This window comes from Panthera onca, chromosome E3 (genome assembly GCF_046562875.1).
Source record: "Panthera onca isolate mPanOnc1 chromosome E3, mPanOnc1 haplotype 2, whole genome shotgun sequence".
Classification (NCBI taxonomy): Eukaryota; Metazoa; Chordata; class Mammalia; order Carnivora; family Felidae; genus Panthera; species Panthera onca.
This window is the reverse complement of record NC_138354.1, coordinates 16,278,294-16,346,706: the sequence shown is the minus strand read 5'-3', so window position 1 is coordinate 16,346,706 and position 68,413 is coordinate 16,278,294. Positions and strand designations below refer to the sequence as shown.

The following is a 68,413-nucleotide window of genomic DNA, read 5'->3' as shown; positions in this document are numbered from 1 at the left end:
TACACCATGCACAAAGATAAATTCTAAATTCTAAATTTGAGGCAGGAAACCATCAAAATCCTAGAGGAGAACACAGGCAGTAACCTCTTTGACTGCAGCCAGAGCAACTTCTTAATACACATGTCGCCAAAGGCAAGGGAAATGAAGATAAATGTGAACTATTGGGACTTCATCAAGATAAAAGTCTTCTGCACAGTGAAGGAAACAATCACACACACACACACACACACACACACACACACACACACACAAAAGGCAGCCTACAGGATTGGAGAAGATATTTGCAAATGACATATCTGAAAAAAGGGTTAGTATCCAAAATCTATAAAGAACTTCTCAAACTCAACACTCAAGAAACAAATACTCCTGTTAAGAAATGGGCAGAAGACATGAATAGACACTTTTCCAAGAAAGACATCCAGATGATGAACAAACACATGAAAAGATGCTCAACATCATTCATCATCAGGGAAATACAAATCAAAACCACAATGAGATACTACCTCACAGCTGTAAGAATGGCTAAAAGTAACAACTCAGGAAAAAACAGATGTTGATGAGGATGTGGAGAAAGGGGAACCCTCTTGTACTGCTGGTGAGAATGCATACTGGTGCAGCCACTCTGGAGAACAGTATGGAGGTTCCTTAAAAAACTAAAAATAGAACTACCCCATGATCAAGCCTCCCCTCTCCCACTTGTAAGCACGCACATGCATGTGTATTCTCTCTTTCTCAAAGTAAGTAAATAAACATTAAAAACAAAGACAGGGACACCTGGGTGGCTCAACCAGCTAAGTGTCTGCCTCTTGATTTTGGCTCAGGTCATGATCTCACAGTTTGTGAGTTTGAGACCCACATCAGACCCTGTGCTGACAGCACAGGGCCTGCTTGGGACTCTCTCTCTCTCCCTCTCTCACTGCCTCTCACTCTCTCAAAAAAATAAATGTTTAAATAAAATAGAATAAAATAAAGACAAAGACATGGGGTGACAGAGTGGATTTTTTAAAAAGACACATTTATATGCTGCCTAAAACAAACTTGCTTCAGACCTAAAGACACATGCATATTGAAAGTGAGGAGATGGAGAAACATTATCATGCAATGGATATGAAAAGAAAGCTGTTCTAGCAATACTTACATCAGATAAAGTGGACTTTAAACAAAGACTGCAACAAGAGACAAAAAAGGACACTATATAATCATAACACAGACAAAACAACAAGATAAAACAATTGAAAATATTTATGTACATAAATATGGGAACAGCCAAATACATAAAATAGTTAATAACAAACATAAAGGAATTAATCAATACAATAATAGTAAGGAATTTTAATACCCCACGTACATCAATGGACAGATCATCCAAACAGAAAATCTAAAATGAAATAGCGGTTGTGAATGACAGATTCAACCATATTGATTTAACAGATATATTCAGAACATTTCACCTAAAACAGCAGAATACACATTCTTTTCAAGTACACGTGGAACATTCTCCAGAATAGATCACATATTAGGCCACAGAGCAAGTCTTAACAAATTCAAACAGATCACAGTCACCATGTATCTTTTCTCATCACAACACTATGAAACAAGAAGTCAACCACAGGACAAAATCTGAGAAGACCACAAATACATGGAGATTAAAAACATGCTATTAGGAGGCACCTGGGTACCCAAGTAAGTTAAGTGTATGATTATTGATTTAGCCTCAGCTCATGATTTCACGGTTAGTGAGATCAAGTCCCATTTTGGGCTCTGCGCTGACATCATGGAGCCTGCTTGGGATTCTCTCTCTCCCTCCCTCTTTGTCTTTCCCCACTCTCAAAATAAATAAATAACTTGAAAAAGAAAAACATGCTACTAAGCAATGAATGGGTAAACCAAGAAATCAAAATGAAAGTAAAAAAAAAATACATAGAGACAGATTAAAATGAAAATACAATGGTGCAAAATCTTTGAGTGGCAGCAAAATTTTCTCGAAGGAAAATTTATAGTAATACAGGCCTACCTCAGGAAGCATGAAAAATTTCAAATGAACAGCCTAACTTTACACCTGAGGGAGCTAGAAAAAGAACAAGGAAAACCTAAAAACAGTAGAAAGAAGGATAGAGTAGAAATAGATGATATAAATTTATTTTCAAAGAAAAACAGATTGATGAAACCAGGAGCTGGTTCTTTAAAAATAACCGAACTTATAAACCTTTTAGCTACACTGTGGTCCCAGCAGTGGGCTGGGGGCAGATATTGGGACTGAATGTGGCCCCGCCCACCAACATAAATCACTCCAGACAGCACAGGGGAAGTGCCCTGCAGTTCGGCATCACCCCAGGGACTACCCAAAATGATGAAATGGAAGCACTCTCCTCAAACGACATACCAGGAAGTAGCGACAGCTAATGAATTGATCAAAAACGATTTAAGCAATATAATGGAACAAGAATTTAGAATAATAGTCATAAAATTAATCGCTGGGCTTGAAAAAGTATAGAGGACAGCAGAGAATCTATTGCTATAGAGATCAAGGGACTAAGAAATAGTCAGGAGGAGCTAAAAATGCTATAAATGAGGTGCAAAATAAAATGGAGGCGGCCATAGCACGTATTGAAGAGGCAGAGGAGAGAATAGGTGAATTAGAAGATAAAATTATGAAAAAAGAGGAAGCTGAGAAAAAGAGAGATAAAAAATCCAGAGAATTAGAGAACTAAGTGATGCAATCAAATGGAAAAATATCCGTATAATAGGAATTCCAGAAGAGGAAGAGTGGTAGAAAGGGGCCGAAAGTGTACCTGAACAAATCATAGTTGAGAACTTCCCTGATCTGGGGAAGGAAAAAGGCATTGAAATCCAAGAGGCACAGAGAACTCCCTTCAGATGTAACTTGAATAGATCTTCTGCATGACATACCATAGTGAAACTGGCAAAATACAAGGATAAAGAGAAAATTCTGAAAGCAGCTAGGGATAAACACGCTCTAACTTACAAGGGCAAACCCATAACACTAGTGGCAGACCTATCTACTGAAACTTGCAGGCCAGAAAGGAATGGCAGGAAATCTTCAGTGTGATGAAGAAAAAATATGCAGCCAAAAATCCTTTATAGGGGAAGCCTGTCATTCAGAATACAAGGAGAGATAAACATTTTCCCAAACAAACACTGAAGGAATTCATCACCACTAAACCAGCCCTACAAGAGGTCCTAAGGGGGACTCTGTGAGTGCAATGTTGCAAGGACCACAAAGTACCAGAGACACCACTACAAGCATGAAACCTACAGACATCACAATGACTCTAAACCCATATCTTTCTATAATAACACAGAATGTAAATGGACTAAATACTCCAATCAAAATACATAGGGTATCAGAATGGATAAAAAAAAAAAAAACACAAGACCCATCTATTTGCTGTCCACAAGAGACTCATTTTAGACCTGAGGACACCTTCAGATTGAAAGTGAGGGGATGGAGAACTATCCATCATGCTACTGGAAGTCAAAAGAAATCTGGAGTGGCCATACTTATATCAGACAAACTAGACTTTAAATTAAAGGCTGCAACAAGAGATGAAGGAGGGAAATATATAATAATTACAGGGTCTGTCCATAAGGAAGAACTAACAATTATAAATGTCTATATGCCAAATACGGGAGCCCACAAATATATAAAACAATTCCTCACAAACATAAGCAACCTTATTGATAAGAATGTGGTAATTGCAGTGACTTTAATACTCCACTTACAACAATGGATAGATCATTTAGACACAGGATTAGTAAGGAAACAAGGATCCTGAATGATACATTGGATCAGATGGACTTGACAGATATATTTAGAACTCTGCATCCCAAAGCAACACAATATACTTTCTTCTCGAGTGCACATGGAACATTCTCCAAGATAGATCACATACTGGGTCACAAAACAGCCCTTCATAAGTATAAGAATTGAGATCATACCATGCACACTTTCAGACCACAATGCTATGAAACTTGATATCAACCACAGGAAAAAGTCTGGAAAACCTCCAAAAGCATGGAGGTTAAAGAACACCCTACTAAAGAATGAGTGGGTCAACCAGGCAATTAGAGAAGAAATTTAAAATATATGGAAACAAATGAAAATGAAAATACAACAATCCAAAAGCTTTGGGATGCAGCAGAGGCAGTCCTGAGAGGAAAATACATTGCAATCCAGGCCTATCTCAAGAAACAAGAAAAATCCCCAATACAAAAATCTAACAGCACACCTAAAGGAACTAGAAGCAGAACAGCAAAGACACCCAAACCCAGCAGAAGAGACATAATAAAGATCAGAGCAGAAATAAACAATATAGAATCTAAAAAAACCAGTAGAACAGATCAATGAAACCACGAGTTGGTTTTTTGAAAAAATAAACAAAACTGATAAACCCCTAGCCAGGCTTCTCAAAAAGAAAAGAGAGAGGACCCAAGTAGATAAAATCACGAATGAAAATGTAATTATTACAACCAATCCCTCAGAATTACAAGCAATTATCAGGGAATACTATGAAAAATTGTATGCCAACAAAAAGACAACCTGGAAGAAATGGACGAATTCTAAACTCCCACACACTACCAAAACTCAAACGGGAAGAAATAGAAAATTTGAACAGACCCATAACTAGTAAAGAAATTGAATCAGTTATCAAAAATCTCCCAACAAATATGAGCCCTGGACCATACGGCTTTTCTGGGGAATTCTACCAGACATTTAAAGCACAGATAATACCTATCCTTCTCAAGCTGTTCCAAAAAATAGAAAGGGAAGGAAAACTTCCAGACTTATTCTATGAAGCCAGCATTACTTTCCTTCCCAAACCAGAGACCCAGAAAAAAAAGAGAACTACAGGCCAATATCCCTGATGAATATGGATGCAAAAATTCTCAACAAGATACCAGCAAATAGAACTCAACAGCATATGAAAAGAATTATTCACCATGATCAAGTGGGATTCACTCCTGGGCTGCAGGGCTGGTTCAATATTCGCAAATCAATCAATGTGACACATCACATTATTAAAAGAAAAGATAAGAACTATATGATCCTGTCTATCAATGCAGAAAAAGCATTTGACAAAATATAGCATCCTTTGTTAATAAAAACCCTCGAGAAAGTTGGGATAGAAGGAACATACTTAAACATCATAAAAAGCCATTTATGAAAGCCCACAGCTAATATCATCCTCAATGGAGAAAAACTGAGAGCATTCCCCCTGAGATCAGAAACACGACAGGGATGTCCACTCTGACCACTCTTGTTTAACATAATATTGGAAGTCCTAGCATCAGCAATCAGACAACAAAAGGAAATCAAAGACATCAAAATTGGCAAAGATGTTGCCAAACTTTCACTATTCACAGATGACATGATACTCTACATGGAAAACCCAAAGACTCCACCAAAAGTCTGCTAGAACTGATACATGAATTCACCAAAATTGCAGGGCACAAAATCAATGTACAGAAATCGGTTGCATTTTTATACACCAATAATGAAGCAACAGAAATAGAAATAAAGAAACTGATCCCATTCACAATTGCACCAAGAGTCATAAAATACCTAGGAATAAATCTAACCAAAGATGTAAAAGATCTGTATGCTGAAAACTATAGAAAGTTTATAAAGGAAATTGAAGAAGATACAAAAAAAAATGGAAAAACATTCTGTGCTCTTGGATTGGAAGAATAAATATTGTTAAAATGTCAATACTACCCAAAGCTATCTACACATTCAATGCAATCCCAATCAAAATTGCATCAGCATTCTTCTCGAAACTAGAATAAGCAATCGTAAAATTTGTATGGAACCACAAAAGACCCCGAATAGCCAAAGTAATATTGGAGAAGAAGACCAAAGTGGAGACATCACAATCCCAGACTTTAGCTTTTACTACAAAGCTGTAATCATCAAGACAGTATGGTATTGGCACAAAAACAGACACATAGACTAATGGAATAGAATAGAGACTCCAGAAGTGGACCCACAAATGTATGGTCAATTAATCTTTGACAAGGCAGGAAAGGGTATCTAGTGGGAAAAAATCAGTCTCTTTAGCAAATGGTGCTGGGAGAACTGGACAGCAATGTGCAGAAGAATGAAACTAGACCACTTTCTCACACCATTCACAAAAATAAACTCAAAATGGATGAAGGACCTGAATGTGAGACAGGAAACCATCAGAACCCTAGAGGAGAAAGCAGGAAAAAACCTCTTTGACCTCAGCCACAGCAATTTCTTACTTGACACATCTCCAAAGGCAAGGGAATTAAAAGCAAAAATGAACTATTGGGACCTCATCAAGATAAAAAGCTTCTGCACTGCAAAGGAAACAATCAACAAAACTAAACGGCAACCAATGGAACGGGGAAAGATATTTGCAAATGACATATCGGACAAAGGGCTAGCATCCAAAATCTATAAAGAACTCACCAAATTCCACACCCAAAAAACAAATAATCCAGTGAAGAAATGGGCAGAAAACATGAATAGACACTTTTCTAAAGAAGACATTCAGATGGCCAACACACACGTGAAAAGATGCTCAATGTCACTCCTCATCAGGGAAATACAAATCAAAACCACACTCAGATACCACCTCACACCAGTCAGGGTGACTAAAATGAACAAATCAGGAGACTATAGATGCTGGCAAGGATGTGGAAAAATGGGGACCCTCTCACACTGTTGGTGGGAATGCAAACTGGTGCAGCCACTCTGGAAAACAGAGTGGAGGTTCCTCAAAAAATTAAAAATAGATCTACCCTATGACCCAGCAATAGCACTGCTAGGAATTTACCCAAGGGATACAGGAGTACTGATGCATAGGGTCACCTGTACCCCAATGTTTATAGCAGCACTTTCAACAATAGCCAAATTATGGAAAGAGCCTAAATGTCCATCACCTGATGAACAGATAAAGAAGATGTGGTTTATATATTCAATGGAATACTACATGGCAATGAGAAAGAATGAAATCTGGCCACTTGTGGCAACGTGAATGGAAGTGGAGAGTGTTATGCTAAGTGAATTAAGTCATACAGAGAAAGACAGATACCATACGTTTTCACTCTTATGTGGATCCTGAGAAACTCAACAGAAGACCAGGGGGGAGGGGAAGGGGGGAAAAAAGTTACAAAGAGGGAAGGAGGCAAACCATAAGAGACTCTTAAATACGGAGAACAAACTGAGGGTTGATGATGGGTGGAGGGGAGGGGAAAGTGGGTGATGGGCATTGAGGAGGGCACCTGTTGGGATGAGCACTGGGTGTTGTATGGAAACCGATCTTACAATTAATTATATTTAATATAAAATAAATAAATGAATAAAAATAAAAATAAAGAGAAAAAAATAGAACTACCCTATGATTTAGCAATTGCAGTATTGACCCAAATAATACAAAAACACTAATTCAAATGGAGACCTGCACCCCTATGTTTACAGCAGCATTATCTACAGTAACCAAGTTATGGAAACAGCCAAAGTATATATATACTTGTATATATGTACAATGGACTATTACTGAGATATAACAACGAAATCTTGTCATTTACAACAACATGGATGGAGCTAGTGAGAAAAATATGTCAATTCGAAGAAAGACAAATGCCATATGGTTTCACTCATACGTGATATTTAAGAAACAAAACAAACAGCACAGGGAGAAAAAAAATGACTAACCAAGAAACAGACTCTTAATTATACAGAACTGATAGTTACCAGAAAGGAGGTGGGTGTGGGATGAGTAAAATAGGTGAAGGGGACAAAAATGCAGTTATCTTGATGAGCACTGAGTAATATATAGAACTATTGAATCACTATATTGTACACCTGAAACTAATATAGCATGGTATATTAACTAGACTGGAATTAAAATTTAATTTTAAAAATCCTCCATGCAAGTGTAAAGGACGTTTCTGTATTTTACAATCCATTTAACTGTGCAGTCGAGAAGGCCTGCCACCTAACCTTCATTCAGAAGTGGTTAATCTGCCTTTTTTAGCATGCTAAAAAGCAAATATAAAAAGAGGAAAATTATGGGATTCCATAAATACCTTCCAAGCAATGAACATGCTCCGTTTAAATCATAACCTTGTGAATGTTAGTATTTGACAGTACCTATCTACTTGAAAAGTTTTCAAAGATGAAATATGTTAAATATAGAATGGCATTAAGAGATCAACCATGGCAATCAATTTTGATGATGGAGAACATTTTGAATCCCAATTAAGTTATCCCTGTTAAAAGAATTTCATTCTTCTCATCAGTAGACCTGTATTACAAAACAGAAAATTGAATTCAATCATTAATTATATTTTGAGTCTCTCAGTACAAAAGGAGGGTGGGAGGGGTATGCCGGGACTGAGGAGTAGGAGGGCTTCCCTCGTCGTCTTGGGACGCAGCAGCTACAGCGCGGGGGAACCGGGCAGTACGATGTTTCCCATTGGCAGGGACTATGGGAGGGTCCTCGGCCTTCCCTTTTCTTCCCCCCACCTTCACTCCCACCCCTACCCCAACTTCCACCCCCGGTAAGCGAAATTTTGCGAGGCCTGGGGCGGAGGTCCGAGCCTCCTGGGTGAGCGCTGCCCGGGAGAAAGCCGACCGGGGCAGCGGGTGGGAGTTCCGAGTCCAGCATGTGGGAAGCGCTCTGCCTGGGGCGCCGCTGGCGCATGCGTATCGGGGAGCTTCAGCCAGCGCGACGCGGTCGCCATCGCGGGAAGGTTTCCGTTAAAGCGGGCCTGGAGCCGGCGGCTGGTCCAGCTCCAGGGACCCAGCCGCTGGGCGTCATTGGCTCAGGCCGTAAGGCCCTCATCACCCTGTCCCGCCTAGGTCGGGCCCGGCGGCGGTGGCGTCAGGGGGCGGAGCCGCCCCGAACGCCCTTTGTCTGTGGAGGCTGGTGAGTGCGGCGTGCCGCGGGCCCGCAGGCGGGCGAGGGGGAAGGGCGGGCGGCGGCCCAAGGGTGCCCGGGGAGCGGTCGCAGTCCGCGTTCAACTCGGAGTACTTCTGCAGCGCCGTCCTCCTCCTCGGAGACCCGCGCCCCTTCTTTGATAGAAAGGCCGCCCCATCCCCAGGGTACAAACATATTTTCCTCTGGTATCTTCTGCAGTTGTTATTTGGTGTGGGCATGGGTGGGTGTCATTTTTTGGAAAGTTTTTCCCCATCTCAAGATTATTAAAACCTTAACCTTTACTTTTTTCTAATGTTTTTAAAGGATTTTAAAAATGTATTGTTTACATTTGTACTTATATTATGTTGGATATTAATTTGTTGTCAGGTGTTGGATAGAAATGAGCCTTTTTCCCAGTTGTCCTGCCATTATCTATTGAATCATTTTCCCACTGAATTGAAATGACACTTCTATTACATTCTGCAGGCGTGTATATACTCGGAAATGTTTCCAGACAGTTTCTTGCACTGCTCTGACAGTTTTTGCACTGTGTTTTAATGTTAAGTATGTTTTAATATGTGGCAGAGCAAACGCCCCCTAATTATGTCCTCTGACAGTAATGATCTATTTCTTTTGACGTATTTGCAATTGTGAAAAATGTAAAGGTTCAAAAATTATAATTCTCTAAGAGAAAGAATTGATCGTGGCACTTAGTGGTGCTCAACAGATAGTTATTAAACTAGGGAATGTTTGTTGAAAGTCACTGTGTTGTTGAAAATGTTTACGTTTACTTGTTGCCATCAGGATAATCTAGTTTCTTAGAAGTGCCTTCAAAGCCCTTTATGATCTTAATATTGCATAATATTTTGCCATCCACTCTTGCACATCGTGCTATAGCCATACCAAACTGTTGATACATGACCCAAAACCCTCTGGGAAAAATTCATTCATTTGATTATGTCAAAAATTTAAATTTCTGTATTCAGAAAGAACAAAGGGCTAAAAACAAGAGACATGAAAAAATGTGCAACATGTGTAAGAGACAAAGGATTAATGTCCATAATATGTAAAGAATCTCTGTAAATAGCAAAAAGAAAGAAAGAAAGAAAGAAAGAAAGAAAGAAAGAAAGAAGCAACAGAAGGAAAAAGGGAAAATGGTCAAAGGGTATGCACAGGCAATTTATAGAATACAGGTAACCAAAAAACAAAACAAAACAAAAATTTCTAATGCTTAACCTCATAAGTAACCCGAGAATGCAAATGAAGACAAGGATATTTTTCACAAAATAGAATGGAAAAATATAAAAATATTGATGATAAAAGGTGTGAGGGAAATGCCCAGGAGAAGGACCCAGTTGTAAAATTGAGGAAGACACTTTGAATGGCAGTGTGACAGTACCTACCAAAATGTTAAATGAGCTCACCCTGGCTCAGAAATTTCATTCTGGAATCAGTCCTGCAGAAATAGTTGCACAGGTACAAAATGTGTAAAAAAGTGTGTAAAAAGATGTTTATTTCAATATTATTTGTAATTGTGAGAAATAAGTACGCTTAAATGTTCACTAGGGATATGCTTAAATATATTATGATAGATCCATACAATGGAATACTGTGCTGCCATAAAATAGAATAAGGTAGTTTATTTTGAAGTTAACAAACAAGGAACAATTTAGTGAATAAAGACATTTAGTGAATAAAGGATGCTAGAGAACAATGGCACGTAATATAGTGTGCATCATATTAAGTATGGATGTGGTTATATATGTTCATAAATGCACAGAAAAGGATGTACACCAAATGACTGGCAATGATTTATTTTCAGAGAGGGAAATCGAATAGAGAAGAGGGATTGAAAGTCACTCACATCTTACTCAGTATATTCCCATGTTTTGAATACTTATGGTTTCATGTAGAATGTGTAAAAAAAAATTGGAACATATATTACATGTGTAAGGAAAAAACACTTGATCTTAGCCAAAAGACCGAGAAGCTATTTCTTGTGTAAGGAAAAAACAAAACAAAAGCCTCTCATGAACTTAAGATCTACACAGGGGGGAAAGTGTTTTATGATGCAGAAAATTTTTAAATTAACTTTTTTTTAAAGCAGCAAAGAATAAAAGACAAATGATAACAAGAAGACTACATTTGTTATTTATGTTATACCAAGGGAGTTGCTGTTTACTGTTTGTGTTCAGGGATCCCCAAGACTACCCTTAGGTTCAATGATTTGCTAAAATGACTCACAGAACTCAACAAAACTGTTATACGTACAGTAGCATAAGTATTACAGTGAAAAGATACACATTAAAATCAGCAACAAAAAATGCGAGTCCAGAAGAGACCAGGTACAAGCTTCCAGTTGTCTTCTGTCAATAACAGTCACGCAGCTAGCATTTACATCCTCCCAGAAGTGACATGTAATAACATGTATGCAGTATTGCCAACCAGGAAATCTCCTCCAAACCTTGGCATCCAGAGTATTTATCGGAAGTTGTTCATGTAGGCATAGCTGACCACCTGTGCTGCTGACCTTCAGTCTCCAGTCTCTCCAGAAGGCAAGCTGATACCACATGGCCCAAGGATCCCACTATAAATCCTCTTTTGGCATAAACTTTCTGACCTGTCCCAAGGCCTCAGGTAAACAGAGACACTCTTAAAAGGCAGGGTGTTGCAAGGCTATAGATTATCTTTCAGGAACCAGGCCACGATCAAACCTTGCCCTAAAATGTACAGTTTGGACCACCCAGACCTGCTTAGTTCATCCTTTCCTGCACTCTGCACTTTGTAATAAAGAATTCTTACAAATTAGTGGAAAAGGCGAAATGGTAGAAAAGTGGACAAATTACACAAAAGTGTAATTTATGAAAGAAGAAACATGAAAACTAAAAATGTAAAGTCTGCCTCCCATGTTATCTAAGAATTACATTCTAAAGCAGTAATTATATACTATGTATTATATTTAAAAAGAATAATGCTGATCATTCTTGGCTAATGGTCACTCTCATATATTGTTGATTAATATGTAAAATGGTACAACCTTCCTTATATAGTATTTTGTCTTCCTTTTGATCCAGCAGTTCCACTTCTAGGAATCTATCCTAAAGAAATAATCACACAAAATTATGCCAAGACTGTATAATGTTTGCTGTAGTCTATAACAGGAAAAGAGAAATAAAGCTCCCTAAATGCCTATTAATAATTAACTTATTAAACAAGTTTTGGGTATTGCAAGCAATTGAATATACCATGACACTATTTTTTTAAAATTTTTTTCCTTTTTTATTTTATTTCTTTTGTCTTTTATTTTATTATTTATTTAATTCCAGTAAACTTAACATACAGTGTTATATTAGCTTCAGGTGTACAATAAGTGATTTGACAATTCTATATACTATTCAGTGCTCATCATAATAAACCTACTCTTTAATCTCCATCACCCATTTCACCATCCCTCCCCACTCACCTCATCTCTGGTAACCATCAGTTTAGTTTGTTCTTTATAGTTAAGAATCTGTTTCTTGGTTTGTCTGTCTTTTTTTTTTTTTTTTTCTTTTGCTTGTTTGTTTTGTTTCTTAAATACCACCTGTGAGTGAAGTCATATGGAATATATCTTTTTCTGACTTGACTTATTTTGCTTAGCATAATACTGTCTAGCTCCATCCATGCTGTCACAAATGGCAAAATTTCATTCTTTTTTGATGGCTGATTAATATTCCATTGCATACATATGCCACATCTTTATCGATCTATCTGCAGACACAGGCTGCTGTAAACAGTGTGGCAGTAAACACAGGGGTGCACGTATCCCCTTGAATTAGTGTTTTTTTTGTGTTTGGGGGTAAATACCCAGTAGTGCCATTGGATCATAGGGCAGTTCTAATTTTAACTTTTTCAGAAACCTCCATAATGTCTTCCACAGTGGCTGCACCAGTTTGCATTCCCAACAGTGCAAGAAGTTTCCCCTTTATCTGCATCCTAGCCAACACTTATTGTTTCATGTGCTTTTTATTTTAGCCATTCTGTCAGGTGTGAAGTGACACCTCATTCTAGTTTTGATTTGCATTTCCTTGATGAGTGATGTTGAATATCTTTTCATGCATCTGTTGGCCATCTGGATGTCTTCTTGGGAGAAATTTCTGTTCATTTCTTCTGCCCATCCTTAATTGGATTATTTGGGAGGTTTTTTTTTTGTTTGTTTGTTTTGTTTTTTTTTTTTTTTTTGGTATTGAGTTGTTTGTATAAGTTCTTTATATATTTTGGATACTAACGCTTCATCAGATAGATCATTTGTAAACATTTTCTCCCATTCAGTAGGTTACCTTTTAGTTTTGTTGATGTTTCCTTCGATGTGCAGAAGCTTTTTATTTTGATGTAGTCCCAATAGCTTATTTTTGCTTTTATTTCCCTTACCTTGGAAGACTTATCTAGAAAACTTTTGCTACAGCTGATGTCCGAGTGCCTGTGCCCTCTTCTGGAATTTTTATAGTTTCATGTTTTACATTTAGGTTTTTAATCCATTTTGAATTTATATTTGCATATGGTATAAGAAGGTGGTCCAGTTTCATTCTTTTGCACATAGCTGTCCAATTTTCCCAGCACCGTTTGTTGAAGAGACTGTATGACCCTAGTTTTTTGAATATTTAGATTTTTGTTTTCTGTCCTGAAGTGATATACACAGTACTGTCAATTAAAACCCAGATTTCAGAAAAGAAAATCAGACATATGATAATGACATATGCCATATTATAATATGTGTGAGAATTAGTATAGAAAAAGCTGGGAAGTATGTATCCGCAAAAAACTGGTTATCTCTGGGTAATGATATTATAAGTGATTTTCTTTCTGCTTTTCTATGTTTACAAAAATTTTTGTTTTAATATTTGTCAGAAAATAAAATTAAGGTGTTTCCAAGATAGAGAGAAGGTGTGGAGAGAGAAATCACTCTGGCTCCAGCATGAAGAAAATACTGGACTAAAGTTAAGGACCAGTTTGATGGATGCAGAAGTAGTCAAAGTGAGAGATGATAGTGGCCTGAATCAAGGTAGTGGAAGAGAAGATGAGACATTCACTACATATTTAAGGGGATAAATTTACCAGGATTTGACTTTAATTGAAGAGAGAGACTAAGGGAAAGAAAGAAAGAGAGGTCAGGAATGGCATTCAGGTTTCAGGCTTGGTGGTGCTATTCATTGAGATAGGGAATTTAACAGGAGAATAAGAACAGTATGTAACAAACTGATGAATGGATAAAGAAGTTGTGGTTTATATACACAATGGAATACTACTTGGCAATGAGAAAGAATGAAATATGGCCTTTTGTAGCAACATGGATGGAACTGGAGAGTGTTATGTTAAGTGAAATAAATCATACAGAGAAAGATAACATGTGTTCACTCTTATGTGGATCCTGAGAAATTTAACAGAAGACCGTGGGGGAGGGGAAGGAAAAAAAAAAGTTAGAGAGGGAGAGAACCAAACCATAAGAGACTCTTAAAATCTGAGAATAAACTGAGGGTTGATAGGGGGTGGGAGGGAGAGGAGGTTGGGTGATGGGCATTGAGGAGGGCACCTGTTGGGATGAGCACTGGGTGTTGTATGGAAACCAATTTGACAATACATTTCATTTTTAAATAAATAAATAAATAAATAAATACTAAAAACAAAACAAAACAAAAAAAGAACAGTATGTAACATATAAATATGTCTACTATGTGGCATTTTGTTTTAAATATTTTCAAAATATTCACTTACTTAATCCGCAACAAACCCATGAAGTAGGTACTATTATAACTAGTTTTACAAATGAGGAAATTGAAACATTGAAAGGTTGAGTAACTTATACAACCAAACTCACACAGCTCGTAAGTTGTGGAGCTAGGAATCAAACCCAATCAGTTTGACAATAGGGTTGGTGTTCATGCATACTTCATTGCAAATATATGGCAAGAGGCTTAAGAGAGAATGAGTTTGGGACATGTTAGGTTTGAGAGATCTGGGGGACACATGCCTGGGGATGTCCAGTAAGGTGGTTGGGTAGATATGTGGTTATGTAGCTCAAAAAAGATGATCAGTGAAATCATGGCAGTGGGTAAAGCTGAAGGAAGCCACCTGAGAACAAATAGAAGAGAATAAACACAAGTACTAACAAATGGACCTAACTGTATTACAAGTGAATGACATAACCACACTGAAGGAAGTGGCAAAGAAAAAAGTTAAATTACTTTAGAAAACACTATCTTGACTAGATACTGTATAACTAAAGACAAAGAGAACTCTACACAGATGCTGTAATTTCCAGTTAATAACTGTGTTTGTCACAGGGGTATGAGTCAATTCTGAAACTACTTTATGTATATACCAAAACTGAACAAATAAGTAAATCTATTGTGAATACTAAGAGCCAACAATCTTCCTCCTTTCCTCACTGGTAACTTCTTTGTTGAAGAAAGAAGTGAGGAAAAGAGGAAGATTAAAAATGAGCCCTGAGGTATTGGATTGGAATCAGAGGTGTCATAATGAACTTGTGGCATTTAATACATAGATGAATACAGTGTGTGTGTGTGTGTGTGTGTGTGTGTCTGTGTGTCTGTGTGTCCGTGCGTCCTATCTCTCCTAGAGGGCCTAGAAGCAATGATACCCCAGTAGCAGTGAGCACAGCTGATCTTTGTGCAGATCCAGCACCCAGATCTTTGTTTCTAAGCACTTCTCCAATAAAAGGAACTAGGGCTCCTTGGAGAAGTTGATTTCTAGGGCTGGGCAGGGATAATACAAGAACTTGAAACATCTTACAGTGCCAAGAAGTGCTCAAAATAGGATAGAGGCTGGTCAGAATAACATAGGAGCCTCCTACTGGCCAAAGCCAAAACTATTTGTGCAATAAAATAATGATAATATTGGTGCTTACAAAATATTCATGAGTTCATAGTGACATAAATAAATTAGTAAATAAATGATAAGAGATATGGAGCAGCTTTTCCTTGCAGAAAAATTCCAGTTAATAAATTAGTGGGAGGTATACCTGGGTGGCTCGGTTGCTTAAGCGTCAGACTTTGGCTCAGGTCATGATCTGACAGTTCATGGGTTTAAGCCCTGCGTCAGGCGCTGGCTGACAGTGCAGAGCCTGCTTCAGATCCTGTCTCCCTGCCCCTCCCCAGCTCCCTCTCCCTCTCTCAGAAATAAACATTAAAAATATATACATAAATAAGTTAATGGGAAAGAGAGAAATAGGGAAATCACCATTAGACCAACACTATATTACTAACTGTTGCAGACAAGATAAACTGATGGATGCTAAAGTTAGTGGGTTTGAGAAGAATCAGGATATTTATATAATCTTCAAGTATCTCCCCAAGATATTTATCAGCTACAGAGGGAAAGAGGGTTGCTCTACAGTAGAGAAGCCAGGTGAACACCACCTTAACCAAGTGATAAAGGTTAACATTATCATTAATGAAGTGTACCAACATCATAAACCCATTAATGCGATGTACTAAGAAAGATAAAAGATCACTTCTGTGTTATTCTTGCCAAAAATACTTAGCTTCATTCCAACCATGAGAAAACATCAGACAAACCCGAATTGAGGGACACTGCAAAATAACTCATCAGTACTCTTCAAAAGTATTAAGCTCAAGAAAGACAGAAAGGCTGAGGAACTTACAGATTGGGGAAGACAAAGGGAAAAAACAACTAAATTCCATGTGGGATCCTGGATCAAAGAAAAAATACTACTAGAGAAACTAGTAAATTTTGAGTAGTTTGAATTAATAGTATTGTACCAATTTAAATTCCTTGTTTTGATCATTGTACCATAGGCATATAAAATATTAACATTTGGACAAGTAGGGTGAATTGTATGTGGGAATTGTGTATTATTCTTGTAACTTTACCGTAAGTCTAAAATTGGTTCAAAATAAGTTAAAAATAAAAAATAGAAGAGGAAACAGAAGAACCCTTTCATTTACTCATTTAGCAGATACTGAGTACCTACTATGAGCCACATACTGAAAGTATTAAAAGTGGAATAGTAAATAAGACAGAAAAGATTCCTGTCTTCACGGAGGTTAACATCACACAATGGTGAGGTATAAATAAAAATGATGACTACAAATAATTACAATGATAAAAAGTGCTACCAAAAAAAAAAAGGAAGGTGTAAATGAGGGACCTCACATGTCTGTGATATTAAAAATCTTCCTTGATTTAAACTGAGACCTGAAGGAAGAGTAAGTATCATCTGGAGTGGAGGAGGGGAGATACCACACAGGACACATTTAAGGACTTAAAAGCAGAGCTGTGTAGATGAAATCTCAGAAGCAAGCAGGGGAGTGGCTTGAAAGATCAGGAAGCAGGTCACAGGGTTTTTTATGGCTTTGTATTCCAGCCTAAGAGCTGTAGGGAGCCACTGCAGAATTTCAAATAAGGGACTGATATGATCAGATTTGTATACCTTTAAAGATTCCTTTACTTCACCTGTGGAGGGAACAAAGATAGATATTGAAAACTCCTAAGGAACAACATAATGTAAATGGTAGGCAGAGGAAAAGGGACTAGAGCATAGCCTGCTGAGAAAGACTGTGGACATAAAGCAAAACACAGCTGTTAGTAATGTCAGATACCCATCAGAGCTCAGGAAGTAATAAACCCCATTGCATGAACAAAAGTGTTGTTGACATTCCTAACCAGAGCAATTTTAGCGGTGTGCTGATGGCAAAACAGAAGAAAGATCATAGATAATTGAAAAATAAATGGGTAGTGAAGAAGCAGAGACAAGTACTAACAATCCTTTGAAGAGTTGTAGCCTTGAAAAAAGAATGGATATTAGTTACAAAAGGGCATATAGCCAGTGAAAGTTTTTAATGCTGGGAGAGATATTAAATGGTTTTAAATTATGACAGGAGGAGTCAATAAAATGAAAGATGAAGTTGCAGATCAAGGACTGAGAAGATATATGCTAGATTCAGGCCTGTAGGGAGGCTGGAGAGAATGGTTTGATCCTAGAGAAGAAATATTTTTTAAGGCAAATCCCTGGGTCAAGAATACTCCCCCAGAGATGCCATTTCATTAGGTCTGGGATTGAACCAGTGAATCTGCTTTTCAGCAAATGCTGTGTGATTCAAGTGATCTGCAGACCACACTTTGATAAACATTGCTCTTTTTTTCTATTTTTCCCCTATACTAAGCCATTCCTGTCTTTTTTTTTTTAATGTTTACTTCTTGAGAGAGAGACAGAGCATGAGCGGGGGAGGGGCACAGAGAGAGAGAGAGGGAGACACAGAATCTGAAGCAGGCTCCAGGCTCTGAGCTGTCAGCACCCAGCCTGACGTGGGGCTTGAACTCACAAGCGAGATTATGACCTGAGCCCATGTTGGACACCCAACCGACTGAGCCACCCAGGCACCCCAAGCCACCCCTGTCTTCACTTTCTTCCCCATCCAGTCTATAACATAAGGTTTCCCGATTCATAGTCTAGCATTTTGTAAGGGAAGAAACTTCAGAACTACTATGGCACCGGAAGTGGGTAACAGAAGTAGAATGATGGTGAAAATCACTGGCATTAAAGAAGTTAACAAAATTAGAGGCTCTGATAATGGTTCTGAATTCCTGCTTGCTTCAAAATCACTTGTGAGGCACTTAAAAAATGTATAGATGCCGGACTTCATCTCAACAGTTTTTGGGTGGAACCTGGACATGTATATATACGTTAATATATACATGGTCGAGGAAGTTCACTCAAATTTTTGGAAGAGCTTGGAGGAAAAAGGGTATTAAGCCAGAAGTCATTCTTCATCTGAATTGATTATAATTTTAGTATTCCTTAGGCAGTCATGGGAATTCCTTACTTTCCAAGCCATCATGGTTACATATTTGAAAAAGCCTGTGGTGATACCACAGGCTTCTCTGAAAAGGACTACATGTGTATTGTATAAAAAATTACACACAGTTTGGGGATGGAGAGTGGTTGGTTTGTGGGGTTTTATGTGTGTGTGTTTCCAATACAGGAATTAAAAGGGAAATTTTGAGAAGGGGATCAGATTAAAAAATGAAAAAGGAGAGAACAGGTACTAAGAAGAACTTCAGAGTATACTAGAAGGAACCTAGGGCTGTGAACCAGGAGACCTAGGTTCTAGAACCAGCTTTTTCACTTAGTTCTATGATCTTCAGCTTCAGAATCCTCCTTTAAACCAAAAAGCTGAGAACTAAATCAGTGCTTCCAACGTGTGTTCTCTGGAAACTTAGTCTCATCAGATGCCATAAGAAAATTCTCAAATAACTAAGTTTGCAAGCAATATATATTTGACATGCTCTTTATCCCCTTGGGTTCACACGTATGAAGGACAAACCCTGTTCTGCCTAACTTGGTAAATGCTGTTTTTTATTATTGTGATTATTTATTATTTTGTAAGTGGTTTTGAGGTGATTGGGTTGAAACCATCAAAGCATTCTCATAGATTCTGTCTGGCTCTTCAGAGAATAGGACACTTTTAGAGCTTTTGCTTGGTGAAATAGAACCTGTTGTTGGTTTTTTTAATGTTTATTTATTTTTGAGAGAGAGAGAGAGAACAGGGGAGGGGGAGAGAGAGGGGGAAACAGAATCTGAAGCAGGCTCCTGGTTCTGAGCTGTCAGCACAGAGCCTGATGCTGGGCTTGAACCCACAAACCATGACATCATGACCTGAACTGAATTTGGACACTTAACCGACTGAGCCACCCAAGCGCCCTAGGACCTGATTCTTAAAATGCTTTTAAATTACTCCCGAAAGGTGTACCTCTTAGTCAACTGGTTGTAAAATGTTGAATTCATGCCCTATCTTGGGCAGTGATTGGCTTCCTCATCTAACAAGGCCATTCCACTGGAACTGTGATTTTCTCTTCTTAAAAAAACTTACTTCTCAGGAATGACTTCATTCTTTAATACCATCACTAGCTTTTGAGAGAAATTTTTCAGGCCAAACGTTGTGAACAGAAAAAAGAATGTTTTCTTTCATGCTTATCAGCAGATCAAGACATTTTGCTCTGTTGTTGATGTTGGTGAAAGTCTTCTGAAAATCTTTCACTAGGCACGGACCACATGTTTTCTATTCTAAGAGGATGGGTAAGAACTAAAGCTAAAGTTTGTTTTTGGTTGATGGATCTGTATATATCTGCTTTTTGTAATGTGTGAATCTGAGAAATTCTAGAAATGCTTTTTGATTGTCTTTAAAAATTCCACACCATACTGTGAAGTATGAACAGATAGTTTAGTATGTTTCTTTACAGACTCTCTAGGTCACTGGGTGACTGAGACTGCTGGACTTCTTCTGTAGACTGGTGCATCTCATTACATGTGCTACACCTGATAGAGTATCTTACAAGATTCCTGTCAGAAGGGAGATTTGAGTATCATAGTGAAGTCTGTTCATGAAGGACTGATGCCTTTAGGGGGAAAAGGTAATAGCCACCTTGAGGAACCCCCACATGTCAACCTTGCATGAACAAGGCAAGATTCTGAGAGTGGCTGCCCTGAGAAGTCATTCTTGTGGATAGCCATTGGCTCCTGAGGTTCTCATCAGAGATGAGGCACCTTTAATACCTGGGAATGAGTGATTGTTTTCCATAAGGCATTGGAAAATCAGCTTTCAGGGACTGACAAGGACACTGAAGCTGTTAGTACTGGTGTATCTCCTGACTGTCCTTCTAGAAGAAAGCAAAGCTTTGATGGCATTATAACTTAAGAACTGCAAAGAGGTGTAGTAATCCTGGTGGAGGACTGAATCCATGTACTCAAACAGGAAGGTGAACATTTTGAAAAATGAGAAGAGTGAAATCTCCTTTGTGTGTTAGAAAAAATCATCTTTAAAGATTTTCTTTTTAAGTAATCTCTTCACCCAACATGGGGCTCTAACTCACAACCCCAAGATCAAGAAAGCCCAGAAAGATCAGCTTAAAGAGAGTAAACTAGAGAAGATCCCTGGAGTTTGAGTTTGGGGATGAATGTATCCCCTTAAAAATAAGATCAGGCTCTCAACATATGTTTTCTCTATCAGCTCATATCAGTGGTTTGCATCTCCTTACTTAGAAGTCACTTGGAGACTTTAGAATTTAAAATGCTGTTGCCTAGGGTCATCGTAGACCAATTTGTATAATACTGGATTTATCCAAATCTTAGCATTGCATTTTTAGAACATCCCCCAAGTGTGTAGCCAGGGCTGAAAATCACTGAACTTCCTTGAGCTTCCCATATGCCACAATAAGAGAAAGTCCTACACTGAATTCCTCAGTATGTTGGAAGAGCAAGAATGTCACGGTTAAGTTATCCAGCCTTTGAGCTTATGTCTTAGAGGGCTTCTCTCTAAACTGTCTGCCATCCTAACACAAAGCAAAAACTCTAAGAGTTAGTGTCAGTGTTAATGTCATGTATTGACCAGATGCTTCTTTGCTCTTTTTCTTAGTTATGCCCTCTCAGAATGTTATACTTTCCCAAAGAGGGAACATGGAAGAGAAGGAAATGAATGATGAATCACAGATAGTCAGGTCTCAGGTAAGTTCACTTTTATTCTCCTCGGAAATGCTGTTATAGTTCTAAGAATGTGGGCACTTTTATTTTTCAGTTCTCAGTTTTGAATCCAGAGCCCTTTAGACTTTTATGGCAAATGATAATCTCTGTAAGATGTTTCCCGTTTGCCTTATATACCCTTTATAACTCTTCTCTCCTTCCAGCATTTTTACCAGATCACGGGCTGATGTCTGTTCTAGATATTTTAAAGGAAACAAAAGAAGCCATTGACTATCTTTTAATCACCCTTTACTTAAACAGCTCACCAGACTTTAAACAACACTTGTCATTCTCTCTGTAAACAATGAATGATGCCCAAGTATGACTTCTTGGAGCTAATGACATTATTAAATATACCTGAGGACAGCTGCTACAAGACAGTGTTTATCAAGAATCTCTTGTATCTCTTACAAAATCTGTTTAAGCCTGTTGTTACTATTCCATAATTTAAGTATTATGTAAACTGATAAGGTGTAACTATGACAAGAAGTTGTTTCTATGAAAACTAGTTGAATGCTTTGGAAAGACCTTATAAATGCCACTTTTTTTAAATTGCTATCAAATTATGTGTGAGAAAACTGTAAAACACTGAAGTAAAATTATAAAAATCTCAGAGGATTCTACGCTTGTGTAATTTCCCAAGTGTCACTTGCTTGTTCCACTTTAATGAAACAAAAACTGATGTATTATGGGTATGGGCATTCAATCATTAAAATCACTCTCATAGAAGAGGCTTAGATTTGCATCGAAAGATGAGCAAATGAATATACATTTATAATTTCAAATGAAAATGTTTAAGATATCTTTTATGGATCTCAACTTTAACAGCTTTTTAGCTTAACACACCAGCTACCAGTATCAATTAATTCAGATAGGAGTGATGAAATTTGAAGTGGGGTTCATGAACAAATGGCTAAGAAAGAATTCTCAAGACTTTTTTTTTTTTTTTTTTTGGTGCAAAAAGGTGATTTTATTTAAGCACGAGGACAGGACCCATGGGCAGAAAGAGCTGCACTGGGATTGGGAGGAGCAACTGATTATATACTTTTAAGTTTGTGGAGGGAGCGGGGTTAGATGAAGAAAACATTAGTTTCTAAGGAATTTCTGTATGGTGAAAGCAGGGTCTTACTGAACCCTGAAGACTTAGCTATTGTCAAGATAAGGTTGCTTTTACATTGTAATGAAATGTAAACATTAATGCATTAAGGCAGCCACAAACTCCTTGAAGAATGTTATACACTACAGGTCTCTGGTATCTATCAGTGGTCTGCAAGCTGTGAGGGGATTTAATTTAAACTACATTTTTCTTGTCTTTGTTTCCCTCATCAGGAGGACTTCTCTTGTCCCAAATTATATGAAATAATCATTATCTGTAGGTAGCCAATAAATTCATTGGAGGAGATTTTTACAGGTCTACACCATACAGCACTTACAAAAGTGTAATGTTGGATGCTCCTATGAGTGTAGAATGCAACAAAATACACTAGGTACTCAGAGAAGGGTGAAATCTGTTTGAGACCAGAATGATGAGGGTAGACTTCATGAAGAAGATAGAGTTTGAATTTGTGCTGATATTGGGTAGAATTTGGGGACTGAAGTAGACAGGAGCACTGCAGACAGGAAATAAAACTTGTGCAAGAGCAGGGACAATAAGAAGACTGGCAGCTGGAGCTGAGCGTTTATTTGGTACATTAGTGCTTTGGGAATCTTTGGGTTGCAGGGAATAGATTTATTAGGTTTATTCTTAATTATAAGGCTCCCCACAGACAGGAATAGAAAGACATCAAGAACTAAGGTGACATATCTGCCTCTTGGCATTCTAGCCAAAGAAGTTTGTTTTCATTTTCCAGAACCACTTATTATGTTAAGAAAGAAGATGATTCAGAAGCACCTGGGTGGCTCAGTCACTTAAGTGACAGACTCCTGATTTCAACTCAGGTCATGATCTCATGATTCATGAGATTGAGCCCTGTGTTGGGCTCTGCGCTGTCAGGACAGAGCCTGCTTGGGATTCTGTCTCTGCCCCTCCCCTGCTAGCGCTCGCTTTCTGTCTCTCTGTCTCTGTCTCTGTCTCTCTCTCTCTCTCTCTCTCTCTCTCTCAAAATAAACTTAAAAAAGAAAAAAGAAAGATGGTTAATTCATCAAGTATTTTTTGAGCAGCTACTATGTACCAGAAATTGTGCTTGGCATCAGATATACATCAGTAAGCAAAATAGACGTTCCTAAATCCAAGTTGCTTAGAGTCTAACAGAAACGTCCACTCACTTGCAAATTGAGGTGTTTATTATACAAAATAAGAATAAGAGGCTGTGAATGTGCATTAGGGAATCAAGAAAAAACTCTCTGGGGAAGTGAAATTTAAGGTGAAATGTAAAGGTTATACAAATGTTAAAAGAAGTAAGTGAAAAAGAGCATTTAACATCATGTGTAAAAGCTATGGGTATATTTGAGAAGTTAAAAGAAGGCCACCATTGTTGGAGTGGAGGGAGGGAGAGAATGACTTGAGATAAGCTTGGAGAAGTATACATGGCCTAAGTATGCAGGACTTTCTTATGCAAGAAAAGTTTGGGTTTTATTCTAAATGAGGTAGAAAGCCTTGGGGGAATTTAAGCAGGACAGTAACATAATAATTAGCTGAATTCCACTTTAAAGATCACCCAGATGTGTGCTATATAACAAATGAATTTTTGACAGGCAAGAAAGGAAGGGGGAGAGAACCACTTAGGAAGTTACTACCACATTGTAGATGATAGAAAATAATAACTTAAAACTAGGTGGAGAAGGGGCCCTTGAGTGGCTCAGTCAGTTTGTTACAGAATCAGGCTGGAACGCTGGCAGAAAAACCAAGCGACACTCGGAGACCTTGGTGGATTGGAGATTTATTTAACACCGGCGGGCTCAGAGGAGACCGTTTCTCGGAAGATCTGAGCCCTGAATGCGAGCAGGAAAGGTAATTTATAGTTATCAGCCTCCATATTTGTGTGTGTGTTGGGGGAGGGGGGGTTGGTTTTCATGCCGCAGCAAACAAAGGAAGAACCCAGAGGAGGGGTCTCTAAGCTAGAGACCAGAGTTTGTTTTAGTCCAATCAGCCATCTTTGGTGTACTTTATCCACTTCTCCAACATTCCCCCTTTTGATGCCTTTTAAAAAAACTTTTAGTAGGCATCACCTTTCAGTTTTACAGGTTGGTACTCTCAGAAGGCTAAGATATGGGCAGTAGTTTGGCAAGCAACAGTGTTTTCAATAAAATGTATCATGGCATTCAGTATACAGGGGCCAATGGATACAAGTAAAATTATGGAGAGGAGAGGCCCCATCAGGGCAGAAAGCCAGGATGCCCAATCCGTGAGATCCCATCCTTTCCATTGATTGATATTTTCCTGTTGTCTATGTTGAATTCTTTCCTTGAGCTCCTTAACCTTAGTTGTAACTATTCCTGACTGATTTATGAAATAGCAACATTCCTCCCCCAGAAAGATGCAAGTCCCTCCTTTTTCTGAAGTGAGGAGGTTGAGGGCTTGCCCATTTTGGAGGGTCACTGCTGCCAGAGAGTTTATTTGGCTTTGTAAGGTTACCAGAGAATCTGCCACCTGTTCCATGTCTTCATTCAGCTCTTGAGATAGTCTATGGTACAGTCCTACGGATGAACCTGTGCCCCCTATTCCAGTCCCTATTCCTGTCTCAATTCCTGCTCCTATCAGAATGAGTAGCAGGATTACCTGTTTAGTCCAGGACTTGGGGCTAAAGGCTGTTAGGAACTGATCTTCAGTGTATATGGATATCTCTGGGGTTAGGAAGACGGAATAACATATCTGAGTCCAGTTGGCCTCTAAGCAATTGGTAGGCCGAATTACAACAGAGATAGAACAACCCAGGGGTTGAACATAGGGTTGTATTCCTCTTTAAGGTTATATTTCTTCTGTATAGAGAGTTACCATTCATACCTTCAGGGACTGTACAGATTAGATTGTCAGCATTTGTGAGACGGATCCCAGGGGCCAGGGGTCCAATTAAGACAGAAGTGTTGGTTTTGAGATTTTCAGAAGCTTCACAAGTCAAATGGATAGGAGTGGCTAAGTAAGCCCTTCTGCTGAGGGGCAAACACATCCAGCAGGTTTGGGTGTGATTATCTATTTTATGGAGGACTTGTAGAGTAGTGTTAGTCCAACACTGGAGTGGGGAATTGGTAAACATCTGATTGAAGGCTGAAAGGTTCAAACCCTGGTAGGCTGCTGGGGGAATGGTCACCTTTATGGCTTATATTACCCTATCCTGGGTATCCTTTATAAGTTTTGAAGGGCCGTGTCTTGCATCCCTCCCCCGTCCGAGATCCCTCATTGAGGAAGGTAAGGTAAGGTAGCAAGCTTCCCTCTCTGGAGGCCCTTATTGTGACATGGGTTCCTGACATTTTGGGTTATCTCTGCGTCCAATACTTAGTCCTTGGGGCACCGGGTGACTGACAGAGAGTGAGTGTTTCTCCCTTGTAGCAATCTTTGTGGAGGGAGGTGAAGGCGCTGAACACCCTTGACCCCCTTATTGTCACATAACAATCCTGGGAGCAAAGTGGGTAAGCAACAGTTGAGAGGGTGAGAGAGGTTATCATAATATGCAGGCAATACTTAATAATCCTCCCATCCAGAGGAGGTATGTGACACCCAGCATGCATCCTTTGTCTCATGTCCAGCTTGTTGGTGCAGTCTCTATCAGCCCAACAGTAAGAAGTAAGATTAGGTGGCACCTGGGTGGCTCAGTCGGTTGACCGTCCAACTTCGGCTCAGGCCACAATCTCGAAGTTCATGAGTTTGAGCCCCGCATCGGGCTCTGTGCTGACAGCTCAGAGCCTGGAGCCAGCTTCGGATTCTGTGTCTCCTTCTCTCTCTGCCTCTCCCCCACTTGTGCTCTGTCTCAAAAATAAATAAGTGTAAAAAAAATAATTTTTAAAAGATGTGAGATTAGTGCTATGACACCAGTAAGGGGCAAGGGCTGGCAGAGTTGCATCCAAACCCCTGGTCTAGGTTCACGTGTTGATTCCTCAAGCTTCTGCTATGCGCAGGACAGCCAGGGTGTGGCTGGAGCAGGGCTGGAGGTCTCAGGGGCCAGTGTCCCTTTTGAGGGCCAGTTTAAGCGGGTTGACTGGACCTGGATCACTTCGCCAAGTTGTGGGTTCTTCTGAGCTGGCCTTCTTAACTCTGTATTGATGGACCCATGGGGTAATACCTGAAACTTTAAGGGCTGTAGGAGTTGTTAGAATAACAGTATGAGGCCCAGTCCACCGTGGTTTAAGACGTTCCCTCTTCCAATCTTTGACCCACACAGAGTCTCCTGGCAGAAAGGGGTGAACGAGAGTCCCTAAGGAAATTGGGGCCCTCTCTATGGTGTATCTCTGTAACTTGTTTAGGACTACCCCCAAGGTCTGGAGCTGTTCTCTTATTCCCTTGTCTCCAATCTGGTGTAGGTCTCCTGAGAGTTTTCCTAAACATGGGGAGTCACCAATATAATAACTCAAAAGGGGAGAATCCTAGTGCCCCAGGCATGCATCGGGCATGCAAGAGGGCCAGCGGTAGTAAATCTGGCCATGGGCAATTAGTCTCTTGGTGGAACTTAGCCAGGGTTTCCTTGAGGGTTCAATTCATCTGCTCTACTTTCCCTGAGCTCTGGGGTCGGTAAGCAGTGTGCAGTTTCCAGGTAATGTTAAGGGATTTTGTCAGGGTTTGTGTAATGTCTGCCACAAACGCAGGTCCATTATCACTGTGTATGGTTAAGGGTAGACCAAACCGAGGCACAATCTCCCGTAGAAGAGCTTTGGCCACCTCGCGACTTCATTCTATTCTGATCAGGAATGCTTCGACCCATCCCGAATATGTGCAGATGATTACAAGAAGGTACCTGAATCCTTTATTTGGTTGTATGTCAGTAAAGTCCACCTCTAAATCTTCGAAAGGGGTGGCCTCCCTCCTTTGTGTGCCAGGCGGGGGCCGTGGGACAGACCAAGCATTGTTTTTGGCACACGTTACACATCGTTCACTGACAGCTCGGCATAATGCCAGCAGCTGGCTGATATAGTAGTTCTTTTTGAGGATGGCCTCTGGTGCAGTTTTCCCTAGGTGCATGAGTTGGTGATATTCCTTCACTAGGTGTTTTCCCATAGACAACGGGACAAAGATGTGCCCATTTGGCATGACCCACCATCCCTCTTTGCTTAATGTGCCCCCTTCTGTCGAGGCCCAACTTCTTTCCTCATTTGCGTACAGGGGTGGGGAGGCTTCCCTCTGGGGTGCAAGAGTCATAGTGTAGGGAGGAGCTTCACCTGGATCACCACAGGCGGCCGCTCTGGCTGTTTTGTCGGCCAGGGAATTTCCTTGAGATATGGGGTCATCTCCTTTCTGGTGTCCCTTACAGTGTAGGATAGCTACCTTGTCTGGGAGCCAAACAGCCTCAAGAAGCTTTAGTATTTCTTCCTTGTTTTTGATAGTTTTCCCTGCAGCTTTCCCTGCAGTAAGGAGGTCTTTTTTCTTTATAGATGGCCCCATGTACATGCACAGTAGCGAAGGCATACTGGGAATCAGTGTAGATGTTAACTCATTTACCTTTGCTAAGGATGAGGGCTGGGGTTTAAGGCTTACAGTTCAGCTCATTGTGCCGACCATCTTTCCGGCAAAGCCTCGGCATCCAGAACTTCGGTGGTTGTGGTTACTTCATATCCTGCTCTTTGGCTGTCCTCTTGTAAATAGCTGCTCCCATTGCTGAACAGGGTGATCTCTGGGTTTGTTATAGCCTGGTCTTGGAGGTCCAGGCGGCTGGCGTAGACTTCATCCACTACTTCGGAACAGTCATGGTCGTGTTCTCCCTCTTCCATCGGAAAGAAGGTGACCATATTTAGTGTTCTTACTGTTTTGAGAGTGACCCTTGCGTTTTCATAGAGAAGTCCTTGGTATTGTGTCAGCTGAGAATTGAAGAGGAAATGATATCCTTGGGTACTCATGAGGGACATGACCGCGTGTGGGACCTTAACATTAAGTGTTTGTCCCAGTGTGAGTTTGTCTGCCTCCTTGATGAGCAGGACTGTGGCTGCCAGCGCTCTGAGACACAGTGGCCATCCTGCAGCCACAGGATCAAGTTTTTTTTGACAGGCCACTGGCCATTGCCAAGGCCCCATGCTCTGAGTGAGCACTCCAAGGGCTGTTTTGTCCTTTTCATGTACGAAGAGGTTAAAGGGCTTTTCTGTGTCGGGCAAACCCAGGGCTGGGGCTCGTCCCAGAGCCAACTTTATTTCTGTGACAGCGGCCCTTGCCTCATCAGTTCATGCGAGGGGCTCCCAGTCTGGCCCTCCCAACAGGTCATAGAGGGGCCTCGCTATGGTTGAGAATCCAGGGATCCAAATGCGACAGAACCCTGCAGCCCCTAAAAATTCACACAAGCCTCATTTCATTTGGGGCTGTGGCAGTGTGGTGATAACCTTCTTCCTTTCCGGTCCTAGTTTTCTTTTTCCTTTTGTGAGGAGGAAACCTAAGTATTGGACCTGCTGCTGGCAAATCTGTGCCTTTTTCCAAGAGGCCCGGTACCCCAAGTAGGATAGGAGCTGCAGGAGGGCCTTGGTACCTTTCATACAGCCTTCTTGGGTGTCGGTGGCAAGGAGGAGGTCACCTACATATTGGAGGAGGACACACCCTGTGGTTTCCCTTGGAAAGTTGGTGAGGTCTGTAGCTAATGCTTCCCCCAAAAAAGTGGGTGAGTTCTTGAAGCCTTGGGGAAGTCATATCCAGGTCAGCTGCATCTGGCACCCTGTAACGGGCTCAGTCCATTCAAAGACAAACCGTGGTTGACTTTGAGGAGCCAGGCAGAGGCAGAAGAAAGCATCCTTTAGGTTGAGGCATGTAAACCATCTGGCTGACCCTGGAATTTGGCTGAGGAGAGTACACGGGTTCAGAACCACTGGGTGTAAGGAAACAGTCACTTTATTAATGGCCCTCAAATCCTGTACTGGTCTGTATCCTCCTCCTGGCTTCTTGACTGGCAAGCTGATTGGCACTCAATTGGAATACCTTCCTCTCTGAGCTTGGTCAGGTGCTCTTGTGTACCCATTCTAGACTCGAGTGGAAGGGGTTCTGCCTTTGTCTCTGAGGTTGGGCTCCAGGGATCAGGTCAACAATGATGGGGGCCCGACTCCAAGCTAGTCCAAGTGCATTATCTTCAGCCCATACAGAAGGGAATGTAAGCCTGAATTCTGAGGGGTTACAGGGTAGGGCTTGGGCACAGAATAGTCTCCATTCTTCTTCCCTTGGCAGGGTAATCACCAAGACCAGGGTTTCCTTCTGCCTTGGGTTTAATTGGAGGCTAGTGTGTCCAGTGGGTTCAAAAGTTATCTGGCCCCAAGTTTGGAGAGCAGATCTCAGCCCAGGAGAGGAATCAGGCAGTCAGGTAAGTAGAGGAACTCATGCCAGACCTTGTGACCCCCAAGTTCACATTGTTGAGCTTGACAGAAGGGCTCTTGTATCGCCCATGTCCCAGTAGCTCCAAGTATGGTTGCTGTCTTTTGGCTGAAAGGAGCTACCGGGGAAGTAACAACCAAGTGTTTAGTCCCAGTGTCAACCATGGAAGTTATTGTTCAGCTGCCTACTTTCATTTCAACCGTGGGCTCATGGGGGCCAAGAGAGAAAGAGCCCGGTCCCCCTCAGTCTGATTCTATCCTGGCCAGACCAATGAGGTCCTCGCCTCGAGGTTCCTCCCAATATCAGCTGGGTTTTGAGGGCCCCTTCCAATTCGGACATTCATTCTACCAGTGTCCCTTCTCTTTGCAGTATGCACGTTGGTCCTTTGCTAAGGGGGCTCTGGGCTTCCCCCTTTTTGGTGGTTGGGGTCTTCCCATCTTTGCAGTGTCTATTTCTTTCAGTGCTGCTGCAAGAAAGGTGGCCTTCTTTTTAGTCTTCTCTCCACTTCTCTTTCGGCTGCAACTTATCTGTTCCTGAAAACTTTATTGGTGACCTCTATCAGCTGAGTGATATTCACCCCAGCAAAGCCCTCCAACTTCTGGAGTATTCTTCTGATATCTGGGGAAGCCTGTGCCACAAAAGAGGTATTTACCATTTGATGACTTTCTGGTGCCTGGGAGTCAAACGGAGTGTATACACGGTATGCCTCACATAGTCTTTCATAGTAGTGTCTGGGAGACTCCCCAGGCTGTGTGACTGACAATATTTTAGTCATGTTCATGGGATTTTTGGCTCTAGTTCAGATTCCCCGAAGGAGGGCTTCCTGGTATTGTCAGATGTGGGCTTGTCCTCCTTCTGTGGTGAAATCCCATGTTGGGCATTGAATCAGGGGCAGCAGCTTGAGCCCAGACAGCAGGGTCATTGATCCCCAGAGGTGCGTGATCTTCTAGGTACTGTCATGTTTCTCTCATTCTTCTTCTTTCTTCTGTATTAAACAGAGTACAGAGTAACTGTTGACAATCTTCCCAAGTTGGCTGGTGGGTCTGGAAGAGGGACTCCATCAAGTCGACCATTGCTTGTGGCTTTTCAGAGTATGATGGAGTGTTATGTTTCCAATTGAGGAGGTTGGTTGTAGAGAAAGGTTGATAATAATACATCATGGAACAGCTGGGCTGGACTATTCTGTCCTCATTCTGTCTTTCAGGCTCTTTCGTCTCCCTTACAGGCATTTGGAGAGTGTTAGGTCTGGGTCTGGGGCGCAGTCTGGCTGCTGGCCCTTGTAGGGAGGGTTCTCTGGGTCTGGGAGGGGAGGAGGGATGGGTGGCAGCAGCAGTGGAGGAGGAGAGACAGACGGGGGGCGGGGAGTTTCAAGCTCAGGGGAAGGAGGGAGGGAGCCCAGTGAGTCATAAGGTGGTGGAAAGATGGGATCTTCCTCTGGGTCTCCTGCAAACACTAGGGGAGTGGTGGATTGCTTCTTTGGCTACCTGGGTGAGTCTTTGGATAAAACAGCTCAAACCTTTGCCTGGCTCTGCTTGCTATGGATGAATTGCACCTAAGGCGGAGGATTTCAGGCAATTTCAAGCCAGGAGTTGATGTATGGAAACTGATCAGGGTGACCTGGGTTCCCAGTGACTATCAGCCAAACCTGCTGCACTATTTGAGCATCTAATATCCCTTCCAGGGGCCATCCTACATTGAATATGGGCCATTCTAGTTCACAAAAGTTCCTTAACTTCCCAGGTGTCATTTTGACTCCATAATCACCTGAAAATCCCTTTTTAAAATTTTTGAGCATGACCTCTAAAATCATAGGCTTACTCTATTTTGACCTCATTATTAATTCCTTTCTCGTGTTCAGTGTTGCAGAGACAGACAAAGGGAGGGTATCCCCTCAGATGAGAGGACCAATCAGATACTCCACTGGTCGCGTTCCCAAGGGAAACTTTAGGTGAGGCTTGGCTGTAGTGGACTCAGCTTTGTGACTTGCAATTGGAGTCTATCCTGATGCCGCCCTGGACTGTATGCTTTCACCACGATACAGGAAAGCCCACTCAGACTCCGTAGACTTTTGGGGACCTTAAGGGTGCCTGTCCATGGAGCTACAAACTCAAACTCGACTGGCAAGCCTGGCTGAGCCGCACATTCACACATACACACACCAGAGGCTATTACATTCCCTCCTGCAAAATTTTCTACCCGTGAGAGCGCTAACGTCTCTGGGGAGTGATCAGGTCCCCCATCCACCCTTTTGGATGGGCCTGACTACTTTGGGGCCCCGGCCTTACCGGTTCTGACGTCGGGTCCAGGTCCTCACCTATCAGTCTCTTTGAGTCCGGTGGGAACGATGGAGCGGGGCCAGCCTGAGGCGACCAAATAGGAGACTGCCAAAATTCAGGCAGGGCGCGCCTTCTCCTTTGCGATTCCTCGCTCCGTCACTGCCTCACCGTTCTTCCAAACCGGTGGCAACAATGGGCCAGCATGGTTGGGTTTCCTGGTCAGGCAACCAAATATGTTACAGAACCAAGCTGGAACACTGGCAGAAAAAACAAGTGGCACTTGGAGATCTTGGTGGTTCAGAGATTTATTTAACACCGGCGGGCTCAGAGGAGACTTTTTCCAAAGATCTGAGCCTGAATGCAAGTGGGAAGGGTAATTTATAGTTGTCAGCTTCCATATCTGTGGGGGTTTTCATGCTCACAGCAAACAGGGCAAGAAGAACCCGGAAAGAGGGGTCTCTAAGCTAGAGACCAGAGCTTGTTTTAGTCCCGTCGGCCATCTTTAGTGCAGCACTTTATTCATTTCTCCAACAATAAGACTTCTGATTTTAATAAAAACAAAGCAAGGACCCTTACTCAGGGCTCTTGTCTCCTCAGAACATTAGCCTCTCTCGCGTTTTAATTCTGCGACCTGCATTCTTACTGAACAAGAGAGAACTCTAGACCCAGGATCTATGACACTCAAGCACCATGATTGTCACATAAGGAAGCACTGAATATTTTTTGAAAAATAGAAATTTGTGGGGCTCCTGGGTGGCTTAGTCAGTTAAGTGTCCAACTCTTGGTTTCAGCTCAGGTCATGATCTCACAGTTCATGAGTTAGAACCCTGTGTCAGACTCTGCTCTGACAATGTGGAGCCTGCTTGGGATTCTCTCTCTCTCTCTCTCTCTCTCTCTCTCTCTCTCTTTCTCTCTCTGTCAAAATAATTAAGTAAACTTTAAAAAAGAAAGAAAGAAAGAAAAATAGAAATTTTCATATGATGAAGATTGTTATCTCAAACCAGTGGTGAAAAGATAGTTTATTCAATAATTGATGTTGGCATTTCTGGAGAGCCATCTGGAAAAAGGTAAAGTTGAATCCACACCTCATACTTTACATCAAAATAGTCTGCAAACAAAACAGGTGAACATGGGAGGGGCAGGTGGGAAGAGAGAGACAAACCATAAAACAGACTCTTAACTCTAGAGAACAAACTGAGAGTTGCTGGAGGGGAGGTAGGTGGGAGGATGATGGGTGATGGGTGATGAAGAGTGATGGGTGTTAAAGAGGGCACTTGTGATGAGCACTGGGTATTCTATGTAAGTGATGAATCACTAAATCCTACATGTGAAACTAATATTACAGTGTATGTTAACTATTTGGAATTTAAAACTTGGAAGAACAAAAAGAATAGTCTTCAAATGGGTCAAAGATTTAAATATGAAAAATTAAGCCTAAAAGTATTACAAGAAAAAATGGAAGTTGTAACACCAGACACCATAAAATAGCTAGAAGAAAAAAAAGATGGTAAGCTCCTTGACATTGGTCTTAGTGATATTTTTTGGGATCTGACTCCAGAAACAATGGCTACAAAAGCAAAAATAAACAAATGGGACTACATCAAACTAAAAGGATTCTGCACAGTGAAAGAAACCATCAACAAAATTAAAAAGGTACATATTAAGGCACTTGGGTGGCTTGGTCAGTTGAGCATCTGACCTTAGCTCAGGTCTTGATCTCACGGGTGAGTTCAAGTCCCTATCTGGCTCCCTGCTGTCAGAGCAGACACCGTTTCAGATCCTCTGTCCCCCTGTCTCTCTGAACCTCCCCACTTGCTTTCTCTTCTCAAAAATAAATAAATATTTTTTAAAAATAAAATAAAACAAATAAGAAGGAACCTACTGAATGGGAGAAGATATTTGCAAATAACATATCAGATAATGGGTTAATATCCAGAACATATAAAGAACTCATACAGCTCAGTAACAGAAAAACAAGCAATCTGATTTTAAAAATGGACAGACGATCTGAATAGACATTTTTCCAAAGAAGACATACAGAAAGCCAATAGGCACATGAAAAGATGCTCGACATCACTAATTATCAGGGAAATGCAAACCAAAACCACAATGAGATATCACCTCACACCTGTCAGATTGACTATTATCAGAAAGACAAAAACTAACAAGTGTTGGCAAGGCTGTGGAGAAAAGGGAACCCTTGTGCACTGTTGGTGGGAATGTAAATTAGTGCAGCTACTGTGGAAAACAGTATGGAAGTTCCTCAAAAATTAAAAATAGGAGCACCTGGATGGCTCAGGCAGTTAAGTGTCCAATTCTTGATTTCAGCTCAGGTCATGATCTTGCAGTTCATGAGATCAAGCCCCACATCGAGCTATATGCTAACAGCACAGAGGCTGCTTGGGATTCTCTCTCCCTCTCTCTCTGCCCCTCCCTGGCTCATGCATGTGATCTCTCCCTCCCTCTGTCCTTTCCTCCCTCCCTCTCTCTCTCTCTCTCAAAATAAATAAATAAACTCTTAAAAAAATTAAAAATAGAGCTACCATACAACCCAGCAGTTCCACCTCTGGGTATCTATATGAAGAAAACAAAAACACAAAGTCAAAAAGATATATGCACCCCTATGTTCTTTGCAGCATTGTTTGTAATAACCAAGATATGGAATCAACCTAAATGTCACATCAATGGATAAAGAAGATGTAGGGGACTCCTGGGTGGCTCAGTCAGTTGAGCGTTAGACTCTGGCTCAGGTCATGATCTCACAGTTCATGGGTTGGACCCCTGCATCAGGCTCTGTGCTGACAGCTCAGAGCCTGGAGCCTGCTTCAGATTCTGTGTCTCCCTCTCTCTCCGCCTCTCCCCTGCTTGCACTCTGTGTCTCCCTGTCTCTCAAAAATTAATAAACATTTTAAAAAAGATGTAGTGTGTGTGTACATGTATGTATGTACGTGTGTGTGTGTGTACACAAGGGAATACTAGTCAGCCTTAAAAAAAAATGCAGTCTTGCCATTTGTGACAACATAGATGGACTTCAGGAGTATTATGCTAAATGAAATGAGTCCAAGAAAGATAAATATTACATGACTTCACTTATATCTGGAATCTAAAAAACAAAACAAATGAACAAGCAAAAAAAAAGCCCCAAAACTCATAGATACAGAGAACAGATTGGTGGTTTCCAGAGGGGAGGGGAGTTGGGAGGTGGGCAAAAAGAGTGAAGGAGATCAAGAAATATAAGCTTTGAGTTATAAAATAAGTCATGGGGATGTAATGTACAGTGGGGGGATTTTAGTCAATAATATTATATTACAAATTTGGAAGTTGCTAAGAAAGCAAAACTCATCACAAGAAAAAAAAAAGTGTGGTAACTTTGTATGGTGACAGATGATAAATAGACTTAATGTGGTGATCATTTTGCAATGTATACAAATGTCAAATCATTATGTTGTATACCTGAAACTGACATAATGTATCTCAATTATACATCAATTTAAAAAATGGAAGAATCCCTTCACTGAGGAAAGGTTTTATAATTACTGGGAATCCAGAAACCATAAAAGAAAAGATTGATGGACTCAACTCCTTAAAAATACCCAAAAAGTCTGCATGATAAGAAAACTATAAGCAAAGTAAAAAGACATTGTCAAATGATGAAAAACATTTTGCCACTCAAATTAACAGTGGGATAATTTTTGAAATATATAAAACACTTCTCTAAATCAATAAGAGATTATTAATCCAATAAAAAAATGTACAAATAACATAAAAAGACAATTCACAGGAAAGAAAATTCAGGTAGATCTTAAAGAAAATGTCAAATATACTCATAACAAGAGAAAGTTTAAATTAAAACTAGAGAAGCTTAAAAAAAAATAAAACTAGAGAAGCTTGATATTTTATCACCAAGCTTCATATGTGCCATGAGTTTGATATTTTCCACAAGCTTGTCAAATAATCTCTTGGCAAAGCTTTGGGGAAACAGGCACTCTCTTACATTGCTGGTATAAGTGTGTGGCAACTTGCTTTTTCAGAAAAGTGGCCAAAACATCTCCCATCAGAAACACTTCCTTTACAGTGTGACTTTGATACTCATTGCATCAAGAGACATTGAGGTGTGTATTCCCTCCGATGACTCTGGGCAGGTCTATGACCAGTGGAAGTAAAGCTTTGTGACTTCAAAGGCAAGTCAAAAAGCAATAAGTCTTCCACCTCATTCTCTTGGGATGCTTGCTCTAAATCCAGCTACCTTGCCATTTAGAGCACCAGACAGTCCTTGGAGAAGCCCACGTGAAGAGGAAACAACATCCTCAAAGAAGAAATAATGGGCAATGTTGTCACCTTCATAATAAGGAAAATAGGAAATATACTTAATGAACCCAATGATCTATCTAAGGAGATTTTCACGTAGAAAATTGAAATCCCTGATTGCTTTAGCTTCTGGCTACCTAAAGTAAAATGTAAAAGGAAAAATATAGGCTAAAAAAAGGTCCATTAAATATACAGAAACCGAGAGTTACTGGATTTGAAAATGAAACTTTCCCATTCACACCTCTCAACATGTGCACAGTTCAGCTACATTTTCGAACTACAATGAACGGCTATTTACTTGAATGGGGATACCTCCAGTGATTATTTCTGTGCCTTTCCTACCACTGTAAATTGGGGGTGGGGGGAGGAGTTCAGGATGGGACCAAATAACTACTTCTTTAGTTCACAGGTCATAGTATAGACAGAAATCATTCAAGGAACCAAACATGAGGAACTACACTCTAAGATCCTTATCTGTATGTGGACCTAATTTAGATGACAAGATCCTGGACTTCAAACTGATGCCATAATGGAATGAAACTTGGGGGCTTAGGGGAAGAAGATGGGTATATTTTGCATGTGGAAGGAATGTGAATTTTTATATTCTAGAAGATACACTGTGGCAGAGAGTATTTTCCACAAATGGCATAATCTCTCCCATCCCACAGACTCCTCTTATAATGTGACTTGAAAACTCTTTCCATCTGAGCTTGGGTGGCTTAGTTAAGCATCCAATTCCTGATTTCAGCTCAGGTCATGATCTCACAGCTGTGAGACTGAACCCCACACAGGGCTCTGTACAGAGTGTGGAGCCTGCTTAAGATTCTTTCTCTCCCCTCCCTCTTCCTCTCTCTCTCTCTCCAAAAAAAATTAAAAAAAAAAAAAAAAGAAAGAGGAAGAAAGAAAGAGAAAGAAAGAAAGAAAAGGAAGAAAAGAAGGAAAGGAAAGGAAAGGAAAGGAAAGGAGAGAAAGAAAGAAAGAAAGAAAGAAGAAAAGAAAAAGAAAGAAAGAAAGAAAGAAAGAAAGAAAGAAAGAAAGAAAGAAAGAAAGACAAACTTTCCATTAAAAGGTAAGGCTCTGTATCTTCCCCTTGGATCTGGGCAGTTTCATAGGCTTGTGACTATAGTGGAAGTGAACAATGTGACTGCTGAAGCTCGGTCATAAAAGGTGGTCCTTTTGGGAATTTTACACTCAGGATCCAACTACTATCCCATGAAGAAGTCAGAAGCACCCTGTTGAGAGACCCATGCAGAGAGAAACTGAGACCCCTGTCTGAGCACCATCTGACAGCCAACTTGTCAGCCATATGAGCAAGCCATCTACAGCCCAAAGTTGAGCCATCCCAGCTGAAACCAAATGGGACAAAGATGAGCTAATCTCATTGAGTCTTGCCCATGTTTCAGATTTTGTAAACAAAATAAATGATTGTTCTTTTGAGCTACTAAACTTTGGAGTAGTTTGTTACGCAACAATAGATTGTTATAGCATGTAAATTGATAGAACCCTTATAAAAGATCAGTTTGACAATATATATCAGAATTACAGATTCATGTATTCTTTTACTAGATATCCTATTTTGGGAAATTGATTCATCAGACAGACTTGTTCACAGTTGCAAAATAATATACATACAAGATAATTCATTGCAGCATTATTTATAATAGCAAGAGTAGAAAATAACTAAAGTGTTTTTAATACACTAGTTAAATAAATTGTGCAACATTCACACAAGAGACATCCATGTAGCCATGAAAAAGAATGAGATAGATAACCATGAACTGATGTGGAGGAATTTCCAGGATAAACTGTTCAGTGAAAAAATCAAAATACAAGAGTATCTATAGTGCACTATTTTTTGTGTACGAAAGAAGAGGAAATAAAAACATACGTATATGTATATTTGCTCATTTGAGAAAAAAGGAACACCAGGTTGAAATTTAGTCTGAGATTGGTTGCCAATAGGGCTTGAATGAGAATGGGTGAAAAAGAAAGAGGGAATGGCAGGGAAAGGGAGAGAGTTTGCAGGGAGGGCCTACAATCGAATACAAGCAGAAACAAATGAACTAAACTGTATTTCAAATTACTGACATAACCACACTTAAGGAATCAGGCAGAAAAAGGAGTTAACCTTTAAACCTAAATTGTTGGACTCTACTCAGAGGCTAAAAGCAAAAGCAACTGCAAATACAGAGCTCTAAGTTGTAGGTTTCTTTTGTGCAGAGGCATGAGTTAGCACGAAAAGAGATGATAAACTCTGCCATGTTGGATTGGAATTAGAGGTATCAGTGTGATCTCATAATATATACAGCTAAGTATAGAAATGGTTATGGAGTTGTATTTGTGTTCATGTATACATACATCATTATATACATACCTCTATTTCCCAGGTACAACCACTTAGAAGGCCTAAAAGCAGTAACATTCCAGTAGCATTGAACACACCTAGGGTCCACATCTTGGTTTTTAAATGCCATTCTCCATTAAGAGGAAGTAGACATAACACTCCGTATTTGACCAACAGAACAGAACATGATACACGGCAGCCCTACAGATCCTTTGGTTAGAAGCAGAGCCGCTCAGTGTTTGATCACTAGAAGGAACCATGGATCCTTGAAGAAATTGTTAATTCCATCCTTGGGACAGAAAAGCACAAAATGTACCTTGAAAGAACATTTTTCTGTCCCCAAAAAGTAAAGTGCTCAGAGAATGATAGGGAAATGTTGAAGGACACAGAGCCAGTTTGAAGGACTCCTCCCAACTAAATTTAAGACAATCTGAGCATTAAAATAAATAGTGATAGTAAATGATTATAAATTACTGAATAAAATAAATAAATCCACCTGATACAAATTAATGAATGAGAAGGGAAACCTCTTCATCACAATAGAAAGCCAACTTATACAAAGAATGATGGAATTAGAAAAGTAAGCAACCATCATAAATGTAATTCATTCAGGCAAGAAGTATCAGTGCCAAAACTAGTGGATAAAAGTTTAAGGAACAAGATATTTACATAGTCTCAAAGTATCTCCCCCACAAGATACTTAAAAATTTCAGGATGAAATAGTAATTTTCTAGTAGAAATTGCTGGTAGATAACCACCTTAACCAAATTATCAAAATTGCTGGTAATGGAACGAGTCAATAATGTGTGCCTTCTGATAGGATTCACCGAGAATCCGGTATCCCTTCCGTACTACCTCTGCCAAAAGTGTGTGGTGTCAATCTACTCGTGAGGAGACATTAGACAAGACCAAACAGAGTTTTATTCTCAAAATAACTAGCTTACACTTTTCCAAATATCTATGTTATGAAATTTAAAGAAAGGCTCAGTAACTGCTGCAGAGTAAAAGAGACAAAAGATAGAAGACAAATGTAGTACATGGTCTTGAAATTTCTTTTGTTATAAAGGACATTATTAGGACATTTCATGAAATCTGAATTAGTATATAGTTTAGACAACAGTATTGTGTCAGTGCTAATTTCCTGATTTTGATCATTGTGCTGTTGCTACATAAGAGAATCCCTTGTTTAGAAAGTAAACACTGAATTTCTTAGAGGTAAAGGGGCATCATGTCTGCAACTTACTCTTAAACAGTCCAGAAAAATTATAGAAAGAAGAAGGTAGAGGAGAAGGAGGAATTTTTTTTTATTATTGCAGCTTTTCTTTAAGTCTGAAATTATGTCAAAATTTTTTAAGTTTAAAAACTATAATGAGGGGCCCCTGGGTGGTTCAGTCAGTTAAGCATCCAACTCTTGATCTCAGTTCAGGTCATGATCTCACAGTTTGTGAGTTTGAGCTGCAAGTAGGGCTCTGGGCTGAAAGCACGGAGCCTGCTTGGGATTCTGTCTCTCCCTCTCTCTTTGCTCCTGCCCTGCTTACGCACCTGGTCTTGCTCTCACTCTCTCTCTCTCAAATTAAATAAATAAACTTTAAATAAAATTAAAAAAAACAATCTATACAATATGTTACATTTGAGGTAAAAAAAAAGTGGGAGAAAATAAAAATCCATATTCATATTTGCATAAAGAACTTTGGGGAAATACACTAAAAATTATAAATAGTGATTATCTATTGGGAGCAAGAGCTGGATAGAGAGGAAAGAAGCCTGGGAGAGAGATTTTTTTTTACTACCTTTTTATATGTTTTTGTTTATGAACTATATTAATATTAATACATTATCTACCTAAAAATAGAATTCAAATAAGGATATTTTTTAAAAAGAATAAAATAGAAACAGGTAACCAAATGCAAAATCATTAGAAGGTATAGAAGGAAATAAAAAGTACTAAATAAAACAGCCAAAAAAGAACTACAAATGCAGGTATTAAAAAATGTAGACTATAATAAATTAAAAGTTTTCCTCACCCTGGTACTGCATGCAAGAAGCATGGGGAAAGTAGAATGGAAATTAGAAATAAAAGTCACAAGAGGGAAGATGTTCGTAGAAGCAGAAAACACATCTTTGTGGTATGATGGAAAGAACATAGTCTTAGAATAAGATTGAAGATAAAATCCAGTTCCTGCTATTTACTAGCTGTATGTCCTTGGATAAATTATTTAATTTCTTCCAGCCTTGGTGACTCATCTCTAAATTGTCTATGTCACTTAATTGAAATATATTTTAGAAGGATATGTTATCAAAGCATGAAAATTAATATAAGTAAAATGCCAGAACTGTATTTAAATATCGACTATTACCTTATGGGGGAAAAGACTTATTTGTAACACTACACTCATTCTGATGGGTTGAGGAGTTATTATGGGTGGTATTTGGTGGGGGTGGGAGACGGTTAGGTAGTAAGGGAAGAGGGGGAGGTATATATATTGTTTGTATGTGCCTGTGTTTGTATGGTGTGTCCCTTAAAGCAAAAGGATTGTTAAAAAGCACTGACAGTGGAGGAAATTTAGAAGTCACCCTTTTTTATTTGAATTTCCTACCTGTAACAAGGTAGTTTCTTTTTCTGATCCCCACATGCACCATGTGTCTTCTATTCTCAACCTGTTTGCCCTTGCTGCTTTTTTTTTTTTCCAACCCATTGGAATACTTTCTCTTAATTCTGTCTGAAATTTAAAAATCTATTAAGGATCTGTTGAGAATACACAAAATCCCCCAACTTGACGCCTCCTTACACCTCAGTATTTCTACTGATCCTGGATTCTTTCATTTCTGAAATCTTACAGCATGAATTTCCTATAGTTTTTCAATTGTTTAGGTGAAGAGAGTCTTTCCCTTGCAACAAACTGTAAAAAACTTAAAAGCAAGCATTATTTCGTGCATGTCTTTATGTCTGTCTTAAAAGATGATAGACAGGTAGTAATTGTTGTTTTAAAATTTTTGACCTAGATTACTCAAGAGAGAGCCTTGAAGACTGGCAGCTCAACAGTTCAGACATCCTAACCTTTGCCACTGCCACTGTTGCACCTTTGCCCTTTCCCCAAAGGACCCCTGTAAAAAGCAGTGTCTGGCTAAGCAGGGCGTTCTTGATATTTCAGGAATCACTGACGTTCCAGGATGTGGCTGTGGACTTCACACGAGAGGAGTGGGACCAGCTCTACCCTGCTCAGAAGAATCTTTACCGAGATGTGATGCTGGAGAACTACAGGAATCTGGTCGCACTGGGTAAGGATGTTGCCCCTGTAAAACTAGAAACCATTCTAAAGGGGTTTGTTTCCTTAAGTAGTGAAAATTTCCAAAGCTTTTGTGAATATAGTTCAGGCCAGGACAGAATGCTAATCAATGCTTGGAGACAGAGGACCTTTGTTTCCTGCTGTTTCTCCTCAGGTAAAAGGTCTTGACTTTGTTGAGTTTGAGATGAGTAAGCTTTATTTCGCTGCCTCTGAAGTTTCCCCTTTCCAAATCCAGAGGCTCTAAAGACTAAAAAAGTTGGAAATGAGTTCTGAGAGACAGTTTTGTTCCCAGTATAAACTTCTATGGCATACATTTTTCCCATGAATAGGGCATCAACTTTATAAGCCAGAGGTGATCTGTCAGTTGGAGCAGGAGGAGCAATGGATGATGGAAAGAGGCAGCTCAGGGGACATTCGTGCAGGTGAGGAGCAAGCATTTGGGTATTTGCTGCTCAGTAAAGAGAAGCAGTCACTTTTGAAATATTCAACTGAGTGTGCTCCAAATCTCTGCCTCTGGGATTTAAAGAATACTGAGGACTTTTTAAATTCAGTTTATGTTTGACTTTTTTCCAAAGTGGAAATGGCTCTCTTATTTTTTTCTGATTAAACAGATAATATATACTTATTATTTAAAAATTTACACAACACAAAAGTTACTTTCAAGGTATTAATTTTAACATTCATAAATACCTTGGTGTTGTAAATCTCCACATAACATTTTCTGGGCTTTATTCATACATCCTCTCTCAGTATTCTTTAAATCTTTCTTTTCCATGTCAAAGATCCTCTGCCATTTTTACCTACTTTTCATTCTTTTTCCTTTTATTATCAAATTCTTTAAATTTGCCTAAAACCCATAACCTGAATTTTAATTCTTTAGATTATCTGTGTGATATGACCCCTGTCCTACCTGTACTACTAAAATTGTTTACTTGGAGATTACCGCTAACTTCCTATCAGTCAAATCCAGTGGCAAAAAAAAAACCAAAAAAAAAAAACAACGGTTATTGTCTCCTATGACTTTGTTGCATTCGATTGTGTTGGCTTTACTTTCTTGAAATTTTCTTCCACCCTGGCTTGTGATACACACAATTCTTGTCTCTTGTAGTCTCAGTCTTGTATCTCTACCTGCTTCTTTCACTACCTTCTGTCCCTTTTCATTCTTCTAAAGGTATGTATTCCTACAGACGTGGTGCTCAACTCTGCAGTACATCGCTTTAAAATAGCCCTTCTGTGTCATTTTCCCATGTCTATATTTCTAGCCTCAGTATTTCACCCACATTCTCTTCCCAGATTTCAGATTATATTTTTGTTTATGAATGTCATACCATTATTTTAATTATTTCAAAACCTGGATTTGTTGACTTTATACTCTCTCTTTAAAGTATCTCTTTATTTTTATTCAATATATGAAGTTTATTGTCAAATTGGTTTCCATACAACACCCAGTGCTCATCCCAAAAGGTGCCCTCCTCAATACCCATCACCCACCCTCCCCTCCCTCCCACCCCCCATCAACCCTCAGTTTGTTCTGTTTTTAAGAGTCTCTCATGCTTTGGCTCTCTCCCACTCTAACCTCTTTTTTTTTCTTCCCCTCCCCCATGGGTTTCTGTTAAGTTTCTCAGGATCCACATAAGAGTGAAACCATATGGTATCTGTCTTTCTCTGTATGGCTTATTTCACTTAGCATCACACTCTCCAGTTCCATCCATGTTGCTACAAAGGGCCATATTTCATTCTTTCTCATTGCCACATAGTAGTCCATTGTGTATATAAACCACAATTTCTTTATCCATTCATCAGTTGATGGACTCTTTAAATGAGAGGCTTCTTAACCAAAAAAACCCAAGCGCTTAGCTCTCTATTGTTGGCATACCACCTACAGTGTTCTGCCCAGTTATATTAGCAAGTAGTTGTCTGTTAAACATATGCCAGACACTGAGTTAGGTATTTTCCACTCTGGTTTATTAAGTCAAGTTAACCTACGCCATCTGTGTCTAGTGTCCACCCTGATTCTTTGCTCTGGCACCTGGTTTTCCCATTTAGACTTGGTTTTCTGTCATTCAGTCTTCAGCTTATTTTTCAGTGTGGCTTTGACTTGGCTGTCCTTCTTGCTTTTAGTTCTCCAGGTCATGTTAGGTAGGAATCCTTGTTCCTGTTTTAGTCTCATTGAACCTGAATTTTGGTCTGACCAGTGCTGCCATTCCATAAGTAGAGGCTAATAATTAAAACATTTTTTCAGGAACCCTAACACTTTCCCTGACAACAGTAGGTGACGTTATTTCTATGAATTTCCACACTTTGAAACCTGGGAAGTAAGAAAGTAAAGGAAGAAAATGAAAACTCCCTTCCCAGGTGAATTGCCAGCATAGGAACTTACAGCAGAAGACAAAGCTATTCTTTCCCTCAGGCACATATTTTTCCCCACAGACATATCCATTTGTAAGATCCACGCTCTTTCCCATTATGTCCCTATCCACAGACCCCCAGGTAGAGAAAATAATTGCTAACTTAGGAAAATTTCCAGAAATTATTATGTGCATGCCTAAGGCTCTTGGTTCACAGATCGGCTTGAACAAGTGATTTCCTCATATCCTCCTTGTCAGGAATCAGCAGCCTGGCAGTCTCCTCCAAGAAGACAGATTGCATTTTTGCATTATCCTGTAAGACACAGAGACACAGTGGCTGGTTCCTCTGATGAGGATGTGGCAAAACATTTCCGTTGATGAACTGATCTAATTCTGGCTTGCCCTCTGGGTTACTGCTTGCCTTTTTGGCATCTACTGATGCCTGTTTATCTAGAAATCTCTTCCAGATGAAGATGAGACCTGGAAAATGTCCAGTGGACTTAGAAACAAAGAAGTTAATAATTATATTAATAAGAGTGATTATATAAGAATGATCAGTTAGTACATTTTGAGTGAACAGGAAGTAAACAAGTAGAGCTGGTAAGTATGCAGTACTCTTATAAGAAGCCAGAATAATAAAGGGAGACAATAGAAAGCATATGCTTGAATAGAAGCTAGTGTCCAAAGAGGATTGTTCCAAGCAGGAATGGTTTTAGCTTGTTTGTAATGCTGAAGGGGAGGAGTTAACAGAGGGGGTAATTAGAAAATAGATACAAATTATGAAGCAATGTTCTAGAAGAGATGGGAGTGGGATTGGAAAGAAGGAGATGAGGGTGATTTTTTATGTAAATAATTTTGTTGAAGAAAAATTTGGGAGAGTTCACAATGGTTATTTCTATTTTCTCGGCAAAGTAGGAGGCAAGGTTGTCTTTTGAATATAAAGGAATCGGGGAAGGATAAGTACAGAACTTGAGGAGCACTTGCTTTAGCTTACTAAGGTCAACAGAAACTGACCAAAAATGAATCAAGAGATTACCAAGTAGCTTTGAGGGTCCAGATGAGATTTTGCCCTATGCATTTGTGGTTTCCAGTAACTATGCATATATTTGCCATTTCTCCCATTCTTCTTGGCACTGAAAAGGCTTTCTTAAATTTTTTTTAACGTTTTATTTATTTTTGAGACAGGGAGAGACAGAGCATGAACAGGGGAGGGTCAGAGAGAGGGAGACACAGAATCCGAAACCGGCTCCAGGCTCCGAGCTGTCAGCACAGAGCCCGACGCGGGGCTCGAACTCAGGGACCGAGAGATCATGACCTGAGCCGAAGTCGGCCGCTTAACCGACTGAGCCACCCAGGCGCCCCTGGAAAGGCTTTGTAGAGCCCAGGCTGAGAGCCTGTCAGACTGGTGGAACTGAAGGAGGAAAACTGAGAGAGAGTTTGTTAATTCAGGTGAGTTGACATAGAGTCCAAAAAGTGACAAAAAGTAAAGTAAGGCCTGCAGAGGACTGGAAACCAGAAAACAACAAACAAGTCAAAGCAGCAGAGGTCTTGATGAGATTAGAAAGCAGGTGGAGAGTGAATAAGGCCATAGTCTACTCACTGAGCCAGAGAGTGTGACACTGAGTTCGAGATTACTTGTATGGATCAAAGTTCGGATATAACTGTATAGCCAGGTAAATAATTGTTGAAATGAGATGAAGGTAAAAGCACAAACAACTATCAGTTAGAAAATAAGATGGAAGAGAAGAGCCCAATTAATAGTAACTAAAAAGATAAAACACATAGAAATAAACTTTTAAAAAGAAATGTGCAACACCTGCATGAGGAGAACTTTAAAACACTGACAGACACAAAAATAAACTTGAATAAATAGACATACCAAGATGTCAGTGTTCCTAATACACATGTGATGTCATCCCATAAAAAGTGCCTTCAAGATTTTGGGGGAATCTTAGATAAGCTCATTCTAAAGTTCATATTGAAAAACCAAAACACAAAAATAATCTGGAAAACTCTGAAAGGAAAACAATGAGGGGTTATCTCAACTAGATAATATATAGCAAAAGTTTATTAAGCAAAACAAGGCAACCAACTGAACAGAATAGAAAATCCAGAAATAGACCTAGATGTATGCAGGGGTTTAGTATCTGTTAAAGGCATTATTTCAAATTAGTAAGGAAAAGGTACACATCTTAGTAAAATGATATTGAGATAACTGGTATTTAAGAGGTAGACCTTTTTTTTTTTTTTTTTTTTTTTGAGTATAATTGACGCACAATGTTACATTAGTTTCAGGAGCACAGCTTAGTGAATCATCTTTATGCTGTGCTTACCACAATTGTAACTATAAAAGGTAGACCTTTTAATGAATATTGAGTAGTCATCTGGAAAAAGATAAAGTTGGATCCATAGCTTACCCCTTAAACTAAGATACTCCAAAAGAATCAGAGACATTAAATGTAAAACATGAAACCATAAGAGCATGGAAGAAAACATAGGAGAAACTTTTATAACCTTGAAATGGGGAAGTCATTTCTGACTATGATTCAAAATCTAGAAGCCATAAAAGAAAAGATTTATACTTTCAACAGACACAAATCCCCCAATTCTGCATGGTATAGAATAATAAGCAAAGTGAAAAGGTAAATGGCAATGGTTGGGGTGGGGGGGAATATTTGCAACTTATATCAAAAGGGCTAAGCTCCCATTAACAAAAGGCTCCTGGGGTGCCTGAGTGACTTGGTTGGGTGTCTAACTCTTAGTTTCAGATCAGGTCATGATCTCATGGTTCACAGGTTCCAGCCCTGCATCAGGCTCTGCACTGTCAGTGCAGAGCCTGCTTGGGATTATCTCTCTCCCCTCCCTCAATCACGCTCGCTCTCTCACTCTCTCAAAATAATCTAATCTAGCCTAATTTTAAAAAGGCTCCTCTAAATCAATAAGAGGCCAACAGCCCAATAGAAATATACACATGTGAACAGTTCTTAGGTAAAGGAGTACAAATATGGTTAATGTAAGAAAAAATGTTCAGTCTCACTCATGATAAGAGAAACACAAATTGAAACTACACCAGATGACCTTTTCTCACCTATCAGGTTAGCAAAAGCCCAAAAATTTGTCTGCATACACTGTTGATAAGTCTGTAGGAAAGAAAGCACTCGCATACATTGCTAGTATAAGATGAACCACCAGTCAACACAGGATGTCTTAGATTAATCAAGGGGGTCTCCCTTTCCAGACAACCCTGTTTGGTATTGTAGACTCTTTGGATGAACGAACATTGTCTAGAATCATATGTTTGTGTAAACAGTTTTATGGGAACACAGCCACACTCCCTCTATCACTCATATATTGTCTGTGGCTGCTTGTACACTATAACAGCAGAGTTGAGTAAACAGTAACGCCCATATGACCCACAAAACCTTAAATATTCACGAGATGACCCTTTATAGAAAAAGTTTACAACCTCTGCTAAAACAATCATTTTTAATTATTTATAACCACCACTATCATCAAGAAATCCATTTTTATTGCAACTCATAAGATCAGTATAATCTATAAAATTGAGACAAAAGTTTTACCAAACACTGTTTATCTTTATTGCTGTCAGATGAACTCTGATAGTTTCTCATCTTTTCTAAGCTATTTTGTTTCAGTTTTTTTTCTTTTTAAAATTAAGACTTTATTTTTTATTTATTTTTATTTTTTGAAGTATTTTTTATATTAAATATAATTTACTATCAAATTGATTTCCATACAACACCCAGTGCACATCTCAACAGGTGCCCATCACCCACTTTCCCCTCTCCCCCACCTGCCATCAACCCTCAGTTTGTTCTCAGTATTTAAGAGTCTCTTATGGTTTTCCCCCCTCCCTCTCTATAACTGTTGTTTCAGTTTTTAATTTATTGTTCTACCCAATAAATTAATGTCATAACTCACTATAGATCAGGGCATGTTTTTTAATTAACAAAAGGGAACTGGAAATACTACAGTGCCTTGCACATAGAAAGGGCAAACTTTTTAAAATTTGTTTTTCTCCCTCCCTTTCTCCCTAATTCTTTCCCTTTCTCTCCCTCCCTCTCTCTGTTCCTCTTTCCCTTCTTGTTTCCTTCCTTCCTAATTCTAAATAATTCAGTTCAAAAGGCATTGGATGAGGCTAAACATCAGGGTAAGTTGTTTACTTGATGAGATATACAGCAGTCCAGAAGGCCCTTCAAGATGTTGTTCAAGTTGCCCAGTGACATCACAACATGCTTAAACTGACCATGGTCACATCTAGAGGGTATCCCTTCCTGGATACAAAGGAGATCAGAGGTCTAGGTATCCTAGAAATCTAATTTTATCAGCAGCTCATAACCCCAAAAGTTGATCCAGGAAATATGGAGTCAATGAAGACAAACAGTAACCACTTGAGACTACAGCAAACTCCCTGTTTTTCTTCATGTAGAGCCCTTAGGCTCCTGCAAGAATAATGAAAGCCTGATGAACCCCTGCAATAAGTTAGAGAGGCTTAGTCTGTAGCCATGACCAAGATATTACACCTGCTTAGTTTAGCACTTGGGCATAAAATAGATTGCATGTCATTCTCACAGTGTAGGCAGGCAAAGCTCTTCTGCTTCCATGTCTGAAAACACTTTCTTCCCAGGTAGCACTTTTTCTGTAATCTCAGACAGCAGAGGATCAGGCAGTGTAAGAGGGGAGTAGGCAATAGTACAAAGTAGGACTTGGGAGCTTCAATTAATGATTGGGTTCCTAGCCAGGTAAGGCCAAACCAGGAAGAAAGTACACAGTGAATAATGAATGAACAGCATCTCTGCATGCTGTCTTATACATGGCTTGATAAAAGTATTCATCCTTATCAGAGCCCACCCTCCTTTTAAGGAAAGTTGCAGTCATGTCTGCTAACATGGGGCCTTAGGTTAGGTGAGGAGCTAGAGCAAATGGACTAGAGTTTGTTTTTCACAAATGCTTTGAAACTCAAGGTGATCATTGTCTCACTTTGGAGTCTAGATTCTGTTCCCTGGCATCTCACTGGGATGTAGATAGGCAGCCTTGTGATTGCAGATCTGATGTGCCTTGAAGATATTCAGAGTGGGGGAGCAGTGTTTATATAGCCCATGCATAGTCACTCCTGTTATCAGTAGATGAAAAGTCTGTCCACCAGCAGCAGTTTTCCCTTTTCCCTCACAGAGGCATAGAAAGAAGGCAGTCAACAAAAATGGCCATGAATATGTTGATCAAGCCACCATGTTTCCAGGAATAAACAAAAGTTTCAGAAGCTAGGCCATAGGGAATGAAGGCCCTGAACTCTACTCCTAGGCAGAAAATGTGTCTTCAAAGTTATAGCCAGTCATTCTAAACATTTTAGAGCCAAAGTCCCTAGGCAAGACAAAAGCATTTGGGCTGAAAATAAAATCCGATTGGTAATCTGGTTGAAATGATCAGTGGGTTTAAAATGAATCTTCTAAATCACTATTTTTTTCCACATACAATTTTAGACCAGAGTATGTTCTGTTTATGTATCTTTTTGTATATCTTTAAGCAAACTGATTGGTTTTTTACAATTTTCTTTTTTTCTTTATAAAATATATGTTTCATGTTCAGCCAACTATTCTTGCCATGCTGTTTGTGATAACAGTAAGTCCAAGGTAACCTAAATGTGATTGATTAAAAATACTTTGACATATCCAGAAAATTGGATATTTTAAAACCTTTAAAAATTATATGGAAATGTATTTGTTGACATGTAAATGTGTTCATAATATGCAGTAATGTAAAAAAACAAAATACAAAACAGTATTATGATGTAATTCCAGTTTATTTTCCCAAGACAGTTGCTGACATTATTATTAATGGAGCCCCCTTTTACTCTCAAGTGTCCTAATTAGGATGATAATTGTATGTGCCAGCTTCAAGGGCAACACTCCTTCAGCTTTTATATATACATTCCCTATGGTTGGAAGACCAAGACTAGTGAGTGACTCACATTTGAGAAACCTAAAGCAGTCTAAGGCCCAAGAACAGCTAACTAATGAAATGGCTTTTGTAGGTGAGCCAGAGAAACTGTTGAGTTAGGATCTGTCTGTACTATCCAAGTTTGTTAGAACAAGGTATCGTGAGTGTTATGAGTCAGGCAACATGATCTTGGATCTTGTCTAGTAGGATTCACGCTGTAGGGCTGGTCTGAAGGGACTATCCAAACTAGAGCTTTATCTGTCTAGATCATGGAAATGAGAGGAGAGAGAGAGGTCCAGCTAAAACCTCCCAAGAATCATAAAAGTTCCCAAAGTGAGTCCTATTTAGCTTTCTGTCAAGCTGAGAATGTGAAGCCACTCAATTATACAAAAATTGGCCTTTCTCTTAATCCCTCCCTCCACATGACTCCTACCCTCCAACTCTTGTTAGAAGGGAACTAAACAACACTTAGTAAGTGAAGGAAAGAGTGGCCAGGGAAATAGTTAAGTGGGGAAAGAAATGAGAGAGTAGTCAGGGAAAAATCTAGCAGGAAGAAAGTAGGGCAGGGGAAGAGGCAGGCAGTGGGAGGAAAGGAAGAATATGACTCTATAACAGCCCAGGGGAAGAGAAAGGGATTAATTTTGGAACTTTGATTATTAAACACATGACTAAAATTTTTAATTATTGAATAGAGACTGTGTTTGAATGTAACAGGAGTATCTGTTATCTAAGAATGAGGGGAGAAGCCATGGAACCTGCCCAAATCTTCATCTGGAAGCAGAATAAGAATACCCCCACTAAATTAAGTTCAAAGAAGTGGTAGGAGGCTGAAATAAAATTTTGTTTTTATCACAATTCATATGATTTACATTTATATTTGTATGAACATAGGGAAAAAATCTGGCAAGACAGCCTCCAAACAGCTCCAAACAGCTGCCTCTACAGATTGGAATTCTTACTTTATGCATTTCTACATTATTTGAATATGTTACTAAAAGCAAGTATTCATTTTATCATTTTAAACAAAAAATTAAAATAGGAAGAAATACATACTTTTTCAATAAACAAGTAGCTGACACTACATAAGGATAATCCACAGATGAGATTTATAAGGGCTGGATCTGTCTTCTTCTAGTAGTCTTTCCTCTGATACCTCCTACCTCTGAACACAGATCTTTCTCTGATATTTCTTACTCTCCTTTCCATTTCCTTTCAACTGTGGATACTCCTGGATGATCTTTTCTTATGATTACCACACATGTTTTAAAATTTCCCCCTGCTCACTGCTTTTTGTGATCCTTTTATAGTCTTCCCCCTTGTTACATGGCCATATTTTAAAACTTATGCCACATATGCTTTGTTCATATTACTTTAAGTCTCACTTGGTAATTCATTGTGCAACAATTTCTTTTTCAAAACAGAGAAGATGGCAAAGTATTTGTATGTTCTGAATTTCTTTTAGGTGGAGAGAATAGACCTGATATCAAAAAATCAATTCCAAACCAGAATATTTCTGATGAAAATCAAAACCATGACATGATAATGGAGAGACTAACAGGAGACAGTTTCTGGTACTCCATCTTAGGAGGACTCTGGGATTTTGATTACCAATTAGAGTTTAACCAAGAAAATCAGCAGAGACATTTAGCACAAGTATCTTTCACCCACAAAAAGATCACACAGGAGAGAAGCCTTGACTGTAATAGATTTGGAGAAAACTATAATGTAAACTCAAACCTTATTATGCATCAGAGAATTCCTTCAATTAAAATACCCCTTAATTCTGACACACAAGGAAATAGCATAAAACATAATTCAGACTTGATTTACTATCAGGGAGACTATGTAAGAAAGAATCCTTATGAATATAATGAATGTGGAAAAATCTTCAATCAACATATTCTTCTTACTAATCATATTCATACTGAAGAGAAACCCAGTGAATGTGGGAAAGCCTTCAGCCACAACTCATCTCTTACTCAACCTCAGATAGTCCTTACAGGAGAGAAGCCCTATAAGTGTGATGAATGTGGGAAAAGATTCAGCCAGAGGATTCATCTTATTCAACATCAGCGAATTCACACAGGAGAAAAACCTTTTATATGCAATGAATGTGGGAAAGCCTTCCGTCAACATTCATCCTTTACTCAACATCTGAGAATTCATACTGGAGAGAAGCCCTACAAATGTAATCAATGTGGTAAAGCCTTTAGCCGTATCACATCCCTTACTGAACATCATAGACTTCATACCGGAGAGAAACCTTATGAATGTAGTTTTTGTGGGAAAGCCTTCAGCCAGAGGACACATCTTAATCAGCATGAGAGAACTCATACAGGAGAGAAACCCTATAAATGTAATGAATGTGAGAAAGCCTTCAGCCAGAGTGCACATCTTAATCAACATAGGAAGATCCATGCTCGGGAGAAATTGTGTGAATATAATAAATGTGAGAAAACCTTAAGTTCCAGTCCTTCTCTTACCCAGCAGCATATAACTCACAGGGGGGAAATCATATGAATATATAAATATAGGAAAACTTTTGGTCAGATCTTTTCATCCCCTTGAATATCAAATTATTCATAGAGAAGAGAAAATTTATAAATAAACTTTTAATGCACAGAAACCAAATAAATTTAGATCTTAAATTAGCATATTCCCAGGAGAGGTTATAAATAGTGAAAATAATTTATTTTATAAATAAGGTAATATTGAGTCATGTTCCAAACATGATATAAAACTTTTTTTTAATGATCAGAAATCTTATAGGCAATAATCTGAAATTATTCTCCTGTAACTTTTATGATATAAAGTTTTTAAAGTATGTAAACATTGATTACTTAAAGCAGTGATGTAGTATAACCAGTCACATAAACTTGAAATAAACATAAAAGCAATATTTCTCAAACCAGCCATTTGTTTCCTTTACAGTTTTTACCATACTCAGTGTTTACTTAATATTTTTCCTTAAAGGGACTCAGAATTTTTAGCATTGCCTAGGAAATATTATTTGCAGAAATTATGAGTTTTATATGCCAATTATATTTGTTCTAAAATAAATAAACATATTTATTTATCAAAATACATATATAACTTTGAAATTAAAAATATCTGTTTGATGTACTACCTAAATCTTCTGTACCTTTATTTGAAATACAATGTGACAGGATATTGGCAGTGTTTGTTTTCATTTCAGCAACTTTTGCGTTTTCGTCAACTTATAGGATCATTTTAAGAAGCATGTTGGAGGAGACTAAGGGTCATAGTGATGAACTTTGAAAATGATTCAGAGAAGCCTACTTTTCTATCCTGTTGTTCTAGTTTTAAAATTCCCTCTAGCAAACATAGACTTTTTTAATTAAAATGGGTATTTTTGTGTGTTTGAATAGAGAGTTTTTTGTTGTTTTGTTTTGTTTTGTTTTTATATAATGACCAGGGGCTAAGAATCCCTACACTTCCCTACACAACTGTGAAAGTCAAGAAGTAGAAGACTATACCAGATGTTGAGCTGTGGTGCCATGATGAAGCTGAGAACCAGGGAAGAGCCTTACTGGCTTATATAAATAACTAAGGAAGTACTAATAAATTGGCCTAAAAATTCATTTTATTTATATAAATTTATTTATGTAACACCTTTTTCCAAAAAGAATTTAAAGTAGTTAATTTTTTTTATGAATACTGTCCTGTGTAACAGATAATCACATTTTGATGTTACAAAGCATTATAAATGTAAACTGTCATAAGCCACAAATAAATACATTTTTGGGGCTGCTTCAGTTTCTTGGTTTTCTGTTTTTCTCTTTCCTCAGGCATGGCTTGAAGAAGCCATGAGGCTAAGGTAGAAATGTATTTCCCCCTTGCTTCCTCACCTTTTTTCTTCTAACGTAGCTCCCATCTCAAGACTTCTCTTTTTTTTCCCCTCTGAAGGACTAGATTTTATAAAGTTCTTGAGTCAAAGCTGAAATGATTTAAAGACACTTAAAAATTAAAACACTAAAAGAAAGTAATAAAACGAACTCATTTCATCACAGAAGTTAAACTTTTCAAAGTACATTTACGTCCTGTGCATCAGCAGTGTGCAACAGTTAATAAAACCATGAGTTACTATGGTCAAGGAGAATTTTTAATAACATTTTGTGCTCAGATGTCTGTGTAGTAGAGATCCATTTTCAGGGTAGTTCCAAAATGAACTACATTTAACATTCATTTGCCATAAGTAGGGCACTCAGATTTCAGGAAAAGAGAGAGTGAGCCAAGGTGAAATCTCAGACAGTAGAGGTATGTATTAAAAGAAGTAATGGCTAATTACAATTGATAAATGCTTTGATCAAAGTTTAATTTTGCAGTCGGGAAAAAAAATAAAAAGATGTATCCACAAAGAGTGTTAAAAGCTACAGTATAAGGCAGTATATCCAACAGGTGAATTGAGAACAATGGAATTTTCAGAAGAGATTCAGAACTTGGATAATCCTAGAAAAGAGGTGTCTGGACTGACATAATAAGAATCATAAAAATAGAAGCTTATTAAATATTCTTTAGTGTCATAAATGATTATGCTTAGGTGTACAGTAAACTAGTGATTCTGAGATGAATTTATTTTCATGTCCTTTGTTCTCTTCAAAATGTTGCAAACTAAGGAGTGAACCCTAAATATATTGATTACACCAAAATACTGGTTCTTAGAGCAGGGAAGCCAGTGGTGTAGTACTTATTCAAAGACCTGTTAGTTGTGACTTATTTCTGTCTAGGAGGGCAAGACATTACCCTTTCATGTATATTAGTTCATTTGGTCTGTCTAACCAGGTGCTAATGCCTTTCTTTTATGAAAAGAGATATTTAAGCTTAGACACAATAATAATAAATAATTTATTATTCAGGATTTCTCACTGGAAATGTCACTAGAACATGGATCATCTACTCCTGATTCAGTGGATACCAACAGTGCCTGGAGCAGTATTTTGTAACACTTTGAAAACAATTGTTAAATATATTAAAATTAATAAAGTGAAAGATTGCTGCTCAACATTAAAACCTGTGTGACTTTCTCAGAACTTCAGAGTGTTAAAGGATCATCATGTGATAGATTCTCTTATGTCCACAGGCCTTGTGGGCTTAGAGAAATATAGTCATTACTATTTGTATTTTGATTAATGTTTAGTTTATTAGTTTAAGAAACTGAAATTCTTTAAGCATCCAACATTCCCCTAATTATTCACAGATGTGAAACTAATAAATAAAAACAAGAATGTCTAAAATTAGATATCCCCACTCTTTTTAACATGGGTTTTGGGATTAAAAACATCTAAAACTCATTAAATCACAAGCCTAAAATTTCAGATTGTGGTAAATATTTTAAATACCTTAAGAAACAGGTAAGACATACCTAGAATATTAATTATACCAAAACCATTAAAATGTTAGCTTCATGGATTTAATTGTTTTCTTATCTTTATTTGAATGGCATTCCAGTTTTTGTCCATTTGTTGCTAGGCTTAGGTTGTCCTACCAGGTATTTGTGTACCTTTCCTGGGTTCTAGTAATCTTATCTAACCCAAAATAAGAATAATAATTTCTCAGACAAATAAATTGCAATTTACAGATTAGCAACTGGCCAACCCTTAATCAGGTCATCAATAAAACCTAGTTGCATAGACCAAATAACTTTTCTTCATTTTTCTTTTATATCAAAATATTACTTATTATGTCATGGGGCATTTTAAGACTTTCTTTTTGTATAGATTGGAAATTTTTGACACTTTAACTTTCCCAAAACCATCTGGCCCATTGTTCTGTCTAGTTGATATAAGAATCTTATTGACTAGCATTATTTAAAGCTTTTCTATGCTTCATTAGTATAGTTAATAAGGCCCTCCAGCTCCTTCCTGAAGAATCCAAGTTTTGTTATCCATTTTCCTCTGTAGAACATTTGGCTACTTCATCATTTTGCAACACATTGTTGAATCCTCTTTCTACTTGGTTATTGTATATAACCATTGGAGCTGATTAACTGTTGAACCATCTTTCTGCTTGGTTGGATCATCAAGTTCTTCGTCTTCCTTGATAATGGTTCAACACACCACCCCTATGTTTGTTCTTAACCAATTAAACAGGAACAAATTATACACACACACACACACACACACACACACAAATGTGTATATACAAACACACATCTGTACATAAACACATACTTAGCAAGAAAAATTTTATATTACTCTTTAAGGTCAATAATGAATCATACATATACCATATTCAATTTTTTACAGCTGTGTTTTAACATACTTGATTATATTAACTTTGCTCTTGAGTATCATTATGAACACTTAGACTCTTCTACACTCATGCAATCCCAATTAGCCATTGTTTTAAATGTTCAAATTGTGACCTTGACCAGTGGAAGCTTTATTAAGCTAGCTTCTTTAACTCTTACCACTGTATCTGTTATCCTTAAAAGTATTCTCATTTTTGGAAGTAAGATGTTCCAAGCCCATCCTGAATTCTTTCCTTGCTCCAAGAAATGGGATTAGCTTATTCCCCCACCTCCAGCCCAAAGAGTTCTAGTTTCTTTTCTTTTAGTGCAAAGTGGTAATGACCAAAATCTGGGCCCTGGAGATGTACACGACCATTAAGAGCGAGCAGAAGTCCTGCTGTTTCTACAGCTACTCCTATCAGTCACTTTTAGCAATAAAAGCTGGATAATGTCTTTTAAGACAAGGCCATGGTTTCTCACAGGCTTTTCTAATTTAGTGTATATGGATGTGCCTAATTGTTTAAAACAGGATCTTTTTTATCACTGGGATGTTCACCTCCTTTGACAAAAATCATTTAAATAACTTTATTTAAAACTGATTCCAGGGGTGCCTGGGTGGCTCAGTCAGTTGAGCATCTGAGCCTTGATTTCAGCTTAGGTCATGATCCCAGGGTTGTCAGATTGAGCGAGCCCCACTCGCTCCATTTGGAATTAGAAAAGAAAAGGTTCTCTCCAGTTTGGGTAGAAAGGGTATTTGGAAAGCCATATTTCAAGCACCCTGGAGTTATTACATGGAGCTGAGGTAAGGGGTAGATTTTGGAGAAAAGAGTGGGTTGATGAGTGCAATAGCAGTATACAGCTTGCTGAAGAAAGAAAAACAGTATTGATAAAGTAACAGATGTAAAGTGCATGTTTTTGAAGAACCCTATATATGATCATGAAGGTTTAAGAAATAATTACTACTCAAAAATCGTCCCAATAAATTAACACAGTGTTCTCATTGTATGCACTAAAGACAACACACACACACTCCAAAAGCAATCTGGAGTTATACTTAGCAAGTTTGTTGTTATTACAACTCCAAAAGTATCTAGTGTGTATTGTGGCATTTGGCAAGTCAGTCATTGATGTTGCTGGAGCGGAAACAGGGTTCTTCTCACTGTGTGGGGAAAGGAAATACAAACAAGGAATAGGGGAAGGAGAAGAAGAAATTCATTGGTGTTTAGAGGTTTGTGTTGTGTGCCTGTGTGTGCACATGGACTTGTGTATGTGTATTTGAATGTATAGATAGCTACATCTTCTGAAATATACTTGAAGCAAAAAAAGTCCAGTAGTAAGGTGCTCACCTAGCACCTGCATCTTGTTTTCTAAATACCATTCCCCACTGAAACTTCTAGGAGAATTTGCCAATCCAATAACTGAGGCAGGAAAAGTACAGGTAGACCCGAATGACACTTTTAAGCCAGAAAGTAAGGAAATTCACAAAAACTAATGAAGGCAAGTCAGAAAGATACAGGCATCAGCTTAACAAGGCTCCCACTGGCTAATGAATGAAATTCATTAAATATCCTATTCAAAATGAATGAAAACATTAAATTTAAAAATCCATTAGTGGGATGGGTGCCTGGGTGGCTCAGTCAGTTAAGCATCTGACTCACAATTTCAGTTCAGGTCATGATCTCATGGTTAGAGAGATCAAACCCCGAGTCAGACTCTGAGCTGACAGTGCAGAGCTTGCTTGGGATTCTCTCTCTCTCCCCCTCTCTTCCCCTCCTCCACTCATGTGTGCACACACTCTCTCTCTCTCAAAATAAATATTTTTTTAAATGCCTAAAATTTTGATTTTAAAAAGCAACATTCATTGAACCTTAAAATGAGCCAAAACTTTATAGAAAAAAGTTAGGACATGAAAGAAGTAGTAATCTAATGTAGGAAGAACTTGATAATTTTATTGAACTGAGAATTTATAAGTTATACCAAAACTCCATAATAACGCACTTCATGATAGTCACATTTTGAATATAACGTTATCGCCAAATTGCCTACAAGATCCCTGACACTCCTACCACCCCTTCTCTTCCTCTACATCACAATAATGTGATATTGTATCTTACACAATTATATACACACAGTTACATTTTACATAATTACAATGCTATAATTTATAGTTTATATGAAACCTATGAAGTCCAGAAATAGAAATGTTTTGGTATTTTATCAGGGCCACACATGTTGAAATTGCCAAGAGATGAGAGATGGATGGGTGGAATGCAAGGAGCTCAAATAAGACAGAAGGACAGACATGCAAGGCAGTAACAATTTGTCTCTGAGGCCCACATAGCCACGTGTAAAATGTGGTTTAAAATATTCAGTTAGACTAAAAGGTAGAGAAATTGAGCATTTCCTAGAAGTGATAAACCTTAAGAACTTTATAATCCTACAAGTAAATCCAACTGAACAGCTTCCTCATTCTCTCATCTATCAAATACCAGGATGCCCAGGAGTCCACCAACTCACTGAAGGCAGACCCCTGAGAGTGACCCTAGATTTCTCTCTCCTGCCCTCAAACTCACATGCAATCATGAAGTCCTGTATTTTCTGCCTCCCTAAAATCACTGTAAATTCAAATCCTTGACCATGCTCCCAGTGGGATTCCTAAAACAGAACCACAGATGCATTCCTATGGTACACAATCATTTGTTCAACAGGTGTGTGTTAATATTATTACAATTTTATTTGAGATATAGTGGCTTAAAGCAACAGAAAGCAACAGAAAGGTATTCTCTCAGAGTTTTGGAGGCTAATATACAAAATCGAGCTTTCAGCAGAGCCATGCTCCCTCTGAAGACTTTAGGGAAAAATATTTCCTTTCCTCTTGTTAGCTTTTGGTGGCTTCCAACAATCTTTGCCTTATAGCTGCATCATTTCAATCTCTTCCTCTATCTTTCCATGGCCATTTTCTCTGTGTATCTCTGTGTCTTCTTTCTTAAAAGGACGTTGGCTTTAGGGTGCACCCTAAATCCAGTATGATATTATCTCAAGATCCTTAACTAAAATTACATCTGAAAAGACCCTATTTCAAAATAAGGTCACATTCTGAGGTTCTGGGTAGACATGAATATTGTTTAGACACTATTCCACACACTACAACTCCCTCATCACAATAACAACTCACAACCCATGACAGATAGGGCAGGAGTATTATCAAGAGGAACACAAGGAACAAACCTGTAAACAGGCCCTTTGTCTGGAAATGTTTGCCCTTAGATTAGCTTCTTTTTCTTATGATTTCTTGTAACATACAGTATCAACCAACATGTACCAAAATGTTTCCTGATAGATCTGAACCCGCCAGTATCCTTAGAAAGAAAGATATTTTATTGGGTCCATTTGTGTCACTCTTATATTCAGGGTCAGATAATTAGATGAACACATTTGTTATTAAGTCTAATATTTCAGCTAGGAGAAACATGAAGGCAAAATATTTTAATACAAAGGAGAATGAAAGTTTTCATGGAAAGATACCATACATAGAAAAGGAAATGAACAGTGGCTAAGAAAGGCAGAAGATAGATCTAACATAGATCTAATAAAATTTCAGCTTGTTGTTTGTTTGTTTGCTTGTTTTGCAGAAATTGACAAACTAATCCTAAAATTCATAACAAAATGTAAGGAGTAAGAATAGAAAAAATATTCTTGAAAACGAACAAACATAGAGGATTCACACTTCTTGACCTCAAAAATTACTACAAAGCTATCATAATCTAGACACAATGGTACTGGCATATAGATCAATAGAACACAATTGAGAGTCCATAAGTAAACCCTTACGTTTATAATGGTCAATCAATTTTTAACAAGTTTGTCAAGACAATCCAATGAGTAAGGAATAGACTTTTCAACAAATGATGCCATAACAACTAGAATCCACGTGCTAAAGAATAAAGTTGGGCCCCTTCCTTACACCATACATAAAAATTAATTCAAAATGGATCAGACCTAAATGTAAGAGCTGTAACTATAAAGCTTTTTAAAAAATAGTAAATAAAAAGAAAACATAGTATTAAATCTTCAAGGCCTTCCTAGACATCTGCAACACCACAGCCACAGTGACAAAAGATCATTTTTAATAGAAACAATTAGGCCTTTATGCTATTGAAGTACTTCTCCTTTTATCAACTTTAGGTCAAAGGAGGCACGACCTTGGATGTCCTGTGACTATCTCAAAGAGTGAGAGTCTCTGAGTTCCAAAACAGGTGGATCTGAGATATAGAGGACCAACAGCAATGCTGTAGGTCTAGGTATTTGAAAGGTCTCTACAAATGTTTCCAGTTGAGTCTAAATAGTGCTGTTAGTGTGTGTGACTAACCCTGAGGATTGAGGATGCACAATGAAAGTGTTGTAAAATGGGCAAACAGCACAGATTCCTTGAAGCTGCTGACCAGTGAAACAGGTTCCCCAACCACTAAAAAGTTTGAGAGGGGTTCCTGAGGTAGGGATAATCTTTTTTAATGGAAGAATCATTAGCCTGTCTACAAGAGAAAGCTTTGAGAAAATATTCAAGCCATGACTAAAACAGTTATTCATGAGAGTATTGAGGAATTTCATTAAAAAGACGTGACCACTGATTGACTTGTAAGCTGGACCAAGACACTCAGACTCCTTAGCTGCTAACCTGTCCCTGGAATATGGATTCAACTTGCCTTTCCTTGAGATAATGTTGTGGTGTTGAGAACACCTGCACAGTATACGTGACAGCTCATTTAAGGTTGTTTTATAAACATTTAAGATTTAAATGTCAAGTGTGGGGATCCACTTACCTTCCTGCCACCAAGAGAAACTTTGTATGTGAGTTCTTTTTGCTTAAAAAACTGCTATCTACCAACCTGGTATGGCGTGCCTCCTTCTTTGGCCTCTCCCTGCCATCTGCATATGGAGACTGCAGTCAGGTTATACCAGGGAAGTCCCTGGGAGGGTTACACACCAACAAAGAGGGGGAAGTCGTATGAAATCCATCTGTGTGAAGCAAGTTTCACTGGATTATACTTCGGACAGGTGGGACAAGGGAGGTAAGGCATTTTTTGTGGCCTTAGTGTTTCCCCAGCAATATTGGTTCATGAAGAGACCAATGGTTTAATGCGTGTACAATAGTAAATAGTGGGATTTTTATAATTTCTGTAGGGCCAGATTGTTATTTGGTCCAAATCATAGTTCTCAAGCCAAGAGTTATTAGATATCCAATGTTGTTTGCCCCTCTCTGGAGCCAATTGTTGGATATCTTTTGCCAATTTTCCCAAAATTATCATTTCAGGGTTTGGCTATTGGTTTCCTAGAGAACAGCATGGACGTGTGGTGGAAATATCAGTGAGATAGATTACTTTGGCTTCTGGGTAGTCTGAAATGCCCAGTAACCATAATAACAGCAAGAGCAGCCAACAAAAATATGCCATCTAGTAAATTTTGGACATAGCCATTTTTATAGTTTTATTCCCATTGGAAGTAAGGACACCTCATTGTTTCCATAATATTCCAAAGTCATGAGCTGCCCCAAAAGCATTCCAACTATCAGTAGAAATGTTTGTGTTTTTACCCTTAGCTAAGGTACAAGCTAAAGTAAGGGTATATAAATCAGCCTATTTGGTTGAAACAGCCAAAGGTAAAGGTGCTGCCTCAATGGTTTCAAAAGGAATGGCTATAGCACACCCAGCATGATATATACCATTTCATCCTTTAAATAAAAACTATTAGTAAACTATGAAGAATCTGCATTGTTTAGAGGAGTTTCCTGTAAATTATCACAGGGAGTCAAAAGGTAATCTGTGAACATTAAGCAATCATGGGGGGTTTAATCTAGATCCAAATGCAGTCCTTGTTCTGAGATCAGATGCCCTAAGTATCAAACCCAAGTTTGAGCAAACTGCAACTTTTCTTTGGAGGTTTTATGTATCTTTAAAGCCAAAAGTTTTAACAGATTGATGCTATCTTCCTGTGAAGAGGTTTGAGAAGCAAATCATCTACAGATTGTAGCAAAGTAGAGCCTGCAAAAACTATCATCTAAATCTGCTTTAAAAGCTTTGTGAAAAGTAAGAAGGACTCTCTGTGAAACCATTGGGCATTACAGTCCAGGTAGTTTTGCATGCTTCCCAAGTGAAAGCAATAAGATATTGGCTCTTCTTATCAATTAGAATACTAAAAATGCACTACATAGATCAATTATAGTAAAAAAAAAATAACTTTCAGTGGGAATGAGGATCAGTTGCATATGGGAGTTAGGAACAACAGAGTGCCAAGGAATAACAATGTAATTTATTGCTCCAAGGTCCTGGACAAACCTCCATCCTCAGCCATTGGTTTTCAAAATAACCTTTATATTAGCCAGAGCTACCCCTACAGGTGTTACAGGGACTTGTGCAGGGGATGAGGCCCTGAACCTTGTAATCTTCTATTACAATCTGGAGTGAACATGGTTTTCCATTACATCCTGGTCCTTTAGGAGAAAGATTCCAGTTCAGCTTGTTAATAATCACAGAGTTAAATGCTTCCCAGATGGATTCAACATCTAAAGGAAGACCAGAACTTTATTAAAAGATAATTTGGAGTTGATTATAATAGTCATGAACAGGTTCATCAAGCTTCATGTGCATGCCTGAATTTTGTTCAGAAGGCTTAGGAAAATCTACTGTAAATACTCAGTGGAGACTTCCAGTGAGTGTTCTAGCATCATGCCAAAAGTTAGAGATTTGTTTCTCTAAATCTCATTCAGGATATTCCTTTCAGGCTAGTTTCATCCAAGGTTTGGCCTGATCCTCACCAACAAGCACGTGAACTAATTGGTATAAACCTAAAACATCAGGTTTGTAACATTCAATGACTATGTTAAATTCTTCAGCAATTTAATAGGGATCCTTGGTCACTTTAGGAAACTCTTTAAATATGGCTCACAATTCAGCCTTAGTCCAGGGAACATAAGAAATATGTGGTTTACTTAGAGCCTCAGAAGACTTAACTTTAAAGAGGCAGGTTTGAATAGATTCAAGAGAGAAACAAGTGGTAGAGATTTGAAGAAAAAAAGGAAGTTCAGATGAGAGAATAGAGAAAAATGTCAGTGAGGGTGGGGCCTGAGCACAAAGTGGCTATCACATGTCTACAGGACAGGGAGAGGGCAGAAAGAGGCACCAGAAGACTTTCTGACTTCTTTCAATTGTTTCTTTGCTTTAGTTAATTTAGAAATAGTATTTTGCAAAGAGGAAAAACTTAGAATCCTGAAAACATTTGGAAGCCTCAAGGTACCATTTATAATAGGCATCCAATTCTGGTTTTTTTTCTAGATACCATAGCTTTCTAATTTAATTTTTAGTAAAAACAAGTTTGCAAAGATTGAAAGTTCCCCATAATTGCTATTGAAGTTCTAAATTACTTTTGGCTAAGTCATTCCACTTAGTTATAAATGAGCATGTGGATGGGACAATAGATTTTAAACATAAAATCAGTGGAGTCCCAAGGAGTAGGGGGGGTTACTTCCAAAGCATTTTAATGACTGGGATCCCATTTCTTAGAGGTTTTTCTCTCGAGAAAAAAGAAAAATTCTTAAACAGCACAGCCTGGAAATGGAATATACTGGTTCCAGAAGGAATCAGATAAAAGGCCAACACAGTTCCAATAGGAATAGTCCAGTACCAAACAGGAGTCAGACTGAAGGTTGGTGCAGTTTCAATAGGAATAGTCTGGTTCCAAGTAAGAGTCAGAACAAAGGCCAGCATAGTTTCAACAGGAACTGAAAAAAAGTCAGACTGAAGGCCAAACAGGTATTCTCGGGGTGAAAAAGACCTTGAAACAAATCCTGAATAAAGCTTGAAAAGCTTGAACACAGTGGGGTTAATGGTGGAGGAGGACAACCCCAAGCTTGCCTCCTCCTACAAAAATTAAGTAAATATCAAATCATTCTGAACACCCACGAAATTGATCAGAAGTCTTAGAGAACAAAGCTGCACATCCACAAATAGAAAAAACAACCTGTGGAAGGCAGAGAGTTGATTTGTGGGAGAAAAAAAAGCTGCAGATGCCATGCTGGGGAGGGATCCCTGACTGCAGAGAGGTGAGCTGAGAGTGAAGAAAAACAAAAAGAGTGAAAACACACATAGGGGACTGCACAAGAAAATCGTTCCCCAAAATCATTGACAGGGAAAAAGGAGAGGGTTTCAATACCACCATTTTCTTATAAACAGTGAAGGACAGAGTCTGAAGTTTCAGAGGTCAGCACCTGGCAGTGCCCTGGCAAAAGGGTGGAGCCTCAGGAGTAGGCAGTGTGGCCTGAGCATCCCCTGGGTCACACAGGGAGGAGCAGTTCCCCTGCTTGGAGTGAATTTGGTAGAGGACATACAGCCTCTCCACTGGCAAAAGACCTGGGAGGTGCCATGGAACTACCCCATTCACCAGTATAGGAACAAAGATGCTGGCTGAGGCAGCAAACCCTGGTGGGCTGTGTTGCAATTTACCATAAACTCTGAGCCACTGCCACTAAGCAGTAGTGCAACTGTCCCTGGGACAAGCCAGCATTGACCACAGTACAGCAAGATCCTGATGCAGGTCCGAACCAGGGGATGTCTCTGAAGTGCTGGGCTTTAAACACAGCTGTGCCTGAGATAAAACCCAGGAAAGTGGTGTTGCCTGGCAGGGGGACAGCTTGGACACAGGATGAAGGCGGGAATCTGATGGAAACCAGGGACACAGGAAGGGTGATTGAGTGTATATCTATGACTGTGGGAACTTCCCCCTCTAGAGACTAGAAAGTGGGGTGAAGCTATTTTCACCCCTATCCCACCAACACTGATGGACCTCAGTGAGCTAAAGAGCGCCACCAAGTGGAGAATGGAGCCATTACATCAAGACCCGACCCCTGCACCTCCAAGCACATCTCCACTAGGAAGAGTCCTCAAGAAAATCAGAGTAGCAGGCCCCTCCCCCCAAAGATGAGCACAACCTCCTTCCACGCACAAAGTCTACTGATAATAAAGTACTGCAAAGCTTCAGCTCTAGCTTGCTTTGGGTTTTTGTTTGATTGGTTGGTTGGTTGGTTTTTTTGTTTCTGTTTTGGTTTTGTTTTTATTTTTTTCTTGGATACAGAAAGAGCAAATTCTTAAATTTATTTTATTTTATTTCATTTTTTTTTTTTAATTTTTTTTTTTCAACGTTTTTTATTTATTTTTGGGACAGAGAGAGACAGAGCATGAACGGGGGAGGGGCAGAGAGAGGGAGACACAGAATCGGAAACAGGCTCCAGGCTCCGAGCCATCAGCCCAGAGCCTGACGCGGGGCTCGAACTCACGGACCGCGAGATCGTGACCTGGCTGAAGTCGGACGCTCAACCGACTGCGCCACCCAGGCGCCCCTTATTTCATTTTTTTTAATTTTTAATTTTGTATTTTTTTTCCTTCTCTCTATGTTATATCAAGCTTCTCTTAAGCAGATGAAAACACACCCAGGATCTAGCTTCCTTTATTATTATTTTTAATTTTTTAATTTTAATTTTATTTTATTATTTCCTCCAAAATGACAAGATGGAGGAATTCACACCAAAAAAAGAACAGGAAGAAGTGACAGCCAGAAATTTAATCAATACAGATATAAGTAAAATATCTGAAGTACAATTTAAAACAATTATAAGGATTCTAGCTGGGCTTGAAAAAGCATAGAAGACTCTAGAGAAGTACTTACTGCAGAGATAAAAGAGCTTAAATCTACTCTGGCCAGAATTAAAAATGCTATGACTGACATGAAAACCTGAATGGGTGCCATAACAGTGAGGAAGGATGAAGCAGAAGAATGAATTAGTAATATAGAAGATAAAATTATGGAAAATAATGAAGCTAAAAAGAAGAGGGAAACAAAAGTAATGGATCACGAGGGTAGACTTAGGGAACTCAGTGACTTATGAAAACAGAATAACATTCATATCATAGGAGTCCCCAAAGATGAAAAGAGAGAAAAGGGGACAGAGGGTTTATTTGAGCAAATTACAGCTGAAAACTTCCCTAGTCTAGGGAAGGATGCAGACATCAGAATCAAAAAGCACAGAGAACTCCCATTAAATTAAACAAAATCTGGCCATTGCCAGGGCATATCATAGTAATATTCACAAAATACATAGACAAGGAAAGAACCCTGAAAGTAGCAAGGGAAAAAAAGTTGTTAACATAAAGGGAGACAGATCAGGTACAAGCAGATCTGTCCCCAGAAACGTGAAAGGCCAGAAAGGAATGGCAGGATATATTCAATGTACTGAATGGGGAAAATATGCAGTCAAGAATACTCTATACATCAAGGTTATCATTCAGAATATAAGAGGGATGAAGAGTTTCCCAGACAAGCAAAAACTAGAGGACTTTGTGACAACTAAAGCAGACCTGCAAGAAACATTAAGGAGGACTCTGAATGTGGGGGGAGGGGAGACCAAAAGCAACAAAGACTAAAGGAACAGAGAACATCACCAGAAACACCAGAAATCACCAAGATTACAGGTAACATGCTGGCATGAAACTTATCTTTCAATAATCACCCTGAATGTATATGGACTAAATGTTCCAGTCAAAAGATATAGGGTATCAGAATGGATTAAAAAACAAGACCTATCTATATGCTGCCTACAAGAGACTCATTTCAGGCATAACACCTCTAGATTCAAAGTGAGGGGATGGAAAAACATCTATCATGCCAATGGATGCCAAAATAATGCCAGAGTAGCCACAATTACATCAGACAAATTAGGTTTTAAAATAAAGACTGCAACAAGAGATAAAGAAGGGCATTATATTGTAATTAAGGGGTCTGTTCATCAAGATGTAATAATTGTAAATATTTATGCCCCCCAACTTGAAACACACAAATATATAAATCAATTAATCACAAACATAAAGAAATTCATTGATAATAACATAATAATGGTACTGGACTTTAACATCCCACTTACAACAATGGAGAGACCATCTAAGCAGAAAATCAACAAGGAAACAATCACTTTGAAGAACACACTGGACTGGATGGACTTAACAGATATATTCAGAACATTTCATCCTAAAGCACCAGAATACACATTCTTCTCAAGTGCACATGGAACATTCTCCAGAATAGATCACATACTGGGTCACAAATAAGCCCTCAACAAGTACAAAAAGATTGAGAACATACCATGTGTATTTTCATATCACAACACTATGAAACTTAACCACAAGAAAAAAATATGGAAAGCCTGGGGCACCTGGGTGGCTCAGTCAGTTGACTGTCCGACTTTGACTTAGGTCATGATCTCACAGTTCATGAGTTCAAGCCCTGCATCAGGCTCGCTTCTGTCAGCACAGAGCACAGGCTGCCTTGGATCCACTGCCCCCCTTTCTCTCTGTCCCTCCTCCACTCATTCGTCCTCTCTCTCTCTCTTTCTGAAAAATGAATAAACATTTAAAAAATTGGAAAGCTCTCAAATACTTGGAGATTGAAGAACATCCTACTAAAGAATGAATGGGTTAACCGAGAATTTAAGGAGGAAATTAAAAAGTACATGGAAGCTAATGAAAATGAAAACACGACAGTCCAAAACCTTTGGGATGCAGCCAACAGTGGTCATAAGAGGGAAGTGGAAGAAAAGTCTCAAATACACAACCTAACCTTATACCTAAAGGAACTAGAAAAAGAACAGCGAAGAAACCCAAAACAAGCAGGAAGGGAAATAATACAGATTAGGGCAGAAAGCAATGCTATTAAAATAAAAAGAAAAACA

At 38.9% G+C, this 68,413-nt stretch overlaps 1 protein-coding gene across 6 annotated transcripts; it reads left to right on the top strand.

Annotated features, from left to right (window-relative positions):
* The first annotated feature begins 8,449 nt into the window (after window positions 1-8,449).
* On the top strand, window positions 8,450-55,361 carry ZNF713 (zinc finger protein 713). 6 transcript variants are annotated; one of them, XR_009614984.2, is made up of 6 exons: window positions 8,450-8,550; window positions 21,341-21,429; window positions 41,953-42,079; window positions 42,417-42,509; window positions 51,856-53,968; window positions 55,271-55,361. XR_009614984.2 is itself a non-coding variant. In XM_060649097.3 (6 exons), the coding sequence occupies exons 3-6, from the start codon at window positions 21,343-21,345 to the stop codon at window positions 52,911-52,913; spliced, it is 1,365 nt and encodes a 454-aa protein (XP_060505080.1). In that variant the 5' UTR covers window positions 8,725-8,918; window positions 20,169-20,684; window positions 21,341-21,342; the 3' UTR covers window positions 52,914-54,169. The 6 variants fall into 6 exon arrangements, 5 of the variants coding, with proteins under 5 accessions (XP_060505077.1, XP_060505082.1, XP_060505080.1 ...); XM_060649097.3 differs by lacking the exons at window positions 8,450-8,550; window positions 55,271-55,361 and adding exons at window positions 8,725-8,918; window positions 20,169-20,684 and having other exon boundaries at window positions 51,856-54,169; XM_060649094.3 differs by lacking the exon at window positions 55,271-55,361 and having other exon boundaries at window positions 51,856-54,169.
* The last annotated feature ends 13,052 nt before the right edge of the window (window positions 55,362-68,413 follow it).

Bases quoted from the DNA above. Each gene is read 5' to 3' on its own strand.
- ZNF713 (XM_060649094.3), top strand. From the start codon at position 8,478: ATGGGAGGGTCCTCGGCCTTCCCTTTTCTTCCCCCCACCTTCACTCCC. The intron at 42,080-42,416 runs GTAAGGATGTTG...TCCCATGAATAG, and splicing joins CAGGAATCTGGTCGCACTGG to GGCATCAACTTTATAAGCCA. The intron at 42,510-51,855 runs GTGAGGAGCAAG...AATTTCTTTTAG, and splicing joins CTCAGGGGACATTCGTGCAG to GTGGAGAGAATAGACCTGAT.